Raw genomic sequence first — 72,089 nt, 5'->3', positions numbered from 1 at the left:
AACCTTCACCCTGTGAACGGTTTACAAGTTCCTAAAACTTGTTGGCGACTCTTTTGCTCTATCTTCTTCCCTTTTGGACGCCACCGTACTTTAGTGTATGATCACAGTGGGGTTCAAGCAAGGGGATTAATGCTTGAAATTATTCCCCACAGGTATACATATATTTATGTTTTCGCTCACCTAAATCAAAGGTATATGGAATAATAATAATAATATTAGCATTAATAATAGCAATAATAATAATGTTGAAATCTGCTCTGCTCTGCTCGGCTCTGCTCTGCTATCCTGAAATCTGCTCTGCTGAAATTTAATCTCCTCTGCTCTGTTGTCCCCTGCTCTGCTATGCCAAAAAGCTCAAAAGAACATGGCCTAACCATAGTTAGTTATGGGGACTTAACTCTTTGTTAACAGCAGCATTCTGTGATTTTTTTAAGACATTAACACCTTTTACTTTCCATGCGAAAAGAATTATTTACCCCGAGATAAACAGCCCAGGTTTATCTCTTAGATCAACTTGGACTGACTCTTTATCTAATGCAACTGTTGCATTAAATTAGTATAATACAACGGCTTACACTATACATATGAAAAAGTGGGGCTGACGCAACGACTTTAAGATGTTGTTGCATTAGGGGTGCTAATACGACGACTTAAAAGACTAATGCAACGACTATAGTTTTAATGAGCCTAAAATTTAATACTCCGTATATAATTCCTTCTTTTACTCTTTTAGGTTTATTACGCTTTGTAACCTAAATAAATCTCAACCGCCCCAATTCTTTCTCCCACACACTCTCTCTAACAATTTCAAGAATTTGTGTGCAACGATGGCGAAATACGACGGGGGATACAATTTCACCCCATCTCTCTCACAATCTCAATCTCTTTCCTTTTTCAGCAGCTCATTCCGCCACCAAACCCCACTTCATCTCCCAATAGCCTATCTGAGTCTGTCTGGGATACCGTTAAGCAAGACCTGTCAAGAAGTGTTAGCAAGTTGAAGCTTGTTGTGTCTTCTAACCCTTATTGTCAGACCGCGCAAAAGTTGGATTTTTTTTAGATTAATGAAAGGTTGGCTTTTTAGTTTCCATTTTTCCTTTATATATATATATATATATATATATATATATATATATATGTATATGTATATATATATATATATATATATATATATATATATATAAGTTGAAATAATAAGAATTAAACATCAAAACGTTGACCCTTATGAGTTTTGATGATGATGGTTGTGATTGAGCAAACTTCTATCTAATAAGGACTTTTTAGTGTTGTGATGTTTGCAAGTTTAGTAGACTCTAGGATTTGAAGTAGGAACTGAAGCAGAGGAACATAGAATGTTCAGGATGATTAGTAAAGACAGAAGAAGAGTTCCAGAAATGGAACTTCAAGGAGTTTCTTAACAGGGACTTCACAACGGGCTGTAATGACCTGGTTCCGGTGTAATGCTAGGAAAAACCTCAACAACCAAGGATCAGAGCAGAGCTCGAGATATCATCCAAAAAAGATGGAATTCATAACTTAGGTTGTATTAAGATAAGTTTTTTTTCTAGGATGATGTAAATACATATTTGGTTATTACGCATGGAACTTATTAGAAATCTGATAGAGCTTGGAAAATTAAGTAATTCGTAAAAGATAAGCTTAGGTTTATGAAAAAGTATTTTATTTGATTTTATCTTTTAAAATCTGATTTACTTGGCTTTATCTTTTTCATAAAACTGTATCTTTTAAATAAAAACGAATTTGATTAGAAAAAGGGTTTTCCTAAAAACGAAATTAAATTTGTTTGATTTCGGTTTTGAAATGATAAGAATGAATTTCTGTTTGAACTTATCATTTTGCTAAACCCTAATTTATGAGCTGAGGAACTTCTATAAATATAGAAGTAATGCACGAAGTAAAATGAGAGTTTTAAGCTTGAAAACCACTTAGTGCTTAAGAGTAAGTTTGCCAAAGGTTTAAGCTTTATCGTTTTGAATTCGGGTTTCATGTATGTATTTCCATTTATATTTTAGAGTGAGTCTTTGCGTTGTAATTGGTTTTTGGGGAGTTTGTGAACTCTTGATAATTTACATTTGATTGGAGGAGTGTGTCTTCTCTAAAGTTCAAGTGAGAGTAGTGAGAGCATAGTAAGTAAGCTTCAGTCAGGAAGCGGAGTGTAGGCACTTGAGTAGTGCTGAGGGAACCTGAGTGGTACTCAGGTCGGGTAGTGTAGACACCCATTTGTGTCTCCCCAAAACCAAACCCAATGATGAGTACCTTTCGCGTCGAATCATAATTGAATGAAGTGAAAGTGTGGAAAGTCTAGTGTTGCGGATAGTTTTATTTCTTTTCTCTTCTCTCTGTTTTTTAAAACTTATTTTAAGAAAACAGCCAATCCAGTTTGGTAAGTCCATGATATGGGTCCAATAGTAGTGTAGTTGGATGGGGCTTGACAAGAGCTTTCCAACGATATATTATAAGCCCAATTCCGATGAATATTGAGGAAGTTATGGCCAATTTACTAAACTGGGCCCGATTTGAGCCTTATGTACGGCCCAATGATCTAGGGAGGGCCTAATATTATTTATCATTCCTAATGCAATTAGGAATGGTTTTAGTCTTCTAGATTATTCTAGAAGGTTCTTTTCATTCCTAATTCAATTAGCATTGATAAATTGACTTTTGTTGACTTTTCAGAGTTTTAATCAAAATCAAATAGCATTTTCGAGGAAATTATATGATTTTATCCTCCAGTACGGCAAACTTATCTGATTTTCGAAAATGCGTTAAAACCAGGCTTGGTGCTTGACCCCGGGCTTTGGCGCCTGGAACCAGGCCTGGCGCTAGCCATTGGCGCCTGGCACTAGTGTTGGTTCCTGGCGCCAGTTAGCCAGGGCTTGCGTCAGCTCTGTTTTTTGTGCATCAGACTCTGTTTTGTTTATTTTATCTTTTTGGCTGATTTTCTCTATAAATAACGTATTAAAAACTCCGTTTTCATTCACGAATTCACCAATTCTCACGAATAATCATCAACAATCAGTTTTAATTAGCATTCGCCTACAATCAGTTTTCATTCATCATCAATTCTCTCTTAATTCTTACTTTGCGTTTTCATACAAAATTCCGCATTCACAAGATCTAGAAACACCTAGCCATATTCAAAGTTGCCTTCGCCCTAGACGTGAAAGGTTTAATTTCTGAGGGTTTGGTCCCAAATCTCTATTTCAATTATTTAATTTAATTGTTTGTTTATTATTTTCCTTGAAGTTACTAACGTGTGTATTTTGTTATTAGAAAGAGGTACGAGGCATCAAAGTAAGTACTTTAATGGTTTTTATTAATATTATGATGTAGAAATCATGTTTATATTGTTATTATGATATTCCTAGTATTATGTCTAGGGTAATTTTAATATTAAATATGATTGTTACGATGCTTCCTACGTTCTTCCTAATATTTATGATTGCTAATATCATGTTAGGGTTAAAGATTTGATTTTTATTGCTTAGTGACATGCTAGGGTTTGTTATTAATCTTGTTAGTATCATGCCTAGGATCTTGCTATTATTATGCTTTAATATTAACATGAACATGATTATGATTATAATTGTTATAATTTATAATTGTTATTATGAATATTATTATTATTATTATTTTGATGATGATTATTATCATGATTATTTCAATTATAATTTATTCTTATGATGATGATATTTATTATTATGATTATTGTGTTGCTTGATATTTATTGTTATTGCTTGATCACGCCTTTTATGCATGTTTAAAGGGAATTTGTACTTGTAATCACGCTTAATAAGATGATTAATAATCTTGTTTAGGGTTAATGTGATTATAATTTCAAGAGATCGCCAATAATAGATTTATTTGTGCATTAATATTCAACCAACATAGATAAACAGGTTTAGGGTTAATCCTATTGATTGTATGTTAATCAGAAAGCACACATGAATACGATCAGAATAAAGTAGAGGCCTATTATTAGGGTAGGTTCAATTTCTTTTATGTTGGATTTGTACCTTCATCCCCGAACCCTTATTTGGTTCAAGACCTTATGGAGTTGACGATCTCTTGGATCGTTAAGGGGTGTAACCTTCACCTCCTGAACGGTTTACAAGTTCCTAAAAAACTTGTTGGCGACTCTTTTGCTCCATCTTCTTCCCTTTTGGACGCCACCGTACTTTAGTGTATGATCACAGTGGGGTTCAAGCTAGTGGGATTAAACGCTTGAAATTTATTCCCCACAGGAAGAATAGGTTACTATCAGGTAGCAAGTGTCCTTAGTGGAATTTGTGAGGAAGGTCTGTGATAATAGGTTGTATTAAGAGAGTTTCCTATTATTTTGTTTGAAATTCCCGAGCAGGGCTGATATTTTACTTCCATTTAGGCCCTCGAAGGTTTCCTTGTAAAATCTTGTTGTGTTATTTAAATTCCTTTTATGTTTTGTTATTAATTTTTTCATAAGTTTCACAATTGGAACCTGCTACTATTCACCCCCCTCTCGTAGTAGATCATGTAAACTAACAATTGGTATCAGAGCACGTTCTCACAAAAATACAAGAAACCTTGTAGAGCAAGTTCCTAGAGAGTTAAACGCACACGAGAAACTTGAAGAAGGGTACTCGACCCAAAGACCACAAATGTTCAATGAAAAAATCTATTCTTATTGGAAGAATAGAATGGAAATATTCATCAAAGCTAAAAATTACCAAGTATGGAGAGCATTGAAAGTGGTCACTCGAGCTAACCAAAACTAATGCGAACAAAGAGGTAATTCCTAAACCACTTTCTGAATTTGAAAAAGAGGGTTATGAAAAATATGAGCTAAATGCTCAAGCAGTGAAAATCCTGCATTGTGGACTATGACCTCATGAGCATAACAGAATCATGGGTTGTAAGTCTGTAAAGCAGATTTGGGATTTACTTCAAATAACACATAAAGGAATGAATGAAGTTAAACGTTCCAAAATTGACTTATTAATGTCAGAATATGAAAGATTTGAAATGCTACACAAGGAATCCATTCAGGATATGTTCACAAGATTTACTAACATTATAAATGAGTTAGAACTGTTAGGCAGGTCCATACCCACTGATGAACAGGTAAGAAAAGTACTCATGAGTATCCCTCAAGATGAGAGGTGGAGATCCAAGGTGACTTCTTTACAAGAATTCAAGGACTTCACCAAGTTCAACCTTGAACAACTCAATGGATCCCTGCTCATCCACGAACTTCACCTTGGAGAAAATACTGAAAGTTCAAAGAGTAAAATCCTTGATCTAAAGGCCTATGAGTCGAGCGATTTCGAAGACAATGAAGAGACTTCCATGTTTGTCCGAAATTTCAGAAGGATGCTGGGAAAGAAAGGAGACAAGTTCAAACGAGGACAATTAAATTCCAAGGAGGGCAAGTACTACGGATGTGGTTCCAGAGAACATCTTATCAGAGATTGTCCCAATCTTAAAGAGGATGAGGAATCCAAATACAAAGGGAAGGAGCAAAACAAATTCTATAAACCATCATTTTCCAAGAAAGATGTCAGAAAAGCCATGATGGCTGCATGGGGAAATATCGATTCATAAGATGATGAAGAAGAAGAAGAAAAAGAAGAAGAAAACCCGTGGCAGAAACAACCAACTTGTGTTTAATTGCTAAAACTGATAATGAAGCTCATCTGAAGGAACTTGAATCTATCGACAACTCAAAAATCTGAATAAAGGTAATCTTATGGATATCATTCTAGAACTTCAAGATGATTATATTAAACTAAATAGGTTGAAGTTCCAAACTGATCAAGCTTTAAAAATCCACAAAGAACATAATGAAAGGCTTGATAATATGAAAACTGATTTTCAGACTAGATTTTTTTTATTTAATTTGTATGACAAAAATGTCCTTCTTAAAGAACAAGTTGAAAATCTAAAACATGATAACATTATGTTAAATGTTGAGCTAGCTAAGCTGAAACTTGGAATCAATTCTCCTAAGTCTAAAGTTCCTCTCACAAACCACCTTATCAGATTTAGAAGAGGTAAAAATGAAAAATCAAACTTTGGAGGAGGAACTTGAAAGCACTAGGAAAGGTAAGGAAGTTATTAATCATGGAATTCCATCCTAGATAGCTAATGCCCCAAACAAACATAAGGGAGGACTAGGATATAAAATGAAGTCTAGGAGAGACAAGAAATATGTGGATCTTCCCAGTAAAAAATTATGTCACTTATGTGGTAGTGCTGGACATCTTCGAGCTGCATGTCCTAAAATAATTAAAGATACCCTTAAGAATACTGAACATGCTGAATAGATTTGGATGAAGAAATCTGACTCTTCCTCCAAAACAGTGGAACCCAAGGAAACGTGGGTTCCAGAAACTAACGCTTAGTTTTCATGCAGGTTCTAGTGAGGGGGAACAACACTTGGTACCTTGACAGTGGTTGTTCTAAACATTTGACTGGAGACAAATATAAATTTCTCTCACTGGATGCCTACTATACGGGGGAACTATGACCTTTTGGTGATAACAAGAAAGGTGAAATTATTGCTATTAGTAAAATAGGAAGGTCAAGTTCCCATGCTATAGAAAATGTTTTTTTAGTCGAGGGTCTTAAACACAATTTGTTAAGTATATCTCAATTTTGTGATAAAGGTAACTCAGTTAGCTTTACTTCTAATATTTGTAGAATCCTCAACAATGACACTAACAGAATTATTCTTGAAGGAACTAGAAAAGCGAACACATATGTTGTGGATCTCAATGAAGTTCCAAGCAGTAGCTTGACCTGTCTTAGTGTCATTGAGGATGATCCCCTATTATGGCACAAATGTTTTGGCCATGATAATTTTTCTTTTCTTGATAAACTTAGATCAAAATGACTTGTGGAAGGACTTCCATCCATCAAGATCCTAAAAGATAAAGTATGTAGTGTATGTGTTAAAGGTAAGAAGACACGAATATCTTTTAAATCTAAGAATATGATAAGCACCACAAAACCATTGGAACTTATCCATATGGAATTGCGTGGTCCTATGAGAGTACAAAGAATAAGCGATAAAAGGTATGTAATGGCTGTAGATAATTTCTCCGTATTTCTTTCTTGTAAGCAAGGATGAAACGTTTGGTGAGTTTGTTGCTTTTGTTAAGAAAGAACAAAGAAGAACATGTTCCTAATTAGTTCTCCTGAGGTCAGATCATGGTACTGAATTTGATAACTCAAAGTTTGATGAGTTCTACAAAGAATATGGAATGGACCACAACTTCTCAGCTCCCACGACACCACAACAAAATGGAGTGTTGGAATGGAAAAATAGAAGCATAGAAGATATGGCAAGAACAATGCTGATTTCCAGTGGACTGGCTAGGAAATTTTGGGCTGAAGCAGTAAACACATCTTGGTATATATTAATTAAATAGAGTTTATGTTCGAGCAATGACCAACAAGACACCTTATGAGTTGATGAAAGGAAGAAAACCAAATATTTCATACTTTAGATAATTTGGTTGCAGGTGCTTTGTACACAATAATGGTATAATGAAATTGGGAAAATTTGATAAAAGGAGTGATGAGGTTTTATTCTTAGGATATGCCTCAAATAGTAAAGCTTACAGAGTTTATAATAAAAGAACAATGTGCGTTGAAGAATCTGTACATATAATTTTTTTTTTTATAAAAATGATTATGTGATTGATGTGTAAGACGATGATGATTTTGAAATAGGGTTAGTAAGAAGAAATGACCTTGATGAAGAATCATCAATATCCATGAAGCAGTAAGACCAGAATCCTATAGCTAAAAATCAAACGGTAGCTGAAATAGAAGTTCCTCATAAGGAACACCCAGAGGCTGAGAATCCAGAATCTGAGGATCCAGAACCACTAAATTAAGAGGCAGAAGGAAACGATGTTGAAGCCTAAGAAATTGTATCCAATAAAAGACTTTACCCCTAAACGCTGGAAACATAAAAAGTCTCACCCAATGGATATGATCATGAGTGATATAACTAAAGGAACTCAGACTCGTTCCCAACTGAGAAACTTCTGTGCATTTTTCTCGTTCCTATCTTCTATGGAACCAAAGAACTGTGATGAAGCCTTACAAGATGCAGACTGGATAATAGCAATGCAAGCTGAATTGAGTGAGTTCGAAATGAGTAAGATGGGTGAGCTGAACTTCTTTCTTGGTCTGCAAATCAAACAAATTGAAAAAGGTATAATGATTCACCAGCAAAAATATGTGAAGGAACTCGTGAAGAAGTATACGATGGAAATTTCCAAGACCATAAGAACACCTATGGGAACTAACCTCAGATTGGATGAAGACACAACTGGAACTTGCATAGATCAGAAGATGTATCGAGGTATGATAGGTTCCTTATTTTATTTAACTTCTAGTAGACCTGATAAATCGTTCAGTGTAAGTTTGTGTGCGAGGTTCCAAGCCAATCCAAAGGAATCTCATCTTAAAGCAGTCAACAGGATACTTAGGTATCTAAAAGGAACTGATGATCTGCGCCTCTACTATCCAAGAAATGAATCAATTGATTTAATTGGATACACAGATGCTGACTATGTAGATGACTTAGTTAATAGAAAGAGTACATCAGGTATGACTCAATTTCTTGGACCATGCTTAGTTTCTTGGGGCTATAAGAAACAGAATATGGTTGCTCTATCCACAACAGAAGCTAAATATGTAGTTGTTGCTGCATGTTGCTCACAAATGTTATGGATAAAACAACAAATACGTGAATTTGGATTAAAATTTGATTGTGTTCCAATTTATTATGACAATACTAGTGATATTTGTATATCAAAAGATCCAGTACAACACTCTAAGGTTAAACATATACACATTAGACATCATTTTCTATAAGCCAATATGGAACGCAACTGATAATCCAATTGCTGATATTCTGACTAAGCCTTTGAGTAGAGAACGCTTTGAGAAAATGATATTGGAACTTGGGATGATCAAGCTGAATTGATTGCAACTGAAGTTCCTAGATATGGTATTGTCAATTATAGGATCAATTAGAAGGAATAAATCATCTATCACAAACTTGGTGTGATAAACATAACAGGAATTTCACTGTAGGTAAATTCTTGGAGGTTAGTGCAATTAACACTCAAGAAACTGTACATAATTTTCAAGTTAATGTAGACATGTATGTGACACGTTCCTAGATGTATCTTTTTAAAAAATTTCATTTTCAAAATATTTTATCATTATAAAATAATTTTTTTGAAAAGATATATATTGAATTTGAATATCCATCCTGTAGACACCTAAAAATGTCTCCCCAAAACCAAACCCGATGATGAACAACCTTTCACCTCCATTATTGGTCGGGTTGAGTATGTAATCTTTGGAGTGCTTAAATCCATGTTCATTCCCAATACATTTCATAAACCAATACAATTCCTAGCCCATTTCCCCAAATCATAACTTATTTTCCTCTTTTCGCGCCTTTAAACCCAAAATAATTCATTTCGTGTCCTTTAAAATCATTCATTTCGTGTCCTTTATATAAAACGTTTATTCTAGTTTATTTTAATCCATAATATGGGTCCATTGATTGAATATTTGTATGGGTTTGAAAATATCTTTCCAACGATATATTATAAGCCCAAATCCGAGTTATAACGAATAAGTTATGGCCAAAATATTAAGCCGAGCCCAAACCGAACCTAAGCCTACCTTACCTACGACCCAAATGATCATATGGAGGGTCCAAAAGCTTTAATCCCAATCCTAAACCAATTAGGATTAATTAGAAACTTCTATAAGTTTCTAAAAGATCCTAATTATCCTTTTTGAAAAGATAAGATTAAAGAGTTTGAAATTGAATAAAACTCCTTTTTTTAAAAGTCCTAATTTTATTCGAATTGAAAGATGTTGAAAGATAGTCAGATATGATTTTCGTGCCTCATATTTTTTATCCAAATTTTATATGGTTGGATATCCCTTGAAATTATCTTTCCAATGATATATTATAATATTAATTCCGAGCTATAACGGAAAAGATATGAATGAAATGTCAAACTCTATCCAAAACTAACACCGTCTCACTATTTCAGCTATATCTTTTATTCTATAAAATATTTTAATCTGATTCTAATTGGGTTAGAAATTACACTTCAAGATATTTCCAAAGATATTTTATTCATCTTATTCCGATTTTTGGATCAAAAGATATGATAAATAAAAAAAACCGCAAAACTGCAGTCTATCGAGTTTTATTCCAATTTAATCCGGATCTTATCTTAATTCTTTGAACCTTTTTTTTTTCTCTATAAATAGAGATCATATCAACCCTTTTCCAATCATCAACAAGCTTGATCATCACATCCTTCTCTCTTTCTCTCTTTTACACCAAAATTCTTCTCTCCCTCTCTCATATTCTAAGCCTTAAACCAATATTCCTAATTACATTATTCTTCCCTTAAGCACTCCAAGGAGTCCATACAATACCCGAAGTTCTATACTTAAACCAAGGCGTGAAAGTTATAATTAACTGAGGGATTGGACAAATTAACTCTACTTTTATTTAGTTTAATTGTTTCAATTTGATTTATATTTTAATTGAAGTTACTAATAGCTTATTCATGATGTAGCAATTTAAAGGAACGCGCGAAATGTGAGTAATTAATTAATTTAATTAATCTTATTTTATTTTAATATTGCTATTATCATGATTAGGTTTATTTATATTTGATTTGACTAACAATTTATTGTTGAATTGTTTCCAATATTAATATTTATTCTATTGTTATTATGATCATCATATTGCATGTTTAAAGGGAATATGTAATTGAAAATCACGCCTAATAAGATAATTTGGACAACCGGTTTAGGTTCCTTTTTAATCTTGTTGTTTAATCAAGTGATCACAATATTTTAGAATTATGTGTTGCATTAATATTCAACCAATTTAGCTTAATAATAATTTGGAGCAAATTGAATATTTTTTTTGTATGCCTTTGAGATCGCAGGAATCATTATTCACTATAAGAATCGAGTAGAGGCCAATACGGGCGAATGTGACTCCATAACTCACTTCGTACCATCATCCCCGATTCTACTTTCATGGTTCCGAACCATATGGAGCTAGTAATCTCATGGATTATGATTGGGGTGTAACCTTCACGGGTCAATCGTTGTTGCCTTCGTTGTCCCTTTATCGTGGTTGCCTTTTATGATCCGTGAACGGTTTATAAGTTCCTTAAAAACTTGTTGGCGGCTCCCTACTTTCCTTGCCCCTAATCGTATAATATCAATTCCCACTTCCTATGAGTGCCAAGCATATTCACCACATGCTTTTACGTAGGCACACTTCGAGCGACGCCTACACATCCAGATAACTATTTCAAAACCAAATTAAATACATTGTCCTAAAATCTATCTCTTCACATTCTACACACCGCCTCATAAAACTACCTCCACTATTAATACTCACCCAAGCACACATGTCAAATCACATTATCCCTCAAACTCTCTCTCAACCACAAAAATAATTTTACAGCTAAACCATCCCTAACCATGGAAGCCGAAAACCAAAACCTTAAGGGCCAAATTGAAAACTCACCCACACAAGATCCAACAACTATACAGCCAATTGCCATGGTAATTCCCGATATTCCAAAACCTCTCACCTCATAAATAAAAAATACAAGCCAAAAGAAGTTGAAGAGACCGAAACCTCTTCAACTGTAAGCTTACCTAATGTCATAGACCGACTTAATGCATGGAAAAAGAGAAAAGCGAAGAAAGCTGAGAAGTCTCTCGAAGAACAAATAGAGGAAGTCGATGCTATTTCTAAGGGGGAAGATTTCAAGGAGAAGGACGACTCCGAGGGGGAAGATGATCAGAAAGCTTTGAGGAAGCAGGCTGAAAGGTATGTTGTAGGCTACAAAATAGATTTTGATTGGTGTAGAAAAGTGAATATTCTGGAATTCCTAGACCTAATAAAATTTTAGGTGTGGGAAGTTCTGTTTTCGGTGAAAGCTAAAAATTATTTATATCCTTTAGCTATGGATGAATTTTGCAAAGAATGTGATTTTGACGAAGGGATGTGTTTCAGTAACATCAATGAGGTAGATATAGAATTTGATGCTGAAAGGAGCAGTAACTGTTGCAGGTTCCTTGTGAGGGGTTTGACACCTATATGAAAGGAGCAGTAACTGTTAAGGTTGCAAGACACACTAAGACTGAAGTAATTAGCTATTTAGGTGGAAGGAAGGATGTGAGTGTTATGAACCACAATGACTTGTCTCCTCTACATAAATTATTCTTCAATCTTGTAAAAAAAATCCTTAGTTCCTAGAACACAATAGAAAAATGAACTCTGTTATTTGGATATGGCCTTAATTTTCTACATATAAAAAAGGATTAAGATTAATTTTCCAGCCTTGATGATGCAACACCTAGAGCACTGTATTTACAAGGAAATAAAGGTGGGATATGCTGCTATCCTTGCTTCAGTGTTTGAGGATCTAGGTGTAAAGCTTGTGGACTTCTATGACCGAAAGAAGGAAAAAGGAGAAAATATTATCAATGAGGATACTCTGAGAGGATTAAATCTAGAGGTTGTCAATGGGAAGTGTGCAAAATATGATGCGAAGAAGAGCAAAAAAAAGGGGGAGAGTTCCCAGCTGAGAGAGCCTATTAGGAAAAGTCGAAGAGTCTCATTTGAAACTCAGGTGAAATCTAATGCTAGTGAGCCCTTGGAACTCAGTGACAGGGAAGATAAAGCTGAAGAGCTGATTAATGATTTGTTTAACAGAATCATGTAAGTGGAAGGAGAGATCCTAGAGGTTATAGGGAGGATGAGGACAACAGAGAAAAGCATTCTGAACCAGGGGAAGGAGTTTTAGAAGATTGTCTCAACCTTGGAGGCCAAGCTAAAGAAGATGGAGGAAGAAATTAAAGCAAACCTTGAGCAGATCCTCAAGACTCTTGAAGCATGACCAGCCTTCACAGTCTACATCCTATCCCTAACCAAATTCCCTGCCTATCTTGATCTTTCTGGATTACGGAACAATGTTATGTTTTTTTTTTTTTTTTTTTTTTTTTTTTTTTTTTTTTTGTAACTTGGTTAGATATTGGAACTTGATTAGATTTTGGTTATTTTGGATCTTGGTTTGTAATAACTTTAATTAATTTGGATGGTTGTTTTGCTTTTATGCTTATATATTCTGGAACTTTGTCTATATATGTATGCATTGCTTGTTGAGAAAATACAAGCTAATTTGTGTGAAAGTACTGGCTTAAGAGAGCTAGTCAGCGCTGCTTCCGACTTCCCACACTCGATGAATTGCTTGTGGGCTGTGAGTAGATGAATAAAACTTTGAAAATTCAGGTTTTTGATAATGCCAAAAGGGGGAAAAGCAGGAGCAAACTTGGAAGCCAAAGTCATTCTATTTCCAGTTGAGTAAGTAACAAAGGTTATTCTCTTCTCTGAATTCATTTTATTCTTTCTGTTTTATTTTTTATTATTTCATTTTGTCGTTGTTTATTTACTTAAAAAATATTAATAAAAAGAAAAAATGAAAAAACTAACATTTTGCTTTACTTTATTATCCTCAGAAGTTTGCTCAGTTTGTCATCATCAAAAAGGGGGAAATTTTTGACCCTTATGAGTTTTGATAGATGATGACGGTTGTGATTGAGCAAACTTCTATCTAATGAGGACTTTCTAGTGTTTTGATGTTTGCAGGTTTAGTAGACTCTAGGAGTTGAAGTAGGAACTGAAGCAGAGGAACTTTAGAAGGTCCAGAATGATTAGTAAAGACAACAGAAGAGTTCCAGAAATGGAACTTCAAGGAGTTTCCTAACAGGAATTTTGCAACGGGTTGTAACGACCCGGTTCAGTGTAATGCTGGGGCAAACATCAACAACAAAGGATCAGAGCAGAGCTTGAGATATCATCCGAAAAAGATGGACTTCAGAACTTAGATTGTATTAAAGATATGTTTGTTTTTCTAAGATGATGTAAATATATATCTGGTTGTTATGCATGGAACTTATTCGAAATCGGATAGAGCTTGGCATAGTAAGTAATTCGTAAAAGATAAGCTTAGGTTTATGAAAAAGTATTTTATTTGATTTTATCTTTTAAAATCTGATTTACTTCGTTTTATCTTTTTCATAAAACTTTATCTTTTAATTAAAACGAATTTGATTAAAAAAAGGGTTTTCCTAAAAATGAAATTAAATTTGTTTGATTTTGGTTTTCAAATGATAAGAATGAATTTCTGTTTGAACTTATCATTTTGCTAAACCCTACTTTATGAACTGAGGAACTTCTATAAATATAAAAGTAATGCAGCGAAGTAAAATGAGAGTTTTAAGAGTGAAAACCACTTAGTGCTTAAGAGTAAGTTTGCTTAAGGTTTAAGCTTTATCATTTTGATTTTGGGTTTCATGTGTAGCTTTCCATTTATACATTAGAGTGAGTCTTTGTGTTGTAATTGGTTTTTGGGGAGTTTGTGAACTATTGATAATTCACATTTTATTGGAGGAGTGTGTCTTCTCTAAAGTTCAAGTGATAGTAATGAGAGCACAGTGAGTAAGCTTCAGTGAGAAAGCGGATTGTACGCACTTGAGTAGTGTTGAGGGAATCTGAGTGGATCTCAGATCGGGTAGGATGTGTTCATATCAGGTAGCAAGTGTCCTTAGTAGAACTTGTGAGAAAGGTCTGTATTAATAGGTTGTACTAGGAGAGTTGCCTATTATAGTGGAGTTTGTTTGAAAGTCCCGAGAAGGGTCGAGGTTTTACTTCCAGTTAGGCCCTGAAAGGTTTCTTCGTAAAATCTTGTTGTGTTCTTTAAATTCATATGGCCTTTTATGTTTTGTTTTAATTTCCGCATAAGTTTCACAATTGGAACCTACTACTATTCACCCCCTCTCTCGTAGTAGTTCATCTAAACTAACACAAAATACTCCAGGAGTAAGATATAAATTGCGCAAAACCATTCAAAAAGTACATGAAATCACTTTAGAAATAAACAACATTTTTTAAAGTTTAAAAATTATGAAAATATTTGTAATGACATTGAATACAGGAAGAACATCTAATTACAATAATTTAATGGCTCAGGTTTGTCTCTTTGTTCTCATTTTAAGTTATGCATTAGTTTCTAATTCACCAAGCATATACAAGTTTATCTCCTTGATAAACAAAATATGTTTATCAAATGACAAAACTGTAAATAAATCAAATTTTTTTTTTATTAAAAGTGGACTCTATAATAGTTGTTTTATTTACAAAAATGTCTTGATGACTATAAAATAAAGGAGAAATTGTCAAAAATAATACAAACTTTAAGCGGTCCGCTAAAAACAATTCATATTTTTGATTATTTCTAAAAAATACAAACTTTATAGGGTATCCGCTGAAAACAGGTTATAAATGTTTTGTAACCTAATCAATAGGTTACATATGACATGTGTCATAATCTTATTTGTTTGACAATATAATTTGATTATTTATTTATTTAATGTTTTTAATTTTTAAAAGATTATCATATGTATATATATTTATTTAATTAATTAGTTTATCTTTTAAAAATTAAACCCACTCCCCCACAAGCCACACTGCCACCATTCCTGGCGCCGGGCCGCCGGCAGCGCCCATTTTCCCCTCCCTGGACTCCGGCGCCAACGCTGATCGTACTCCCCCTGTGCATTTCCTTTCCCTCCTAAACCAGCAACCTCCTCACTCCCCGATTCCCCTTTCCTTACCGCACAAAATCCCCTAAAATCCATCCATCACCATTAGAACCCTAACCGAAACTGTCGCCGACGATTAGGGAGGTTCGGTTAGGGTTTTTTGAGGGTGGGGGATGGGTTTTAGGGAGTCTCATGGGTTAGAGAGAGGAGTTTCGTGTGTCAGGGAGAGAAGTTTCGTGGGTTTCGGGTAGAGGGCTGATGGTTCAGGGAAAAAGGGAAAGGGTCGGCACCAGCGCCGACGCCGGGGGAGGGAGATCTGGGCGCGACCGGCGCGCCAGCGCCGGTGGGCAGGGAGTGGCGCAACAGAACGCCGGAGAAAGGGAAGAAGGTGGAAGCGTTGGCTGGTGGGCGGGAGATGTTTTATTTTTTAATAATTTTTTTTATAAATTATCTTTAATGGTTAACCATTATGAAAGTTTAATTAAGAGTTAATTAAAGAGTTAAAGTTTTTTTAAAAAAAATTATATGAAATTATTAAAAAAATATATATAAAGTATAACCGTTCATTAAGGTTACAAGTAAAATATCTCGATTAAAGCGGATATCTTATAAAGTTTGTATTATTTAGAAATAATCAAAAGTTTGACTTGTTTTTAACGGACCACGTACAGTTTGTATTATTTTAGATAATTTTTCCTAAAATAAACCCCACAATAGATGATTTGATAACAAATATGTCGACTAGGAAAAATTGTTGATTTATTTATTGTTTTGCCATTTGATAAACGAATTTTGTTTATCAAGCAGATAAATTGGGGTTTCGTCTAATTCACCTAGTTCAATAAGCGTATTATAAAATGAAATTGGCATAATTTTTTTTAAAAAAAATTTGTGAAAAATGTAGGAAGTCACGTGATGAGAGAGAAATAGAAATTCCATATGAACAACTTAACAAAGTCTTACATCCACCCCACGAATTACCACAAGTTCTCTGTTTCCCACCTCTTTCCCTCTCTCCTCTTCCCCTTAATTTTAATTTTAATTAAAACCCCCAAATATAAATAAACCCAAACAAACCCTCCTATATTCAAAATTCACACATTTTCATAATCCTTTTCTTCTTCATCTTCTTCCTCGAAAATTCTCCCCATTTTCAGAGGAGAGAGAAAGCTCGGTAACACCCGATAATGGCGGCCTACAGAGCAGAAGACGACTACGATTACTTGTTCAAAGTAGTATTAATTGGCGATTCTGGCGTCGGAAAATCCAACCTTCTCTCTCGTTTCACCCGCAATGAGTTTAACCTTGAATCCAAATCAACCATCGGCGTCGAATTCGCTACTCGCAGCATTCATGTTGATGATAAGATTGTTAAAGCTCAGATTTGGGATACTGCTGGTCAGGAAAGGTAATTTAGTTTTGTGATTTTGCATGCATTTTGATTTTTGAGTTTTTTTGTATAATTGATCTTTGGATTGTTTGTTTTTGAGCCCTAATTTTGTGTTTATTTTGTGCATTTTGGAATTTTTTTTGACTTGTTCTACGATTTTATGGTCTTTGGTCAATGGTGTTGCTGAATTATGCATTTTTGATTAGCTGTTGACTATTTCTTTGGAATTAGGTTTATTTCATTTGACTTAATTTTGATTGGAAAGTGGATAATAATTAATTGATTAGCCATTTGCTGTTTTTTGTTTGATGCTGTAATTGAAATTTGGATATATTTTGACCTGACCCTGGATTATGAGTTTTTATGCATGACTATAATTTGAATTTGCTAATTGCAAAGAAGGGGAATGCTCGAATAATCGAATACACAGATTGGTGGAGAGGCATTGATCGTTGAGCTCAGGGATCAATCTTAGACAAATGTTGATTTTGTTTGATTTTCTGAATGAGTGGTTTTCGCTTAAAAAGGATGGGAGAATTGTGGGGGTTGAGAAGAGGAATAATGTTGCTAGTTTTTGACTATTTGATGTGTATATTTTGATGTTCATTTTCGCTTTGTGTTGCGTCACGTTTTCTAATTATATGATAATATTAGCCTGAAATGAAGTGTGTTGATATTGGTATGCATGATGGCTTTATGTTTTAGCCATCTGGGAGGATACAATTCGTGTCATTTGTTATCCTCGTTAAGTGTCTTGAGGGTAAGTATATCCAGCTCTGTATATGTTTGTGTAAGAAAATTATATGAAAACTTGTATGGCGCAACAATAGAAATAAACTTATATTGTTGTACTTACATATTGCAAAGAGATGATAAATTGTTGAATTATCCTAAGCTGCATGAATGAAGATGTTCTATAAGGGCCAATAAGGCTGCTAAGAAAGGAGGTCCTTGCTTAAGATGGTAGCAGTAGTAGTGGTGGTAGGATCAGTGAAAGAATATGTTTGTGTTATGAGGAATGATATCAAGAGAGTAACTTTCAGGGTTGGAAGTCAGTAGAATCGGCTCGTGTTCTGGTTTTAGTTATGCAAGCTCAGCATGCTTTTTGATGAGTTTAATCAGTGGAAGAAACATTAATTCATACTCAACTTATAACATATCATTTGGAAGAGACAATACTTATGAACCTTTGGTCATTATATGAGAATTCATTCTTGGAAGTGGATTGGTGCTATATTTTTAGAATTAAATTTCAAACCATAACTAGCAATTTTGGTACAAATATTTTTAAAGGTTGCTTTATTCATTGTACTTTGTATGAATTACATTACTTTTGTTGTTTATTTTTTATTGAACTTTGAAAGTTTGGTCTGGTTAAGGTCCTTGTCCTGTAAAAAGGATCAATAAATATCTGTTTATGTGATGATAAGTATTAATTATGACAATATCTGTCTAATGCTGCTCATCCTTATTCCTTACTGTATTTGGGTAGTCAAGGATTGGGTGTCAAGTATAAGAACTTAACTGTAATTTGTTGATCAAGCATTTCCTATTTTTACAGTAAATTTTCTTAGGCTGTCGACATTATAGTGATTATCTTTTGTGTTTCCGTTTGTTAAAATATACATTTTGTGTCAAACTTTGTCCATCAATTCATGAAAATATACGCTGAATCATAAAATAGGCGTAATATGCTGGCTTCTCTTGTTTAAAATTTTAGTTTTTCGTAGCTGTTTCCTTCTCTTAAGGTGTCGTTAATATTCGTCTTTACTCAAAGTTTTTTTTGCATTGGTTGTCATTAATCTCTAAACAATGGTCACTCCTTTCCTCATGTTGGTAATTGAAGGTACCGTGCTATCACTAGTGCATACTACAGAGGGGCTGTTGGTGCTCTATTGGTCTATGATGTTACCAGGCATGTAACATTTGAGAACATTGAGAGATGGTTAAAGGAATTGCGAGATCATACAGATTCCAGCATCGTGATAATGCTCGTGGCAAACAAGGCAGATTTGAGGCACTTGCGTGCTGTTGCTACTGAGGATGCCAAGGCCTTTGCAGAAAGAGAGAACCTCTTCTTCATGGAGACCTCTGCTCTTGAATCTTTGAACGTTGAAAACGCATTTAGTGAAGTCCTCACCCAAGTATATCATGTTGTCTGCCGCAAAGCACTTGATGTTGGGGGTGACCCAACTGCCTTGCCAAAGGGTCAAACCATTGATATCGGTAAGGATGATGTATCTGAAGTGAAAAAGGTTAGTTGCTGTTCTGCCTGATCCAGCTGTAAGATAATCGAGATGTTTATCTCATCGCACAGGAAATTTTGTAAAGTTCTCACAGAAAGCCATGGTTTTGTGAAAATCATTCAAAGTATACATTTATATTCATTTCAGAACTTTGAAGAGGCCAGATTATTGAAGTACAGAGGGATATGCTTATTTGGTTTTATGTTCCTTCTCTGCTTATGGTAATTTGTGTTTGCTCGTCTTATACGGAGTACTATCTACAGACATACAGGACTAATAATAGCTTAGACATGTTTACAGAATGCATTTGATAAGCAGTGAAAATTTTCCAGAATTTTATTGGCGTTGAACACTATTTTCATACGAGCAAGTAGACAGACTTAGAAAAACTAACTCGCACCGTATACATGTGAATGATGCGAAACACTAAGGATCCAATATTATAATGCAAGATGATAATTGTATAGAAGTTTAACAAAGTGTGAAGTTTTATGTGGATGAAAAATTAATTGCAGGTTTCAAATATTGTTGAAAGTCAATTAGTAGTTGGCATGTCTTGTGCATTCAAAGGAGAATCGATGGTAATATCATTATTTTTTAGAAAAATCTTATGACTAATAATCATCATTGAGGAAATAAACTACACGTCTACGCACATCATTAAGTATACAGGTGGATTAAGTTAAGTTAGCACAATGATTTTGGTTGTTCAAGCACCATTGTACCAACAATTAATTAAATCAGCTATATATGTCTAATAAGGTAGTTGTTCCAACTTAATATATTTTAGATTGAACGTTGGATATACAACATTTTCTTTAGGATTACATTAATAAAGCACGACAATACATTATTCGACTCACTTGTCAAAGTAACCATCTCTTCCAAACCGAAAACTGAATCATCAAAAATCATTACCTTATTGCTTGTGATTCTAAATTCAGAAATTACATGAACCAAATCAACATGATTAAATATTTAAATAGCATGATTTACAAAGAAATTGTACTTCTTTCACTGAGAACATGCATATCAGGATCAAAATCATGATTAAAGCTAAGTCAACTAATTAGAGCAATTGATGGTTAAAAAACTGACTTGTTACTAACTCAAAGTAAAATAATTTGTCTTCATAAGTAGAAAAGACTCAAAGTAGAACAAAGTTTTCACATGAATAGGACATTAGGACTAACATGCATGCTCTAAATTATACGAGGTTGTACAGCGTATGTATAATATTTGGTGCATTGCCATTACATTTGGATTATCAAGGGTGGTTAACTGGTTATTAAGTTTTCATAGCTATACTTTAAGCCAAATAAAGGTAGCTAGTAAATAATATCCTACGTTATTACTTCACTTGTAGTATTAGACATGCTTGTACGTTAACAGTAATAATATCTTTGATTTACACTGATTTTGTGGTGGGGGTGTTAGTTATATCAAATAATGCCCTATATTGAGGTAACAGCCTATTAGTTCTCTTGATTTCATTACATTCCTTTGTTATGAGTCTCTTGTATAGTCGTACTTGATGGAAATAGGTAATGCAAACGGATGCTCGCGCCCGTTCGGGCGGAGGTGGCCAAGAAAAATAGGAGTACTCTCGCGTCCGATCGGGCAGCCCTCGCCCGACCGAGCGGCGGACTCGAGTTTTTGACGAGCCCGATCGGGCGGCTTCGCCCGATGGCTTGCCCGGGATGGGGTTTCTAGATCGCCCGACCGGGCGGTGTTCGCCCAATCGGGCGCGACACCAGGTCTGGAGAAACTTAATCTCGCGCCCGATCGGGCGACTGCTTGCCCGATTGGGCCCGCCTTTTTCCTAGGTCGGCTTGCTTTGCGTATTTCCTTTTTCCGAGACTCATATAAATACGAGCCTTGCCTTTTCATGAGATTATTCACTTTCTAGCCGAAAACACAAACCTACCTTTTGAGATCTGAACAGTTCTTGAGCAATTCCACTCTTCGAGTTCGGGTGCACGGATTACAGAGAGAGTTGCGTTAAACTTGGGGGGCGTGTGTCACTAGGAAACTTGTACCGGTGGTGGTGTATTCCGCTTCTAAGGCAGTGGATTTTGTTCCACGGCGCAACTGTGAGTTTGGGATCTTCAATCCAGGAAAGTTTTAATCTTTGTTTGTTATTGATTTCAACAGTTATTTTACCAACAATTTAGAAGCGAAATATATTTGATTTATTCTGTTGATATCATGACAAGCAATTCTCAAACTCGTCTATACCTAGATCTGTCTAAGGTTGAGTCTCTTGATGGAATTAATTATAAGAGATGGTCCCAAAGGATGTTGATTGCTTTTGAACAAGTAGAAATTGATTATGTTTTGTTTAGAGATGCTCCAAACCTATTGAGCAAACCAATACCATGATTGAAATTCCTAGTACTCTTGTTCCTGGGAATAAAGAATTTAGCTCTAGTCAAAGGACCTCTACTGTTATTGTTAATGAATCTGAAATTAAGAAATTTGATCGTGATAATAAATTTGTTAGAGGTCATCTTTTGAACAACATGAAAAACAACATATTTGATTTGTATGTTAATATGAAATCTGCTAAGGAGATGTGGGAGTCTTTAAAGAAGTAATATGGTGCTGATGATGCTGGGAAAAAGAAGTATGTGACTGGGTTGAATTTCAAATTGGTTAATACAAAGCCTATTATGGACCAAGTCCATGTGTATGAAAATTATGTTGCTGAAATTCTTGCTCAGGGTATGAAGATGTGTGAAATCTTTCAGGCTAATGTTTTGATTGAAAAATTACCTGATTCCTGGTCTGATTATAGAAATCACCTCAAGCATAAAAAGAGGGATTTAACCCTAGAAGAACTTGTGAGCCACATGAAGATTGAGGAAGCCAACAGGATTAAGGATGTTTCCTCTAAGCCAAAGAATGTGTTAGCAATCAAGGCTAACCTTGTTGAATCTGGTGCTGACTCTGACAATAAAGCAGGTGATAATCGTGCCAAGAAGGGGAGCTCTGATAAGAAGGGAAATCTCCAAGCTAAGGGCAAGATTGGGAAGAAAGTCACTGTCAAGTGTTGGTCATGTGGTGAAGTGGGGCACTTTGCTTCACAATGCAAAAACAAGAAGAAGAAAAATCTGAAATCGAGTGGAGGGAACAAGGGTCAGGCTCATCTGGTTGAGAATGAGGATGAAGATGTCATCGCTGCAGTTGTTTCTGAAGTCAACCTGGTTGAGAACAACAGTGAATGGATCGTTGACACTGGTGCATCTAAACACTTCTGTGCTAACAAGGACCTGTTTGTCAGTATGGAAGAAGCAAAGGAAGGTGAACAAGTCTACATGGGAAATTCAAGCAGCTCTGAGGTACTTGGAAAGGGCAAAGTGGTTCTGAAGCTGACTTCAGGGAAGACCTTGGCTCTTCACAATGTGCTGTATGTTCCTTCTCTTCGTAGAAATTTAATTTCTGGTGCTTTGTTGAACAAAGTAGGAGTTAAGTTAGTCTTTGATGCTAATAAATTTTTGTTAACCCGTAATGGGGAGTATGTTGGAAAGGGTAACCTTAGTGGAGGCTTATTTGTTCTTGAGATTGTAACTGTTCCTTCAATGAATAAGATTTGTACTTCTGCTTATATTGTTGAGTCCTTTTAATTATGGCATAGTAGATTGGGTCATGTTGGTGCAACAAAATTAAAACAAATGAAAAGTTTAAATTTGCTCCCAAATATGTCATTAGATGGATTTGAAAAATGTGAAGTGTGTGCGGAGTCTAAATTCGTGAAGAAACCCTAAAAATCTGTCACGAAGAGAGAGACCACACCACTTGAGCTAATTCATTCAGATTTAGCAGACTTTAAGAACTTGGAAAGTAGAGGCGGGAAACGCTACTATATCACCTTCGTTGATGATTGTTCGAGATATAGCAAGGTGTATATTTTAAGGACAAAGGATGAAGCTGAGTCCAAGTTTCTTGTGTATAAGGCTGAGGTAGAAAATCAGTTGGAGCGGAAAATAAAGAGAGTTCGCTCAGATAGGGGTGGAGAATATGGCTCTGATTTCCTTAAGGAATTGTGTGAAAGTGAGGGAATCATTCATGAAGTATCTGCCCCGTATACTCCGCAGAAAAATGGTGTGGTAGAGAGGAAAAATAGGACCTTGAAGGAAATGATGAATGCAATGCTTCTGAGTTCCGGGTTGCCAGAAAATTTGTGGGGTGAAGCGGTTCTATCAGCTAATTATGTATAGAACAGAGTAACTCACAAGAAGTTAGACAAGACTCCATATGAAATATGGAAGGGTTATGCTCCAAACTTGAATCACATGAAAGTGTGGGGGTGTCTAGCTAAGGTGGGCTATCCTTCATTCAAGCGCTCAACTATAGGTTCTAGGACCTATGATACAGTATTCATTGACTATGCTGAGAATAGTGCCGCATACAGGTTTATGAGTCTAGAAGATCGCTCTATATCTACATCTCGTGATGCAGAGTTCTTTGAACAGGTATTCCCTTTGAAGAAAAACTTGGTTACTAACAATGTTTCTTCAGTTTCTTCATCTGCAGAGCCAGAAGATGCTTCCCCTAGGATTGAAAGTGAGATTCAACCTAGGAGAAGTAAAAGGCAAAGAGTGGAGACAAGCTTTGGACCTGATTTCCTAACAGACTTTATAGCAGAGTGCGGAAATCTAGGTGAATTCGAAGATGATCTAGATGAGATCATGCTGTGTCTACAGGTTATGGATGAAGATCCGAAATCGTTTGAAGAAGCTATGAGTTCAGTAGATGCAACCTTCTGGTAACAGTGAGCTTGACTCAATCATGTCAAATAGAACATGGGAGCTTGTGGACCTGCCAAAAGGGAGCAGAGCTATTGGGTGCAAGTGGATTTTCAAGAGAAAAATGAGAACCGACGGCACCGTGGAAAGGTTCAAAGCTAGATTGATGATAAGAGGATTCACTCAAAATTTTGGCCTTGATTATTTTTATACTTATTCTCCTGTGACTAAAATTGCCACTATTCGTGTTTTGTTTACCTTAGCTTCATCTTACAACTTGATTGTGCATTAGATGGATGTTAAGACATCCTTTCTGAATGGCGATTTGGAGGAGGAGATCTACATGGAGCAACCTCCGGGTTTTGTAGTTCCTGGCATGGAGAATAAGGTGTGCAGACTAAAGAAATCCTTGTATGGCTTGAAACAAGCTTCGAAGCAATGGTATGAAAAATTTCATAAAATTGTTCTTAGTTTTGGTTTTGTCGTCAATGGTAGTGATGCATGTGTGTACTCTAAGATGTTTGGTGCGCAATGTGTGATATTATGCCTGTACGTTGACGACATGCTCCTGTTTGGCACAAACATGTATGTCATAAATGAAACTAAGAAGTATTTAAATTCAAAGTTCAAGATGAAGGATTTGGGAGAGGTAGATGTGATCCTTGGTGTTAAAGTTACTAAAACCAAGAAAAGGTATTTTCTATCTCATTCTCATTGTGTGGAGAAAATTCTGAAGAACTTTAATTGTTTTGATTTGCCTCCATTGAGAACTCCCTTTGACCCTACTGGAACTTTGGTGAAAAATGTGGGGGACGGTGTGTCTCAAACTGAATATGTGTAGACACCCATTTGTGTCTCCCCAAAACCAAACCCGGTGATGAGTGTCTTTCACGTCGAATCATAATCGAATGAAACGAAAGTGTGAAAAGGTCTAGTGTTGCGGAAAGTTTTATTTCTTTTCTCTTCTCCCTGTTTTTGAAAACTTTATTTTAAGAAAACAGTCAATCCAGTTTGGTTGGTCCATGATATCGGTCCAATAGTGGTGTAGTTGGATGGGGCTTGCAAAGACCTTTCCAACGATATATTATAAGCCCAATTCCGATGAATATTGAGGAAATTATGGCCAATTTACTAAACTGGGTCCGGTTCGAGCTTTCTGTACGGCCCAATGATCTAGGGGAGGGCCTAATATAATTTATCATTCCTAATGCAATTAGGAATGGTTTTAGTCTTCTAGAACATTCTAGAAGGTTCTTATCATTCCTAATTCAATTAGGACTTTTCAGAGTTTTAATCAAGATCAAATAGAATTTTCGATGGAATTATATTATTTTATCTTCCAGTACAGGAAATTTATCAGATTTTCGAAAACGCGTTGAAAACCACTTTGGCGTCCAACCCCAAGCCTTGGCGCCTGGAACCAGGCTTGGCGTAAGACGCTAGCCATTGGCGCCTGGCGCTAGCCACTGGTGCCTGGCGCCAGTTAGTCAGGGTTGGCGCTAAGGTGTTTTTGCGATCTTCAGACTCTGTTTTGTTAAATTATCTTTTTTGGATGATTTTCTCTATAAATATCGTATCAAAAACTCCGTTTTCAATCATCATCTACAATCATCAATTCTCATCAACTCTCTTTATTCACCAACTATCTTCATCATTCATCAATTCATTTAATTAATTCTCTTCATTCATCAATTCTTTTCATTCATTCATCAACTTTCATTAATATTAATTCTTTAGTATTCTTTTCTAAACTTTGCTTTTTTCATACAAAATTCCGCATTCGCCAAATCTAGAAACACCTAGCCATATTCGAAGTTGCCTTCGCCCTAGACGTGAAAGGTTTTAATTTCTAAGGGTTTGGTCCCAAATCTCTCTTTCAATTATTTAATTTAATTGTTTTGATTATTATTTTCCTTCAAGTTACTAACGTGTGTATTTTGTTATTAGAAAGAGGTACGAGGCATCAAAGTAAGTGCTTTAATGGTTTTAATTGATATTATGATGTAGATATCACGTTTATATTGTTATTATGATTCCTAGTATCATGTCTAGGGTATTTTTAATATTAAATATGATTGCTATGATGCCTTTTGTTCTCTTCCTAATATTTATGATTGTTAGTTTCATGTTAGGGCTAAAGATTTGATTTTTATTGCTTACTGACATGCTAGGGTTTGTTATTAATCTTGTTAGTATCATGCCTAGGATCTTGCTATGCTTTAACATGATTATGATTATGATTGATATTATTATTATTAATGATATTGATTATTTATTATGTTGCTTGATATGCATATTATTTTATTGTTATTGCTTGATCACCTTTATTGCATGTTAAAGGGAATTGGTACTTGTAATCATGCTTAATAAGATAATTAATAATCTTGTTAAGGTTAATTGTGATTATAATTCAAGTGATCGCCAATAATAGTTTATTTGTGCATTAATATTCAACCAACATAGATTAAACAGGTTTAGGGTTAATCTATTGATTACATGTTAATCAGAAAGCGCACATGAATACGAGTAGAATAAAGTAGAGGCCTATTATTAGGGCAGGTTCAATCTCTTTTAGGTTGGATTTGTACCATCATCCCCGAACCCTTATTTGGTTCATGACCTTATGGAGTTGACGATCTCTTGGATCGTTAAAGGGTGTAACCTTCACCTCGTGAACGGTTTACAAGTTCCTTAAAAACTTGTTGGCGACTCTTTTGCTCTATCTTCTTCCCTTTTGGACGCCACCGTACTTTAGTGTATGAACACAGTGGGGTTCAAGGTAGTGGGATTTAAAGGCTTGAAATTATTCCCTACAGTTTTTGGCGACTCCACTGGGGAGGATTTCTATTTTAATTCCTGAATTTGTTTCGGCAATGATTTAGAATGAGTGGATGAGACTCGAAAAGTTCTAAGTATTTCATGTGCGTAATTTTGATTAACATTATTGTCATATGCATAAAAAGGTTCTCATTGGAAAGACCATCCGTAATGAGTCAAAAACATAGGATTTTACACGTAGGAAATTTGAGAAATGTCTTTCACAACTAGGACTGAAATAACACCGCGCGAAACTGGATGATTTTATTGAGCACAGAAAGCTGCTGAGGCATGTGGGAAGTAGCGTCAGGGGCCAGAGCTTGGCGCCAAACTTTTAGCCGTAGCGCCAGACGCCAGTATTGGCGCCAGGCGCTACAGTTAAAAGTTGGCGCCAGTCTCTGTTTGCTGGCGCCAATTTCCCCCAATACCAAGCCAGAAATATGCGTTCTAATTTCGACCGATTTTTCGTATTGTTTGCTCGATCCTGCTTCCTGATTGAATTTTTTCTCACTTTTTTGAAACCCATATGTGTTCTACATATGGACATAACCCTCTGGGAATTCATGCTCTATCTACCTGATTGAACGCTCCTGGCAACAAAGGGTACATCTGAGATGTTGAATTCACCAAACCATGGAAGTGAGTTTTTTCTAAAACTCGCGGTGTCCTATCCACACGCGCTAACCCTTCACGATTAGGCTTCTGCGCGGTGCATCCGGACAATTAACCATGGACCCTCTATTGACTAAACCATATCCCGAACTTTAGAGAACTAGAGCCATGGTTAGGTTGCGAACTTATTGCATCATATTGTGCCTACTTGACTAATTGTGCATTATTTTTTGTGCATATATATTCTATGTTTCTCTTAACCGTTTGTTGACTTGTGTTGAGATTAAATAAATTAATGACTTAAAGAACTTTGCCTAATTAATCAATTAATTAATTAATTTGAGTCAATAAAGTTTTATTTATCGGAATTGACCTAGTACGACTTTAGGCATACCCTAGTTGACTAATAATACCGAAAACAGTCCCAGACCAAAGCCCCAATATTGGTGCCAAAGTCTGAGCTGTAGCGCCACATTATAGTGTGTAGCGCCAGACATTTACTAAATTGCCTGGCGCCAATCACCATAATGCGACGCCAGTCCTGTCGCTTGGCCGACAGTTCCGATTATTTGTCGAGTCATCACCTAATGTCTAATTAATCAGTTTTCTGTTTAATTCGGTTAATTTCCGCTGTCAATAACATCTTGTCGAGTCATTAATCGAGTCTTAGTCACATAGTCTAGCCACATGGTCATGAAACGAGTCTTAACATGTCACCTACACTCACTAGTCTTAGCACACACTTTGAGTACACATCACCATGGCCATGTCTTAGGTTCATACATGAGTCGGTCTTTTCCGTCATTTGAGTTGGGGTACATTCTACTCCTAATCCTTCATATCCCTCCATCTAAATCTTCTTTCGCATTCTATTCCAATCTTTCTTCACTTCTTCCATCCATGTGTGTTGAATAGAGTTTGAGTCATATGATTGACAAACAAAAAATGAGGGTGATGATGAAACAACACAAGACAAGAGGCGAGCTTCAACGACAAGATTTCATGGCTTTTTTTTTCTATTTCTTTTTCATCTTTTCTTTCCCCAATATTTCTAGCATAGGCACCTTTTCCTTTCCTTAGATTAACTTTGTAGATTCTTTATTTTCTTCTAATAAAATGAGCATTTATTTCCTTGCATATGATCATCACATTGCAAAAAAAAAAAAAAAAAAAAATCCATGTCGAGCTAAGCACAAGGTATACCAATGATTTGAGGCACCCCTTATAGCCACATCATATCTCCTTTCGCCCTTCAATTATACAATCCTTTCTTCATAAACCACTTTGAGCCTCGTCTAACGATAGACCTTTCCTTTTTCAACCTACATCTACCTAACCTTGGGATGGGATGGTGTGTAACTTATGCAATTCTAAAGAAAGCTTGAGCAAATTCAAAAGAAAGCAATAGCAAAAAATAAGCAATAATAAAAAAAATGAAAACAAGTGTACAAAAGGGTAAGTGTTCCAATGTCTTTGATATGAAAATATCTTTGATAAGAACACGTCTCAGATTGCGTCTCTTATCGAGTGCTCGGTACCGTGCCTGAGAAACATGAATTCCAAGTGAGTGATAGACCGCATGATCGAGATTGCTCACACTTATAAAAATAAGATAAATGCTAAAGCAAAAAGAGCTAAAAAAGAGTAGAAACTCAAGCATAAAATTATAAAGATTCAAAAGCAAGGTTGCACACCTTGGGGGCTTATCTAGGGTCTTGAGCCTTTATCCCCTTCTTCTTCAGCCTTTAGCCTAATCACGTTACAACCCTTAAAAGACCTTTTTGAGGTATACACACACTTGTGCGAGGTTTGGCTAGAGCTACGTTCGGCCTTATTCCTAACGGATACGTAGGCAACCTCACATCGAGGTGCGGCCGTAATAAACATGCATTCATATTCACATTCACACACTTACACCATGATCATATCAAGGGATCTCCAATGCTCATCCCTCTTCACTTAGAGCTAGACTTGGGGGCTTGATCCCTACATCATTAGCTTACCTAGCCTAAGAGTCACCACCATTTGACTCTTTTCAATAATATATTTTTCCACACACTTAGCTCTTGCGGCCTAACTTTAGTGTCACTATCACACACATCACGCATACATGACCAAGTATATTTCCCTTAGGAACCCTTTGTCATGAAATCTTAACGCTGAAGCATGCTTCGTCAAAATCACTCATAATTGTCATTGCATCACGAAGTATGAAGTGCTTAGCCTCCGTGCCTAAGTTACCCAAATAATTTCATCATGGAGTCAACAGTTGAGATAGCCTAGGATAGATTAATCCTTGCACATTGAGAGATAGTATCAAATGACATTTGACTAAGCTCATTCAACATGCATCTTCAAACTTTCGATTCTTTTTCACGTCTTTCTTTTTTGGGAGAAAGTCGGTACCCTCCACAAAAATGACGGAAATTTTTGCTTTTTTGCATTTTCGAGTCGCACGATCACATTACAATGCACACAAGGGTCACGAGTCACATGTGTCATGTTACTTCGAGTCGAGTCAACCTCGAGTCAGCCAATCAGCGAGTCAAGTTTATACTTTGAGTCATGTCAAGTCAATGAGCCAAGCAATGCTAAACCTTAGGTCAACCCTAAGATAATTAAAGAGATTGGCAAAGTTCTATAGTCAAAAATAAATACAGATGTAGCAGAACAGGGAAGACCCTATCACAACGTTCGGCGACAGAATCAATTCTTGGCGCCAGAAATATCTCAACAACAACAGAGCTCGAAGCCTCTCAGAAAGGTGATTTCGACTTCATACAGCAATTTTGGGTTCCTTGGTGCGCCAGTTAGCCCCTATAAGCAATTTGACATGATTAAGTAGTCCTTTTGATTACAATTGCAATAAGTGATCGACCTGATGAAAGATCGTCTCACTTATCTTAAAGCGCCTAAGATATGGCTCATTACGGAAACACCGACATACTGGTTTTAGCGAAAACAAAGTTCAGGCGAGCTTTAGAGATCGACAAACGTTGGTCTTCGGAAATTTTTCTTCAGAACATTATCGCAACAAACATTCAAGCACCGAAGCTCTATTGCTTAGAGACGCGTGAACATTTCCATCAGAAGCTCTTTTTCTCCAGAGACGCGTGAGCATATCATTAAAGCTCTTTTGTTCAGAGACGCGTGGACATTTCATTCAAGCTCTATTGTTCAGAGACGCGTGAACATTTCCATCAGAAGCTCTTTTGCTCTAGAGACGCGTGAGCATATCATCAAAGCTCTTTTGTTAAGAGACGCGTGGACATTTCTTTCAAGCTCTTTTGCTCCAGAGACGGGTGGGCATATCAATCAATCTCTTGTGTTCAGAAACGCGTGGACAATCCTTTTCAAGCTCTTTTGTTCAGAGACGCGTGGACATTTCCTATTTTCAAGCTCTTTTGCTCAGAGGCGCGTGGGCATCCTATCATCAAGCTCTTCGTTCAGAGACGCGTGGACACATCATTCAGAAGATCATATCAAAAAGAAGCTCTTTGTTCAGAGACGAGTGAACATCGAAACAGTAAGGTGGCGTTCCCTAGATTGTGGAAAGTTGTCACAAACAACTGAAGGTAATTTCGGGCGAAGTTGTCTTCGATCATATTCCCTTAGGCATGGAAGATGATCATAATGCGGATGAGAATTATTTCAAGAGAAATAATTTTCGATAATATTCCCTTGGACGAGGAATATTATCACAGCGGGGAAGGTAGTTTCGGGTGAAGCAATCTTCTAATTTGGAAGCATTTACAAGGCGTAGCGGTTTTCAAGCGGGATGGAATTCTCTAGCTTGTAGGAGGTCATCAAAACAACAACAACGGCAACAAATCGGTTACTTTCAGAGACGTGTGCTCGACGGTGCAAGATAAGCGTTTCTTAACTCTTCTATCTGTTTAACTAATGCTAGTTTTGCAGATATCGGCATTACCAGATTAATTTAGGATCACAGAACGTTCTGAATCATTCTCGGTCCCTTTCGATACTTTGGCTTTCGTTTTTGAAACTTGCGTTTCTCCAAACTCAGTCAAAGTGGGGGCTTCTGTAGACACCCATTTGTGTCTCCACAAAACCAAACCCGGTGATGAGTGCCTTTCACGTCGAATCATAATAGAATGAAACGAAAGTGTGGAAAGGTCTAGTGTTGTGGAAAGTTTTATTTATTTTCTCTTCTCCCTGTTTTTGAAAACTTTATTTTAAGAAAACAGTCAATCCAGTTTGGTTGTTCCATGATATGGGTCCAATAAAGGTGTAGTTGGATGGGGCTTGCAAAGACCTTTCCAACGATATATTATAAGCCCAATTCCGATGAATATTGAGGAAATTATGGCCAATTTACTAAACTGGGTCCGGTTCGAGCTTTATGTACGGCCCAATAATCTAGGGGAGGGCCTAATATAATTTATCATTCCTAATGAAATTAGGAATCGTTTTAGTCTTCTAGAAAATTCTAGAAGGTTCTTATCATTCCTAATTCAATTAGGACTTTTCAGAGTTTTAATCAAGATCAAATAACATTTTCGATGGAATTATATTATTTTATCTTCCAGTACAGGAAATTTATCAGATTTTCGAAAACGCGTTGAAAACCACTTTGGCGTCCAACCCCAGGCCTTGGCGCCAGGAACCAGGCTTGGCGCCAGACGCTAGCCATTGGCGCCTGGCGCTAGCCACTGGTGCCTGGCGCCAGTTAGCCAGGGTTGGCGCCAAGGTGTTTTTGCGATCTTCAGACTCTGTTTTGTTAAATTATCTTTTTTGGATGATTTTCTCTATAAATATCGTATCAAAAACTCCGTTTTCAATCATCATCTACAATCATCAATTCTCATCAACTCTCTTTATTCACCAACTATCTTCATCATTCATCAATTCTTTTAATTAATTCTCTTCATTCATTAATTCTTTTCATTCATTCATCAACTTTAAATAATATTAATTCTTTAGTATTCTTTTCTAAACTTTGTTTTTTCATACAAAATTCCGCATTCGCCAAATCTAGAAACACCTAGCCATATTCGAAGTTGCCTTCGCCCTAGACGTGAAAGGTTTTAATTTCTAAGGGTTTGGTCCCAAATCTCTCTTTTCAATTATTTAATTTAATTGTTTTGATTATTATTTTCCTTGAAGTTACTAACGTGTGTATTTTGTTATTAGAAAGAGGTACGAGGCATCAAAGTAAGTGCTTTAATGGTTTCAATTGATATTATGATGTAGATATCACGTTTATATTGTTATTATGATTCCTAGTATCATGTCTAGGGTATTTTTAATATTAAATATGATTGCTATGATGCCTTTTGTTCTCTTCCTAATATTTATGATTGTTAGTATCATGTTAGGGCTAAAGATTTGATTTTTATTGCTTACTGACATGCTAGGGTTTGTTATTAATCTTGTTAGTATCATGTCTAGGATCTTGCTATGCTTTAACATGATTATGATTATGATTGATATTATTATTATTAATGATATTGATTATTTATTATGTTGCTTGATATGCATATTATTTTATTGTTATTGCTTGATCACCTTTATTGTATGTTAAAGGGAATTGGTACTTGTAATCATGCTTAATAAGATAATTAATAATCTTGTTAAGGTTAATTGTGATTATAATTCAAGTGATCGCCAATAATAGTTTATTTGTGCATTAATATTCAACCAACATAGATTAAACAGGTTTAGGGTTAATCTATTGATTGCATGTTAATCAGAAAGCGCACATGAATACGAGCAGAATAAAGTAGAGGCCTATTATTGGGGCAGGTTCAATCTCTTTTAGGTTGGATTTGTACCATCATCCCCAAACCCTTATTTGGTTCATGACCTTATGGAGTTGACGATCTCTTGGATCGTTAAGGGGTGTAACCTTCACCTCGTGAACGATTTACAAGTTCCTTAAAAACTTGTTGGCGACTCTTTTGCTCTATCTTCTTCCCTTTTGGACGCCACCGTACTTTAGTGTATGATCACAGTGGGGTTCAAGGTAGTGGGATTTAAAGGCTTGAAATTATTCCCTACAATATGCTAAGGTGCTTGGTAGTCTGATGTTTTTGATGAACTGCACTCGCCCTGATATTGCTTTTGCAGTTAGTAGACTTAGTCGCTATACTCATTGTCCTAGTGAGCAACATTGGGTTGCTTTGAGGCGTGTGCTCAGATATCTATGTGGAATCGTGTCTTGGGGATTGAATTTTGTTGGTCATCCTTTGGTTCTTGAAGGGTATTGTTATGCAAATTGGGTAACGAATAGCGATGAAACAAGTTCTACAAGTGGCTATGTGTTTACCCTTAGTGGGGGTGCAGTTTCATGGAAGTCTGGAAAGCAATGGAAGCTGAGTTCATTGCATTGGATCTTGCTACACAAGAGGCAGATTGGTTGAGAAATTTGCTTATTGATATTACTTTGTGGGGGAAGCCGTCACCATCTGTGTCTATGCATTGTGATTCACAAGCTGCTATATGTGTTGCTAAAAATAGCATTTACAATGGTAAGAAAAGGCAGATAAGAGTCAGACATGAGTTTGTGAGGCAGTTTATTGTGAATGGGGTTATTTAGTTGGACTATGTTCGAACAAAGAAAACCTGGCAGACCCTTTTACTAAGGGATTAAGTCGTAGACTAGTGGTGGAGTCATCAACTGGTATGGGTTTAGGACCCATGTTGTAATGACTTGAAATGGTAGCTATACTAGTTATGTGACATGATACTTTGGTTTTAATAAATCTGGAACCTGTTTTGGTTTGTTTGTTTCATTGGCATTAATCATGTGGATTTGTTATTTATGTATCATGTGTTTGAATCTATTACTCTATAAGAGTGGTAAGTTTTACCAGTTAGATTCTGCTAGGATGAGTTTGTCTCTTAATGTCATTAGTCCAGTTGTTTTCTGAGCAGGGATAGATTGAGGTTCTTAAGATAGTTAAGACCTTTGTCCCAGTAGTTCTTAAAACAGGATAGATAATGACACCGAAAGTTGAAGGGTTGAACTTATGTTCTTAATGTTCTAGTTCCATTGCATGTAATTCTCTGGTTTGCAAGGTGCTTAAACATGTTTAAGCCTGCAGGGAAAGACCTTTGAATTTGCTGGGAACGTGTGTGAATAACACATAGGATGAACACCTACGTGAGTACGAGAGGTGGCCTCTCTCAAGGGAAGACTGGAGTATTGTTTTCCTGAAGTACTCATAAGAGCCCAAGTGTTGGCCAAGATTGGCGAAGTTGCTTAAGCTCTAAAGTCAAGGTATGTGTATTCAAGGTCCCTTCCTCGCTCCTAGGAGTTCAAATCTTAGGATACTCACTAGGGAAGTGTTGAAAATCTTGTGCACTAATGTGTTAGTTCAAACCTTTGGATATTAGCATTTAAGTACTAAGACTTTCTTTTACTGTTCAGATTTCATGTTGAAGATCCGCTCGCATTAGTGGGGGATTGTTGGAAATAGGTAATGCAACCGGATGCTCGCGCCCGATCGGGCGGAGGTGGCCAAGGAAAATAGGAGAACTCTCGCGCCCGATTGGGCGGCCCTCGCCCGACCGGGCGGCGAACTCGAGTTTTTGACAAGCCCGATCGGGCGGCTTCGCCCGATGGCTCGCCCGGGATAGGGTTTCTAGACCGCCCGACAGGGCGGTGTTCGCCCGATCGGGCGCGACACCAGGTCTGGAGAAACTTAATCTCGCGCCCGATCGGGCGGCTGCTTGCCCGATCGGGCCCACCTTTTTCCTAGGTCGGTTTGCTTTGCGTATTTCCTTTTTCTGAGACACATATAAATACGAGCCTTGCCTTTTCATGAGATTATTCAATTTCTAGCCGAAAACACAAACCTACCTTTTGAGATCTGAACAGTTCTTGAGCAATTCCACTCTTCGAGTTCGGGTGCACGGATTACGAAGAGAGTTGCGTTAAACTTGGGGGGCGTGTGTCACTAGGAAACTTGTACCGGTGGTGGCGTATTTCGCTTCTAAGGCAGTGGATTTTGTTCCACGGCGCGAATGTGAGTTTGGGATCTTCAATCCAGGAAAGTTTTGATCTTTGTTTGTTATTGATTTCAACAGTTATTTTACCAACAGTACTTATTGGATCGACTTATCATGACATCGTTTTCATTTAGCCTTTTTGTTTTTCTTCTCGAAATTAATAGCCTAAACAACGAGAATTCAGGAAGACAATCTTTCCTGTAGTACTGTAATTTCAATCTTTAACAATAACTTTGTTTTTTTTTATTTTTTTATTTTATGAATTTTGTATTTTGCAATTGTCATGGTGTAGAAAAACTTTTTACTTTTTATTTTTTTTAAAGAGTCAAGTTGTCAAGGGAATATATATATATATGTATATATATATATATACATATATATACGTATATATATATGTATATACGTATATATATATACGTATATATATACGTATATATATATGTATATATATATATGTATATATATATATATATATATATATATATATATATATATATATATATATATATATATGCTTGATAATTGGTTTAGATGGTTGAAAAGTCAATTTTGTTATAAGTGGTTTGCAGTTAGATGCTCCTTATTTGATATTTTTAATATTGTATTACAAAGTATAGTAGATAGTTTTTTGCATTACATGTAGACCTGTCAATCGGGTTACTCCAAGTTACATGTTATTTTGGGTAGAGAAATGCTCAACCCTAACCCAAAATTTTGGGTTCGGAAATCCAACGGGTTTGGAACAATTTAGTACGAAGTATTTAATTTTTTTGGCTAAGTTTTACTTTTTTTTTAGTAATTTCTGATTTTTCAAGCTTACTTTGTATATATAAATTTTTTAATTGAACATTTTCACCATATTATTTTTAATTAGCAATTACATGCTACATAATTTAAAATCGATTACCATTTCACTAAAGCACATCAATTTTAACTAAAAAAAAATAAAAATAAATTAAAAATAAAACTTTTAAACACCCAAAAATTTAAGGAGGCCAACATTAATGTGTGTAGTATAATCTCTTTTTGACATAATATCAGTAAACCTGTTAATTAGTGGCATGACGGTGATGTGTGGGTTATGTGGATTCAATTAGTGTTGTTATTGATGTAAGAGGTGACTGGTGGGGAGTTGAGCAAGAGTTATATGAGATACATAAATAAGAAAGAGATGAAATGAATGTCCGAGGGTAGACAAATGATCAAACTCAATCAATAAACTAATATTAATTTTTAAATAAATGCTTTCCATAAAATCAGGTCGAAAGGTCGGGTTTGACCCACAAATTTACCGATCAAACGGGTTTAGATTAAATCGGGTTACAGGTCAAAAAAATGTCCAAGACCTACAAAAACGGGTTGAGTTCAAGTCGGGCTGGAATTTGACAGGTCTTTCCGACTCGAATTAGCGGGTATGCACTTTGGACATTTGGTGGGGGAAGGGTAAAAGAATCCCCACCCCAAAGTGCTTTTAGTGGGGTTTGATCCTATAACATCATGACTCTAAGATATAAACATTACCAATAAGATAAGGATTATATGGCTATATGCTAAATTTTGTATTGAAATATGGAATTGAGGTTGCCAAATATTGTGGCCTTGTGGGCCTGGTGGGCGGGGATTATAGACTTATAGTGCGAAATGTGACTTATACCATGGTACTCAATTGGAAGCTAAACAACAATACATACGACGTTTTCGTCTTGTAACTTGTTATCTATTTTTTGTTTGAATGAGGATAGAAATAGAATGGATAAATATCAACGAGAAGAGCAATTTCTTAACTTCACGGAACATAACACTCTAGTCTGCTACCACCAAAAAAACACATCGTAATTTACGTAAATAAAGCCCAACCCACATTTGACATTTTCAATACATTTTGATGATACATTAGTACATTACATTAATTATACTCATCCTTTTCATTTTATATTTTCTTGGCTTTTATATACTCCCTCCAATTTTAAATACTTACCCCACTTTTTTTTTTCGGCCGTTTTTAAATACTTGCTCGATTTCCTTTTTTAGAAAGCTTTTACAATATAAAATTCAATTTTCAGACTTAGTGAACCCAACATAATACTCTCTCTTCCTATTCTTGCACAATTTTTGCTTTTTAAATTTTTTTATTTTCTCAACTACCCCACTACCTCCATATTTTATTAATTTCTCTAATTTATCCTAAAACTCTGCGCATGGAGAAATGAAGCAAGTATTTAAAAACGGAGGGAGTAATCCGTTTTTTTATTTGCATCACTTGGTGATGCGCAGAGTTTTAGGAAGATAATATAATATTGTGAGTGGGTGAATAATTTATTATAGTAAAAGTTAGATGGGACCATGAAAGAGAAAGAATGTGAGGAGTGTAAATATTTTTATTATATAAGTGGGAACCATGGAAAAGAGAAAAATGATAAAATAATTTAAGTGGTGTTTAAAATAAGAGAGAGAAAAGATAAAATATAGTGGTGCATTTAAAAAAAAACACCTTAAAAGAAAAGTGATGTATTTAAAAAAAAACAGAGGGAGTATATACATATATATATGTGGGTATATCAAGATTACTAGCTCCGGTCCAAATTACTCGCAACTTTAAAATATTTTATATCTCACAAATAATAGCCCAAAGTTGCGAGTAATTTAGACCGGATGCAGTATTTTTGATTTTGAAAACTAACAGTCCACAAGCTCAAGTCTTGCAAAACCTATGTAATACCTTATGTTCTTATAATCTTATGGACATTTTGTCCACTCATTAATGAATGGTTCCTTTTGTTTGCCTAAAATAAACAAAAGTCTTGCATTAAATATTACTCCCCCCATTTTTAAATATCTGCTCCGTTTTTCTTTTTAGGCTGTTTTTATATTTAATTCATTACTCATATTTAATGGACTCAACATAATACTGTCTCTCCTCCTATTCTTCCACTACTTTTGTTTTTTATAATTTTTTATTTTTTCAACTACCCCACTACCTCCATGTATTATTTTTTTTTTTTTTAATTTCTGCTGAAACTCCACGCATGAAGAAATGAAACAAGTATTTAGAAAAAGAGGGAATATTCAATAACAAGTACTACATACAATAACAATTGTAAGTACTCCGTTATCCGAAGTACTTTGATACTCAGTAAAACAAAATATTCAAAAGCCTAAATCGAAACAAATCTACAACATCCAACAAGATTAATATTAAGAGTCACCCATTTGACTTACCAACAAAATACTTTGATACTCTCTCCGTTTTAATATGATAGTCTCATATGGAATCTATCACGTAAAATAAGAAAAGGATAATATTTGGAATTTAACATTAAATTAAAAAACAATTCATAAATAGTTTTGTCTTATTTAATTTTTTTAAGAAAGCTTTAGTCATATTTGCATAAATCAAGGGAGTAATTTCTTTATTTAGAGTCATGTCATTAATTCACACTCAATTAATCTAACCAATCAGAATTTAATATGAATAAAATAGGAAATAAAAACTAAGTTAAAAGTGTAATACATTCAATATGAGTATATCTTTTTGAAACGCCCAAAATAGTATATGAGACTAACAAATTGAAACGGAGGGAGTACTTTGTATATTAATCGCTCTCTCTGTTGAGTGTTGACTCAGATTGAAACATCATCGCCTTCCGCAGTAAAAAACAATGGCGTCAGAGGTGATTAAAACGGCGGAGTGTCTCGATTTTCCGGCGGATTTAGAATACCTTTCTGGGTTTGGAAACCACTTTTCGTCGGAAGCCATCGCCGGAGCTCTGCCACAAGGACAGAACAACCCTCTTATTTGTCCCTTTGGTTTATACGCCGAGCAAATTTCCGGCACTTCCTTCACTGCTCCTCGAAAGCTTAATCTTCGAAGGTGTTGTCCTAATTTTCTTTTTAATTACATCTTTTTCAATCTTTGATTACTTTCTATGAAATGTTTTGTATGTTTCATTAAAATTGCTGTAATTTGATTATAAAGCCGGTTAATTGTTAATGCATAACTTTCACTATTGATATTTGCGATTGTTTTCTTGATTAAAATAAGCGAAAATCGGTTGCAACTCTACTAGTTATGTCCAACCAGCTTAATCTAACATGTTACGTGTTGAATTTGGTTTTTACATGTATATAATATTGAAAATTTTAAAATATGTGATTAGTGTTAGTATTATATTTCAATATGTGTCTTTTGTTGTGTTTGTCAATGTATAGACTTTTGTCGTGTTTGTCAATGTATAGATTCAAGTGTAAATATGTATGATTATCAATATTTAAAGTTATACAAAATTGAAAATATATCTTAAAATTAACAAGATTTCTCATGAACAAGTTTTTTCTTTTACAGATTACAAAAATTAGGCAAAGAAGAGATTGTAAATCTCGTCAAAAGGCATAACGTGTCCGTTAGTTTGAAATGAAAGAAGTATATGAATAGTGTATTAATTGTTGGGAATTTCATATAGACAGTTGGTAATAATATTTGTGATTTATGAAAAAAAAAATCTCTTGTAAAGTTTTGCATAATAAGCTTTAAGAATTAAGATCATCGTTATTAGTGGTTCTTAATTTGAGTAAAGAAATTCTTTTGTGATTAGTTTTAAGCTTCAATGGTGAGACTCTTTTATGAACTAAGTTATGTTCAAGTTTTTTCACATTTCCTATAATCCTATATGCTTATTGTTTTATTACTTGTTCTGTCCTAGAAATATGAACTTATTTGATTGCTAAGATTGAATTTGAATATTTGGGACCTCAAAGGTTCTGTATAGTAGTTGGTTAAACATTAAAAGACAAGTAGAAAGCTGAAAATAAAGTTTATTTAAAAGGTTATTAGCTACTAATTTGTTGGAAATGTTTGGCAAATCATCAAATTTGTTGAAAACTATAAAACAACATTATAGTTTGCAATTACTTTTTTCGTACTTCGTAATTGATATCAAGTTGTTGGTTTTGGTTAAGGGAAAAGTTTGGTACAACCGTACAATGGTACAAAGATATTTCAGCTTAATACTCTTATGCCTCCTTGCCTAACACCTCTAATGGCTCTAAACTAATTAGTTTTCATATTTTTGGATGTTTTATCTTATAATGTGTTTCATGCTTAGTGAGGCATAGCATGGCTACTTTTGTCATAGTGGTGAATTGTGTGTGGATAAAGGATCAATCATGTGTGCGTGCTAACTGAGCAGTATTTTTTTTCAAGTACTCTGCGTCTCTGCCTACTAAAACAATGCTATGCTTTATCCTCGTTTGATTGTTTTGGTAATAGACATGAACTGAGAGTAAATTATATCTTTGGCAGTTGGTTGTATCGCATCAAACCATCAGTTACGCACGAGCCCTTTAAACCTCGTGTCCCTGGCAATGAGAAACTTATTGCAGATTTCAACCAGTCTAACAGCTCTGCTAATCCAACACAACTACGGTGGAAGCCTATAGATATTCCTGAAGAACCAACAGATTTTATTGATGGTTTGCAAACTATCTGTGGTGCAGGCAGTTCCTATCTCCGTCATGGATATGCAGTTCACATGTAATTGGTATTTTTAAAAATTATAGCATTTTCCACGTTCTTCTCTTTATTTAGTAATTTGCTTCCTTTCAGTCATTTTGTCTATAAAGCTCCAAATTTCTTGTTTGCAAGCCCCTTTGCCTTGTTACAATTATAGGACAGAAAAACACAGTGCATAAGTGTGGGTGAAGATGGTAAATTTCAATACTTGTGGTATCTTATTATAATACTCAATTGTTGATTAGGATCACTAAGTGTTAGCAACTGTGTATACTTCAGAGAACCAAGTGGAAACAATAGTTTTTGCATTCTTTTTGGGCTTTAAAATTTATCAGCACTTTCACTTACATTAGAGCTTAAGAATGTCACATTGTATTGACAAAGAAACATTAAGTTTAAGATTTTTGGAAATAAGTCATAGCCTGTTTAGGTCACTTCAGCAACTACAGAATGTTAAAAATTATGTAATTTACGACTCTAAAATCACTCAAGTTAATTAAACTTGATACCTTTTGGCATTTTTAAATGGTTGGTGGTTTGGTGCTAGTAAATGATGTTATAATTGTTTATCCTGCACTTAATCCTGTTTATTGAATTATTGGTCATATTAAATGAAATATCAAACATCAAAACTACGTGAAATTTCTTTTAGAGCTGTAATAATATTTTTCGTAACAAGGCTGTATGTAAGAAGTGTCCTATACAAAGGGTTGTAAGTGCTAAAACTTTTCATGAACATCTTATACAGTATTGAAATTTAAAAGGCTGTTTTCTATTGTCAAAAGATATCATCAAAGCGTTTTCACCCATGTTTTTGTTAGTGATGTAATGTTATCTACTTATCTGACTCGTTTTCCAAGTTTGTTCATCTCATGGGTAGATTCAGCTAGTACTCATGCCAGTGAAACATAAAATGCTGATATTCAGTAACGAGATGTGGATTTCTGAGAACATACAGCATCAATTTTGTTTTATCTATTTTGGTGAGTGGAGAACAAAGCCTCATGATTGCAATTGCTTATGTAGGTACACTGCTAACAAATCAATGGATAACTGTGCCTTCTGCAATGCTGACGGAGACTTCTTATTCGTTCCTCAGAAAGGGAGTGCGTGCCCTTTTTTTTTTTTTTTTTTTAACTTTTCTCTGTTCATGCATCATTGTTTGATTTGCGGTTCACACATGATCATATTACATTAAGGTCTTGTTGTTTTTGCCTCAAAAAATTATGCTAGGAAAATTTCTGATATAATAATAGCTGTTAGTTTTACCTGTTACTAAAAATAGCTCATATATTGGACAATAAATTGAGGAAAAAATTGCTTAGCTATATTTAAGAAAAATGTAATTTCAGGGGAAAAAACAAAGCCTAAATCATGCTTTATTGCTGTATTATAGATGCTTGTCCAGAGACGTTTCAGTTATTTTAAGTCAATTTTATCAAGAAAAAACCTGCTTAGGGTTTCTTAGGATTTGAAGAATGAACATTCTATATTCATTGAAGTGAGATGAATTATGGAAAACAAAGGTGTCTTCTGTTACACAACATGAATTTCCTTGGTGCTTTCAAAATATCATTGAGGTGCAACTTTTAAGAGTTTACGTACTTACCAGGGCTATGGATCATGACGGAGTGTGGAAGATTAGAAGTTATTCCTGGTGAAGTTGCTGTAGTGCCTCAAGGATTTCGTTTTGCTGTCAGCTTGCCTGATGGTCCATCACGAGGTTATGTTTCTGAGATATTTGGGACACATTTCCAGCTTCCAGATCTAGGCCCTATAGGTATTAAAGCTTTATGATATTGGTGAAAAACCGTGCACCTATATACATTTGAAGATTAGGTACCATCAAAGCTTTGGCATTTTTGTTTGCTTGTAGGTGCCAATGGTCTAGCTGCTGCAAGAGATTTCCTTGTTCCCGTTGCTTGTTTTGAGGAAACTCCCTATCCAAATTACATAATTGTTCAAAAATATGGTGGGGAATTATTTACTGCCAAACAGGATTTTTCTCCCTTCAATGTAGTTGCCTGGCATGGAAACTATGTCCCATATAAGGTGGGTTATTAATTTGTGTATATGATATTGTATTCGTGCACCATCGAAACTACGAGCTAAGAATTTCTGGCTTAACGCTGTGTTATGATTATGCAAAGTAATTGATATCTTGAGCTGGTTATATTTCACATTACTGACACGCTCTGCTTGTAGTATGATTTGAGCAAGTTCTGTCCCTATAATACTGTATTGGTGGATCACGGGGACCCATCAGTAAATACAGGTTGGTAACTATTTCTTCCATTGTACACTTTTCTTAATGTTTCAACTCTCAAGCTACTTCTATGAGTCCAATTTTAACCTCAATTTGGTTGCCTTGCTCTTGCATTGCAGTGCTTACTGCCCCAACAGATAAGCCTGGTGTGGCTTTACTTGATTTTGTCATTTTCCCTCCTAGGTGGCTGGTTGCGGAACACACATTTCGCCCTCCTTATTATCATCGCAATTGTATGAGCGAGTTTATGGGACTGATATATGGTAATTATGAGGTATTAACTCTCCAGTTCACACTATATCTTAATATCTTTACTCTATTAGGTTCTCAACTGGTTCAGTATGCTGCATATACTGTCCTGATTGTGAAAACCCAAGTAATGGAAGCTTGTGAGAGCAAAAAAGTTTATAGTAGATAATTTAGCTGTGGCTCATATTAATTGAATTCAGTATGTAGTTCTGCACTGAAAGTTGAAGGCTAGCCTTCAGTTAACCCTGGTTTCCTACTCCTATTCATTTGTTCGTAATGGAACTTCAGTCAGTTTTGGTTTTGGATTTATGGCTTGTCACTCTCCCTTGTTTCCCCACCATGTCAAAAAAGTGATATACCTGTATTTTTTCACACCATGGACGTAGTTTTTGTTGGGCTTGTGCCTCTAGGGCCCTTTTATTGATGATGACCTAAGAGATTTGCCTCACACCACTAGTTCTAGCCTCTTCCTAGGAGTTATGTTTAGGATTTGGGTGCCTTGTTCAAACTTTTGTCACTGAAGGGGGAGTGTGAATTTACATTTGAATGGGAGATTGTTATGAACAAGTATAAATATGGTGTCCTACATTCAAAAGTCGCTGGCTACAGGCTTCAGTTTAATACCCTAGTTTTTTTTTGACAAATATTACCCTAGTTGGCTACTATTTTATTGCCCATTGATTTTTGTACTGATTCTTACTCATATTTGTTTAGAAGGGGTCTTTCCTTGTTACTCTTTCATTCCTAAAATGAATATTCAAGTTCTTTACCTTTTATTATGTCTGTTCTGGGCTGTTATATCTCACTAATCTTATGTGCTCACGTCTTTCATATCGACAATTTTATTGAACCACATGAAGGCAAAGGCTGATGGGTTTATCCCGGGTGGTTCAAGCCTGCATAGCTGCATGACTCCACATGGTCCTGATACCAAGACTTATGAGGTATGTACGTATGTCGTTAGTTGACTGAAAAACTTCCGTCCATGAGATTATGTCGTAACTTCCTGTTATTTTCTTTCAGTCTTTACTTGTTAGGTTAAACATAAAGGTTCTTCTACAGTTGGGTGATTTTATGATTGAATGCACTTAGTTTTGGATAGATAATGTATCAGTCTGCTATTATTGCCCATCATTTAGCTTAACAAATTTGTATGTCTTCCAGGCAACCATTGCATGTGGGGAGAATGCAGGACCGTACAAAATTACTGATACCCTGGCATTCATGTTTGAATCATATCTAATTCCTCGAGTTTGCACTTGGGCTCTTGAGTCACCCTTCCTCGACAACAATTACTATCAATGCTGGATAGGACTCCAGTCACATTTTCGCAAAGAGGACTGTTCTAAAGCCTCCAGTAATCAGGATGCTGATTAGACATGGCTAGATTCAGATAGACTACTTAGTTTTATGATGCAGAACTTATGGTATCTTAGCTGTCAGTATGTGTACATAAATAATGGAATGTATTTGCATTCTGCAAGTGAACTAAATTTACATTTTAAAATCCCTGAAAGGGGCCATTAATTATTTGTAAATAAAATAGAGTATTATTAACCATAATACTACCTCTGGTCCACTTTACTTGCAACTATTTTCTTTTTGGGGTGGTCCAAATTATTTGCAACTTTCCCATTTATTTCCTTTTTTAGTAAAGTTTTTTTTTATGGAATTTTACCATTTTACCCTTATCTTTATAATAATTCAACTTTGTTAAACTACTAACCTTATCAGATTAAAATAGAAAACTGATTAATTAAATTAATCATTCCCACCAAAATTATACCCCAACCCTTCAAATTCAACAACTCTCTAACTACCTCAATTGAATGCTCCTCATTCAATTCATCTGATGAATTGGTTGGAGTTCATTTGGTTGGAGTTCATTTATTCGGGAGAATTCTCCAGAATAAATCTCTCCCACATAAACCCTACTTGTTATTTTCTCTCTCCTCACTCGCCGAATCCCATCCTCTCTCTGTCTCTCTTCCCTGGTTTGTTTTCTTTGAATTCCTGTGTTTATCCTTTCTCTGTTTCCAATTTTGAGGTCCGTCAATGGCTTCTCCAACTGAGAAAAAACTAGATCTAACTTGCCATGAAACCCTTGAATCAAGTGCTTCCAGCCGCCGATCTGGTAGCGTTACCTACAAACCCCAGCGTGGAACGGGTGTCATGAAACCCATTCGCCGTGCTTCTGTGATTGCGAGGAGGCGGATCCGGGGGGCAAAACTCGCTGACTATGACAGCGATGAGGAGACGCCGAAGGTGGTGGTCTCTGAGGCTGTGGCCCATGATGAACCACCGTCTGAGGTGGTTGCTGGTGGTGAGGGTTCCATGGTTGCTGCGGTTGTTTCTGCTGGGGGTTCTGGGTCTTTAGTGACTAAGGTTGATGTTTCAGCCACCGGATCTGTTACAGGGGAGTCTACCCCAGTAGATCTAGAGGTTGCTGAGGTGGTTAAGCCACCGGAGTCCCAAGACCGTGACGAGGGGCCTTCCTCCGGCGCAAAATGCATCAAATCTGGTCCTCCAGACTGCATGTCGAGGGAGGAAGTCATTGAGGCTTACCTGCAGATCTACTACCCTCAGTTCAACCCCCCTCGTAATTGAATGCGCAGCGTATACTCTATAAACCCTAATTTTTTTTATAAGCTTCTCTGTTTGTGCGTGTACTGTTCAATTTGTTGTTTTGAAGTTGTGTGCTGGGTTGTTGCTGCGGTTAGTGTGAGTAGTTCATTTTGTTGCATGAGTGTGAATTTACTTACATGAGAAATTCATGCATGACTGTTGGAGTGATTGTGGATAGTTAATTTTGTTAGCCTTTCTGTTTTGGGATGCTGGTGTTTGATAGAAGTTGATTTCTGTTTGTGATAAAACTGGTATTTTTTAGACATGTAGGTTGTTTGCATTTGTTGGAGATGTTATGTGATTGACCTGTACAATATAGAAATTTTCCTATATGTTTGTTGCATAGGTGGAATTTAAAGTTGATTGGTCTATTCTGGTTCTTGAGATTGAGTCCCCTCCTGGTTTTGTCAACCTTGACCTACTTGGCATGGAAGTGATCAGTTTTGACCCTTGTATTCTGCCTGTCATGCATTGAGTCCCTTTTTTAATAATGCATAACCCTTTTGGTTTTCCATATGATGATGGGACTCATCTGATAGCTACTTGGGTGGTCTGGATGCTCCAAAAACCTTGTCAATCTGGTTTTTGTTGAGGTACCTTTGACTGAAAACACAACCATTTTGATGGAAATAATAGGTTCTAAAAATTAAACAAAGACACAATTAAACTTAATTGTAAATGTTTGTTTAATCAAAATATATGAGCTTGACTGATTACATGACTGCCAAATAAATGAACCATTTGTATCTACCAAAAGTACACATAACCTACACATAATCTAACTCAAAAAGTTGTTTGAATAGGAAAAGGTTATGTGTGGAAGTCAATATTGAGTCCCCTAATACTACCCTTCCAAAAGTTATGCACATTTATCAGTCTGCATCTACTTCCATGAGCCCTTCATCATCGATCTCCTGTAATTGTGAATGTGTCCAAAAAATGGACTACTGAGCAATGAGATCCCTGTCTACTTCAAGTAGTTGTGGTAGTAGACCTTGGCTGTCCAAACTTCTCTTCTTCATGTGTGGGGGATATAAGTTATTACCACCTTGCTTTTCCAGTATCTTTATCATGCAGTGTGATCCATGTGTACTTGTTTTGTATAGGATCAAATTCTTGAAAACCTCTAGCAACTTCCTTGATTAAGTCATCTAGATTCCTTGGAAATGATTGATATTGTAATGATTGAATCACACTAAACAAGCCTAAATCTAAAACATTTGTTTCTGCTGGTGACTGAGCTGGTTGGAAAATGAATTGAATGTTGAACCCATGTGCATGATAAGCTGCTTAAAATTCTTCATCCTTTGGTACCTGATGAGGCCTAGCATTATCCCATTGTATGATGATGTCCTTTGGTAACTGTTGTGGCCATTTTTCATAGATTGTTGGAATGACATGTGTTAGCAGCATCTTTCTTATGTACTCTTTTGTGACACTTTGAATTGCCTTTGTCTCTAGAGTCCCTGCATCTCTGTTCTTGCTTTTCTTTTTGGCTCTTTCATACTTTACAAAAGGAAAAAGGCCATATTTTCCATCATGTATCATGTTGTTTTCATCATCAAACAATGGCTTCCCTATCATTCCCATAAACATTGCTTTGATCTTGAATCTCCTAGATTGTTGAGCCTTGTATGGATCATCTTCTGTTGGAAGTAGGTAGAAGGTTCTTGTTTCTGGATTAATGTAGAACCATTTCTCATCTAAATGTATCCATTGTTGCATATCAGTGAATGTTAGGTCCCCTACTGCTGGTACAGGATTTATTAGACTTAAAACCCATTTAAGTCTTGACACTTTGTGCTTCTCTGTCAATACTGGGTGATTTGTGCTTGTGTGTGTTCTCAGCTTGCCTTGCTGCCTTAGCCTATGCAATGCTGTTTTGGGTATTTTCAGTGCAGCAGCATATCCCCTTTCAGTTGTTCTTTTATACAATGGTACAAATGTTAGGAACTCATCTGTGTATTCTTTTGCTTTTGCGTCCTGTACTGTCCTGCCTAATTTTTTTGTATTCACATCAACAACAATACCTTGTGCTAGAGAATGTTTTATTACCTGAAACCATCTTATTGTTGTAGATTTGTGCACTGAATGTTTTCTTGCCAAATTGGCTAAAAAGCCTCTAGGCAGTGAGTCCCCCTCCATGTGCAACATAATCTCCTCAACAATTGCTCTTTTCTGTTCTACTGTCATCTCTCTTGTTGGTCTGCAATTGTGTTGTAGCTCTTCTTGGTTTGCATCATCATCTGCATCATAGCCATCTGCATCATTATCTTCATGATGTTAGTCTTGTTCCTGATCTAAATCTGAGGACCATTGATACTCTTCTTGGATGAATTGTTCTTCGTTCAAATCATGTTCCATGAGCTGGTCCTGTTGAATTAACTCATCCATAAGTTCGTGTATGAACTCTGCCATGAGTCCCTTCTCTTTTAAAAATTTTTCAGGATTGTTTTTTGGTGATGAAGTGGCGGCTGGTGGTTTTTGGACAGTCTTCAACGGAGCCTATTCTTGTAATTAATGAAGCTGCATCTACTAACACAACTTTAGGAATTAGGATTTAACTAATCAACTTTTAGATGGTTGTAATTTGTTAGGACTGCCTGTATTTTGGATTTAGGGCTTGTTCACATTTACTGAACTGAGCTGAACTGAACTGATTGGAGCTGAACTGAACTGAACTGAACTGAATTGAGCTGAAATGAATATTTTATGAGAGAGGGAAATTAAGAGCTGAACTGAACTGAACTGATTGAAGCTGAACTGAACTGATTGGAGCTGAACTGAACTGAAATTAAGTAAATGTGAACAGGCCCTTAGTAAACTAATTTCTGATGTGATAGTAATTGAATTAATTCTTCCCCCTCCCCCTCCCCAATTCCCCTAAAACTAGTCTTTTGAAAATGGGGAATTGGAAGGGAAGCCCTGGTTTTATATAAGGCATTTTGTTTGAATTGAATGGAGAAATTTAAATTTTGGGGGAAATTGGTCAAAATTTTGAATTTTGGGGAAATTTTGGGAGGCAAACAAGTTGGGGAAAATTATTTCCCACTACTTTCATTTGCTGCCAGGAAATAAGGGTGGGAATTTCCCACTACTTTCACAAAAGTACAAGGGGTTAAAAAAAGTCAAATAGGGGACCATAACTATTCCCTCCAATTTTATCTCCTAATTACATACCCTTATTTTTTCTAATTCACCCCTTAAAAGTTTTACCTTGACCTCCGCAAACACCCTCAAAGTTGCTAGTAAAGTGGACCGGAGGTAGTATATGCTTTATGAATTTTTTGCACTTACTCAGACATTCATCATATCATGTCCATGTGATGGGTTATAAAGTTTTATGCTTGTAAAAATTATGAGGTGCCTCTTATAGATGCTACATCAATTAAATTACAACTAATACTAGTTTAGTCATTTGTAATAGAAATTCCATTGATTCTTTTCAGCTATATGGGTCACTAGTTAAATTTTGACTTTACCATTATTCACACTCTCCTTTGGTTTTCTTTTGTGATTTTACATAATGAAATAGTGTGAAATCTTATTGGATTTGTTTTAATATGTAAATTCAAAACATAAAGGGTTTTTCTTTATAGTGACCTTTCAAGTTTCACTTTTCTATGGTGTGCCCTTGCATATATGACTTTCTACATTGTAACCTGAAGGTACAGTTAGTAGTTGCATGGTAACCTACATTAGCAAGCATTTATGACGAACGTAACTCTTACTGTACACTTAACTTGCTCTCTCCTTTAAAATTGCCACAACTCCTCTTCTCTTACTTCTGTTCACTTTCCGTTGTTTCATTCACCCTTAACCTATAAAAGCACCAAGACACTCAAAAAATGGGACAACTTATGAACAGTGTTCTTCCTATATTACCCCTGCATTTGTTCATGCTTTTCCTTATCTACAGTGGTCTTCCTGATTTACCCCCCAAAAAAACCCATGTGCAGCATTGAGGCATTCACTGACCTAAAAGACTAAAGTCGTATCACCTTATCAAAAGTAATTCCTAAGTCCTCTAACTAAAGCAGATAGGGAAGTAGGGTCGAACTACAGGAAAACGAGTCAATTTATTCTTAATTAAATTAAATAATCTAAATTATTAGGTAACTAATTTATTGATATGAAAAGAATTAAACTACGAAGATTAAAGTTTTAGGAGAAAATCAAATAAATAAAGCCTTGAGTATAGGTTCACCAATAAATAATATTACAGGGTAAAACAAAATAATCAATTATCAATGAATTTATTAATCATATCATAAAGAGCTTTCGCTACGTATTACAATCACAGAATTAATCTACTGGTATTAAATCGCATCTTTTTAATCTTGACTTAAACATTTATAAATTACTCGCCTATTGAAACTAAGGCTAAATATCAATTCTCATCTGTCGAATCTCAAATCAATATTGCAAAACTCATATAATTTAACTAGGCTTAATTTAATTGCATAACATTAAATCAATCAATAGGAAATTAATCAAGCATTGACAATCAACAATAATAAATTACCCCTTCATATTATTTATGGATCCCCACAACCCTAGAAAATAATCTACTCACACATAATTAAATCTAAACTAATCAAAGCAATTAAGCAAAACCACATGATGAGCAAAAGCAAAAAAATTACTGAAATAAAAAGGGAAGAAATTGTTACCAAAGTTAACGGAAATAATAAAATTGAATTAAACCAAGAGTTTTAGAGAGAGAAACAAGAGAGAAGTTTAAGCTTAAGAGAAAATTAAACTAATGAAAGAGAGATTTAGCTAAAAGAAGAGACAATTGTATCAAACAACTAAGAACGTGTTTATACAAAGCTTCTAAAAATCCTAATTAGAAACTAAGTAAAATCATCAAAATCAAACTTCAAGACACACACCCGGTTGGGCAGAGCTTCGCCCAGTCGGGCCCGCCTTTTTCTTCCATGATGTATCTCTCACGTCCGGTCGGGCGCGAAACAGGGCGAGAAGCAGCTTCTTTGGTCATCTGCCCCGCCCGGTCGGGTGCGCCTCGGCCAGGGCTCACCCGATCGGGCGAGGCTATTTGGGCAAACTTGGACTAATGATTGGGCTTCAATTCTTTAGCCCAATCCGGATTTCTTCTTTGGGGCTTGATCTCTTGGTCCAATGCCTTGGCTTCTCATATATCGAGCCCTTAATCACCGGTTTGATGACTCTAACCGGCCTTGGGCTATGAAAGATGGTCGTGCTCCTCCAATGCTCGTAGTTGCTTCAAATAATCTCGGCAAAAAGCTCCAAATATGCAATTTCTTTTAAAACACTACCAAAACTACGAAAACACTAGAAAACACACATTAGCAATAAAAGTGGCTCTAAAGAGCCAAAAATACTCCTAATTATGACCAATAGACGGGGGCAAATCATTATATAAAATAGACATATCATGACCACATGTATCATTGAGGCATTCATTGACCACGTGTAGGGTTGGCTGACCACGCGTATGAATATCTGATAATTAGCTTCTTCTTCACTCACTTCGACAATGTGGGAAATTAAATCACTTATTTCTGCAAAGCTTATTAATGGTTGACTATTAAGAAGCTGAACATGTAGCAATATTTAGGAATTTAAAGCTATTTTCCCATCATTTCTGATTGCAGATGCATCAATTCGATGCTTGATCATGCTACAAACTGGTAATTGCTACACTTCTTAGTCCTCTCTTCTGAAGTATCTATGAATTCGGCCTTAGAAATTGGTACTTTAATTTTGAGCTATTTATATTCAATGGCAATTATTAGTGAATTAAATGGCAACTAATTTCAGTTATTTGCTTGTTAAGATAATTACTTTATACAGCTTAGTTTGATACACACTTTTGTGGGTTTTTCAACAGCTCAGTCTTTTGACCAATGGATTTGGGAGGACCAAACTGCTTGTTTTTTTTTATGATGAATCACCTAATTACCTGTTGGTCTACTGCTGCGCATGATGGGTAAGAGTGTTCCTCTTCTTATAACCTCTGCTCATGTTTTGGGAAGTGGGATTGGCTGCTTCTTTACTGATAATAGGCTGCTAAAGTTTGTGATTAAATGTATTTTACATGTTCTTTGTGAAGATCATAATCCAAGGGGATTAATTTATTTTTAGGGAAGAGATGCTAGGCGATGCTTTTGGGTTTTAATTGATTGGTTGTTATTTTGAATTAAGTATGAGTCTAATCCTGAAATTTGGTTCTTTATAGGCTTATTAGTTGTTACATTCTTCCTATTTGTGAGTTAGATTAGATGGCAGAGATATGCTAAGTGATAATCCATTGTATTTTGGGTGTTAATTACTATTAAATTTTGGTTTTGGTTTTTGTCACAGTTTTTTGTTTTAGAGCTGCTTACTTTATACAACCCACAGCTCAGTCTTTGGCCCAGTGGTTTCAGAGGGCCAAATTGCTTGCTTTTGGATGAAGCACCTAATTACCCATCGGTCTGTCACTGTTCATAATGGGTAAAAACGTTCCTCTTTTATACCATGTGCTTACTGATAATAGGATCTTCAGGTTTGTCATTAGATAGATTTTTATTGAAAAATGTACAAGGTCCATTCAATTACCTGTTGTGTTTTAGCTTAGTTTGTTTTGACTTGCTTTGTCTACTGTTTTGTATTTGTATAAATACAAGAGAGTTCATTTGGTTTCCTCATTACAAAAATACACACCACAGTTCCATGGAGGTTACATTAGAGGTAGTGTGAATTTAGATAAAGGTCCTAGTGCTAAAGTTAACAACAACCCACCTCTGGATAACTATACTTTAATATTACTAAATATGAACATTTATGAACTTGCTTGAAGGATCTGTTCAGAATCATGCACACAATAATAAATTCTTTAACTTCACTTTCCATGGTTAGATTGATTCTTGTCATCATGGCTTATGTACATACATTATGTCACTGGACTTAAATTTGCTAAATCACTGATATGTTTACTGCCTAATTATTATTTTAAAATCTTGATAGCCTAATTAACTCAGTGCGATTTACTGAACAACATTTTGTTGTTTGTTTGGTCTACACCAATTGTGAAGTAAGGATTTAGTTACATCTGTTTTACTAAATTGATTGGCTAATTAACCTGGTTGTGTTTTGTTAAACTATGTTTTTGATATTGTTTGGTTTAGAGTGAGTGTGAAGTCTGGAATTGGTTACATGGGTTTTGCTTAAACTCTAGTTTTGAGCTTTTGGTTACTAATAATAAATCATAAAATTGTGATAGTCTTCAAGGGATTAGTTTTTGGTGAAGGTATTGAATATTCCTTTTTGTATTTGCCATTTCTATTGTAGAGTTATGAGCTTGCAATGGGTGGAGGTGCAGATGCTGCTGTAAGTATTTCCTTATGGTGAACTATGTTGCTTTGCTGATTCTGTTATGAGTTGGTTTGGCTTCTTTTCGTTATTCACTAGTAGAAAAATACAAAAAGGCAACCCCCAAAAGGCACCGGTTCAAGCCAAACCGGTGGCAAAAACCTGCCTAAAAATGGGAGGAATTTTTGACCAAGAGCAATGGCACCGGCTTAGCTCAAACCGGTGCCGGTTTGAACCGGTGCTGCATTAAAAAAAAACCGGTTCATCTATATATTTTAAAAATAACCCGCACCATATAAACCCAAATAAAACCCTAACTCTCCCTCACTTCCTCAGCCGCTCCTCTTCTCTTTCTCTCTCCTCTTTCTATCTCTCTTCTCTGTTTCCCTTCTTTCTCCTTGTTTCTCATCAGTTTCCTTCAATCTCATCTCCTTCTCTCTCTCTTTCTCTTTCTCTTTCGTTCTTCCCTGATTCTCCTCCCCTTCTCACTCGTTTCCACCACCAAAAGCCACCACCGAAGAGGTGAAGACCACCACCAAGACCAACACCCAAGACCACCAAGAACACCGACTCTGGGTACATGCATGTGTTTTTTGGGTTTATTTTTTTTATTTTTTTTTATTTTGAGATTTCTGGGTTTAATTAATTGAGTTTTGGGTTTAATTGGATTTTTCTGGGTTTAATTAATCGATTTAAATCGATTTTTGGATTTTAATTCTATTGATCTGGGTTTCATTAATCGATTTAAATCTATTTTCGGATTTTATTTCGATTTTTCTTGGGTTAATTTTCGATTAAAATAATCGTTTTTTTGGGCTAATTAATCGAGTTCTGGGTTAATTTTTGATTTTATGTTCGATTTTTCTTGGTTAATTAATTGAGTTCTGGGTTATGGCTAGCATTTCGATTTTTCTTGGTTAATTTTCGATTAAAATAATCATTTTTTTGGGTTCATGCATGCGTTTTTGGGGTTGTTTTCAGATTTTGAATTTTTTTTCAATTTCAAGTTTTTTTTCTGGGTTTTTGCGATTTCAATTTTTTCCGGGTCTGAATTTTTTTTCAATTTTTGGGATTAAATTCTGGGTTTTTTGTTTGAAGCTTAATTATATTAATGGGTTTTTTTTTTTTATCGGTGCAGGTATATTATTTAGATCTGAGATCGAAGAAGCAAGATACAAGAATGAATGGGGTTTTTGTTTTTGTCTTTTTTATTTATATTGTAATTTTTTTAAAATTTATATTGTAATTTTTTTTTGTATTTATATGTTGTAATTTTTTTTTGATTATGTATTGCAAATTTTCGATGATATTGATGTTGTTTTAATCGATATTTGCTTTATGTTATGTTTTGATGTTTTTATGTATTTTAATCTATTTAATTTTTAAGTGAAAATATATATATATATATATATATATTTATTGGCACTTTTGGCACCGGTTAACCGGTGCAAAAAAAAAAATAATTTTTTTTGGCCATTGACTACATGGATCTCTTGGACGCTCTGATTGTGGAGACTAAAGCACGTGTTTCAGCAGTTGACACCTTCAAGCTCGGGCCAACTAAATTTATTTCGTGGCTTACAGTTTACACTCCTTCAATTGCTACTGGAATGGAGTGCATTTTCAGCACTGTTCGCGCTGACTCCAAGGCTACCTAACAAGATGTTGCTAGGAGGGTTGTAGATTTTCTACGCACTGCATACAACCTTGACATAGTGGATATGAACTATGGCGATGGGGTTTATGCTGGCATTAAGTGTTCCTTAGCTAGGGAGAACTACTCAGCAGCTAAATAACGTGTGCTGGGGGTTCAGGGTGCTTTGCACTTAGCTCCTTTTTTAGGCGAGGACGACTGCGTAACACCTAAGTCTAATGCGCACATGATTCCAACACCTACTCTTCCTCCTCCTCTACCTCACAAGGCAAGAGCTAGGCTATCTTTTGGTGATCGCCTCAGTTGGAAGCCATTACCAGTCCCACCTGAGTTCGATAGCTTTTTTAAGCGTAGGAAGTTTGATTAGTGGCCAAAGTGGAGTCGCATAGGAACTTGTTTTGCTGTCTTCAGTGTTCAGTTTCCTATGCTTGTGTTAGGCCTTTAGTTATGGCATATTGTAGAAACCCATTTGTGTCTCCCCAAAACCAAACCCAGTGATGAGCACCTTTCACGTCAAATCATAATCGAATAAAGTGAAAGTGTTGAAAGTCTAGTGTTGCGGATAGTTTTAATTTCTTTTCTCTTCTCTGTTTTTGAAAACTTATTTTAAGAAAACAGTCAATCCAGTTTGGTTGGTCCATGATATGGGTCCAATATTAGTGTAGTTGGATGGGGCTTGACAAGAGCTTTCCAACGATATATTATAAGCCCAATTCCGATGAATATTGAGGAAGTTATGGCCAATTTACTAAACTGGGCCCGGTTTCAGCCTTATATGCGGCCCAATGATCTAGAGGAGGGCCTAATATAGATTTATCATTCCTAATGCAATTAGGAATGGTTTTAGTCTTCTAGATTCTTCTAGAAGGTTCTTTTCATTCCTAATTCAATTAGCATTGATAAATTGACTTTTGTTGACTTTTCAGAGTTTTAATTAAAATCAAAGAGCATTTTTGAGGGAAATACGATTTTATCCTCCTGTACGGCAATTTTTATCTGATTTTAAGAAAACACGTGAATTTCCAGATCGGCGCCAAATGCCAGCTGTAGCGCCATGGTTAGGCTTCCGCGCGGTGCATCCGGACCCTCTATTGACTAAACCATATCCCGAACTTTAGAGAACTAGAGCCATGTTAGGTTGCAAACTCATTGCATCATATTGTGCCTACTTGACTAATTGTGCATTATTTGTTGTGCATATATATGTTTTCTTAACCGTTTGTTTGACTTGTATTGAGATTAAATAAATTAATGACTTAAAGAACTTTGCCTAATTAATTAATTAATTAATTTGAGTCAATAAAGTCTAATATTTTAATCAGAATTGACCTAGTACGACTTTAGGCATACTCTTATTGATTGATAACACCGAAAACAGCCTCAGATTGAAGCTCCAGCATTGACACCAAAGTCTGGACTGTAGCGCCACTCTGTGGAGTGTAGCGCTTGGCGACAGCTCTGTCGTTTGGCGCTACACTACACAGTGCGACGCCAGTCCTGTCGTTTTGCCGACAGTTTGGATTATTGATCAAGTCATCACCTAGTGTCTAATTAACCAGTTTGCTAATTAATTCGGTTAAATTTCGCTGTCAATAACACCTTGTCGAGTCATTAATTGAGTCTAGTCACATAGTCTAGCCACATGGTCATGACACGAGTCCAAGTATGTCACCTACACTCACTAGTCTTAGCACGCGCTTTGAGTACATGTCACCATGACCATGTCTTAGGTTCATGCATGAGTCGTTTTTTCCGTCATTTGAGTTGGGGGTACATTCTATTCCTAGTTCTCCATATCCTTCCATCTACATCATCTTTCTTCACATTCTATTCCAATCTTTCTTCACTTCCTCCATCCATTGCATGTTGAATAAAGTTTGAGTCAAATAATTAACGATAGTTATCCCCAAATTCCTCTTCCACAGTACTTGGTCGAGGAGAGAAGGGCGATTAATCAAGGACAACCTCTTTATTCAAGTCTCACTTTTTGATGAACCAATTCGTCAAAAGAGGAAGGCTAAAAAGATAATGGCAAGTCAAGAAGAGGTCAATGAACTTAGGAATCAATTGAATGACGTGACTGAGGTGTTAAAGGCTTTAACCCTCAAAATTGATGACCCTGTGAAGCAACAACAAATGAACCTCGTGCAAGAAAGTTTGAGGAAGCTATCTAGTGACTATAAATTTCAGGGCATGAGTTCATGAGGGGTCTCGCTGGAAAAGGAACTTATTCCGCATAAGTTCAACGCCACTGACATCCCTAAATTCAAGGCAACAGATATCCCTTAATTTCATCTAAGAGCTTTTGAAACTATAATGAGCATTAGGGGTATTGATAAGAAGGTTTTCCCCTCTCTGTTCTCGCTATCACTCGAGATTGTTTTCCAACAATGGTTCTTTTCTCTCGAGAAAGAAAAAACCTCTTTTTGGGAGTCCATAGCTGTAGACACCCATTTGTGTCTCCCCAAAACTAAACCCAGTGATGAGTACCTTTCGCGTCGAATCATAATCGAATGAAGTGAAAGTGTGGAAAGTCTAGTGTTGTGGATAGTTTTAATTCCTTTTCTCTTCTCTCTGTTTTTGAAAACTTATTTTCAGAAAACAGCCAATCCAGTTTGGTTGGTCCATGATATGGGTCCAATAGTAGTGTAGTTGGATGGAGCTTGACAAGAGATTTCCAACGATATATTATAAGCCCAATTCCGATGAATATTGAGGAAGTTATGGCCAATTTACTAAACTGGGCCCGGTTTGAGCCTTATGTGCGGCCCAATGATCTAGAGGAGGGCCTAATATGATTTATCATTCCTAATGCAATTAGGAATGATTTTAGTCTTCTAAATTCTTCTAGAAGGTTCTTTTCATTCCTAATTCAATTAGCATTGATAAATTGATTTTTGTTGACTTTTCAATGTTTTAATTAAAATCAAAGAGCATTTTTGAGGAAAATATACGATTTTATCCTCCTGTACGGCAAAATTTATCTGATTTTAGAAAATGCGTCAAAAACAGAATTGGCGCCTAACGCCAGGCATTGGCGCCTGGCGCCAATGGCCAATGCCTGGCACCAATCTCGTTTTTTTTGAACCAGACTCTATTTTGTTAATTTTATCCTTTTGGCTGATTTTCTCTATAAATAACGTCGTAAAAACTCCGTTTTCATTCACCTACAATCAGTTTTCATTCGCAATCATTAATTATTTCATTCATTCATTCACCCATCTCTCTCTTCCTTTTCTAAAATAGCTTTTCATACACAAAATTCCGCATTCGCAAGATCTAGAAATACCTCGCCATATTCGAAGTTGCCTTCGCCCTAGCCGTGAAAGATTTAATTTCTGAGGGTTTGGTCCCAAATCTCTATTTCAATTATTTAATTTAATTGTTTTGTTTATTATTTTCCTTGAAGTTACTAACGTGTGTATTTTGTTATTAGAAAGAGGTACGAGGCATCAAAGTAAGTGCTTTAATGGTTTTAATTGATGTCATGATCATGTTTAAATTGTTATTATGATATTCCTAGTATCATGTCTAGGGTAACTTTAATATTAAATATGATTGTTACGATGCTTTCTATGTTCTTCCTAACATTTATGATTGTTAGTATCATGTTAGGGCTAAAGATTTGATTTTTGTTGTTTAGTGACATGCTAGAGCTTGTTATTAATCTTGTTAGTATCATGCCTAGGATCTTATTATTTTTATGCTTTAACATGATTAATTTAATTATTATGATTGTTATTTCAATTATGATTATAATTATTATTATGATTATTATAATTATTATTAATTGTGATTGCTATGATTATGATTATAATATTTATTATAATTGTTATTGTGATGATCGTTATTATTATTATTTTGATGATGATTAATATTATTGTTATTGATTTTTATTTAATATTATGTTGCTTGATATTTATTGTTATTGCTTGATCACACCTTTTATGCGTGTTTAAAGGGAATTGGTATTTGTAATCGCGCTTAATAAGATAATTAATAATCTTGTTTAGGGTTAATGTGATTATAATTTCAAGTGATCGCCAATAATAGATTTATTTGTGCATTAAATTCAACCAACATAGATAAACAGGTTTAGGGTTAATCATATTGATTGCATGTTAATTGAAAAGCGCACATGAATACGATCAGAGTAAAGTAGAGGCATATTATTAGGGCAGGTTCAATCTCTTTTAGGTTGGATTTGTACCTTCATCCCCGAACCCTTATTTGCTTCTAGACCTTATGGAGTTGACGATCTCTTGGATCGTTAAAGGGTGTAACCTTCACCCTGTGAACGGTTTACAAGTTCCTAAAACTTGTTGGCGACTCTTTTGCTCTATCTTCTTCCCTTTTGGACGCCACCGTACTTTAGTGTATGATCACAGTTGGGTTCAAGCTAGGGGTTTAACGCTTGAAATATTCCCTACAATAGAAAATTCTTTCATAGATAGATATAAGTGCAACATCCAAGACAAAACAGACCATAGACAACTCGAGTTGTTAAAACTAAAAGAAAACGAAGGGTTCACTTCTTTCTTCAATAAATGGAGGGAAACTTCTGCTAATATGGTCAAGACTCCTACCGAAAAAGAATCCGTGAGGATGTTTATCAAGAATCTTCAAGGGAAGTATTCAAAGCACTTAAGATACCAACACAACATGAATACTTTCAAGGCTGTCTATAATATAGGCATTAACATTCAAGATGACCTTCTGAAAGATAATAGTGTGAGAGGAAAGAAGAACGACCATCCTTCTTCTTCCTCTCCCATTAATAAGGCTGGTACATGCCACGAACGCCTCTAAATCACGAATCCAAAGGTCCAAAAGGGTGTTCACTCCACTTGGCATGAGTTATGAAACAACTTTCGAGAAGCTACATCACAAAGGAGTAGTCATGCTCATAAGGCCTATCAAAGATCCAGTTCCAGAAGCTAGGCTACCCAAGTGGGACCCCAATAAGCACTGCAAATATCATCAAGGAAAGGGTCACGACACTGAAGAGTGTTGGAAACTCAAAGAAGCTATTCAAGATCTGATCGATAACAATGAAACTTTTGAGATTCTAGCCATCGAAGATGACCAAGCATCCTTCGATCCATCACTTCTTATCACACCTGTAGGAGAGCCCATGATCGAGACATCTTATATGACCTCTCTCGATGAAGTGGCCATGATTGGGGAGGATGAAAGTCCTTTCTTAGATAATACCAAGGAAGACTCGTCAAGTCTAAAAGAAGACGTTCGGAAATTGCAAGATGTCGTTACCATGCTCTTGAACGTGGTAGAAGGATTAGCAAATCGGGTGATGGCCATCAAACAAAATTCTCGCCAAGAGTTTAATGAAGAACTCAATGCTCCTAAGCCACGGGAAAAAACGGACCATTGAAGAATACACACCAATAGGAACGACTTACAATGAAGCTTTTGATTGTCTTCATGATCAAGATCATATTCACTCCATTGGTCCCAGTCGAGACCCTCCATCTGAAAAACGTTTTATCAATTGGGATCTAAATTCCTATTGTCGATACCATAAAGGTCACGGTCACACTACCGAAAAGTGTCTCTCCCTCAAGGATTGTGTTCAAGACTTCATTGATTCAAATCTCCTTCATGTTCCTCCGCGCGACAAGAAGGACAAGATCAATAACAATAACAACAGTGGCTGTAAAGGGAAGAATAATGACTATCCTTCTCCTTCCGAAAACACCTACTCTAGCAACAGTGTTGGTACTTTCGACCTTAATGAGATCTTAGGATTTAGAAAGCAACAAAAAATGGATTTTACCTCTATTGGAAATAGCTACGATGATGCTTTCGATCGACTCCATGCCAAGGGAATCATTACTCCTATTGGACCTCTTCAAGATCCCCCGCTTGAGAAGAGGGTGCCTAGTTGGAATCCAAATGTGCGCTGCAAATACCATCAAGGTAGAGGTCATGCTACTGAGAGCTGTTGGAAGCTAAAGGAGGCTATCCAACATTTGATTGATAATAACAAGCTTCCTATACCTCCAGTTATCAAGAAGAGCGACTGATGATAAAACAAACAACACAAGACAATAGGCGAGCTTCAATGACGAGATTTCATGACCTCTTTTTTCTATTTCTTTTTCATTTTTTCCCTTCCCCAATAAGTCTAGCATAGGCACCTTTTCTTTTCCTTTAGATTTATTTTGTAGTTTTTTCCTTTTCCCCTTTTTAATAAAATGAGCATTTATTCTCTTACATATGATCACATTACATTGCAAAAAAAAAATAAATAAAAAAAAAATAAAAAATCCGTGTCGAATTAAGCACAAGGTATACCCAATGATTTGAGGCACCCCTTGTAGCCACATCATATTACCTTTCACCCTTCAATTATACATCCTTTTTTGGTAAACCACTTTGAGCCTCGTCTAACGATAGACCCTTCATTTTTTCTACCTACATTTACCTAGCCTTGGGATGGGATGGTGTGTAACTTATGCAATCTCAAAAGCTTGAGCGAATTCAAAAGATTAAATAGCAAAAAAAAAATAATAATAAGCAAAAGCAAAAAAATAAAATAATCATAAAAGTGTACAAAAGGGTAAGTGTTCCAATGTCTTTGATATGAAAATATCTTTGATATGAACACGTCTCAGATTGCGTCTCTTGTCGAGTGCTCGGTACCGTGCCTGAGAAACATGAATGCCAAGTGAGTGATAGACCGCATGATCGGGATTGCCCACACTTATAAAAATGAAATAAGTGCTAAAGCAAAAGAAAGAGATAAAAAAGAGTATCAAGCCTCAAGTATAAAAACAAATATTCAAAAGCAAGGTTGCACACCTTAGGAGCTTATCTAGGGTCTTGAGCTTTTATCCCCTTCTTCTTCAACCTTTAGCCTAACCACATTACAACCCTAAAAAAGACCTTTTTGAGGTATACACACACTTGTGCGATGTTCGGCTAGAGCTACGTTTGGCCTGATTCCTAACGGATACGTAGGCAACCTCACATCGAGGTGCGACCATAATAAATATGCATTCATATTCACATTCACACCCACTTACACCATGATCATATCAAGGGATTTCCTATGCTCATCCCTTTTCATTTAGAGCTAGACTTGGGGGCTTGATCCCTACATTGTTAGCTTACCTAGCCTAAGAGTCACCATCATTTGACTCTTCTAAAAATAATATCTTTCCACACGCTTAGCACTTGCAGTCTAACTTTAGTATCACTTTCACACACATCACAGATACATGACCAAATATACTTCCCTTAGGAACCCTTTGTCATGGAATCTTAACACAACGTTGAAGCATGTATTGTCGTGTCAAAATTGCTTATCAATCATCATTGCATATCGAAGTATGACGTGCTTAGCCTCCGTGCCTAAGTTACCCAAATACTTTCATCATTGAGTCAACCATTGAGATAGCCTAGGATGGATTAATCCTTGCACCTTGAGAGATAGTATCAAATGTCATTTGATTAAGCTCATTCAACATGCATTTGAAAATTTCGATTCTTTTTTGCGTCTTTCTTTTTCGGGAGAAAGTCTGTACCCTCCACAAAAAATGACGGTAAATTTTTGCTTTTTTGCATTTTCGAGTCGCACGATCAATACTATGCATACACGGGTCATGAGTCACACGTGTCATTTCACTTCGAGTCGAGTCAACCTCGAGTCAGTCAATCACAGCGAGTCAAGTTTATACCTTGAGTCGTGTCAAGTCAATGAGTCAAGCGACATTAAACCTTAGGTAAACCCTAAGATAATTAAAGATTAGCAAAGTTCTATAGTCAAAAATAAATACAGGTGCAGCAGAATAGGGAAGACCCTACTCCAGCGCCAGACAAAAATATCTAGCGTGTGGAAAATAGTTTTTAGCGCTTGGCGCTAGATGTCAGCGTCTGGCAACAGAGCCAATTCTTGGCGCCAGAGATATTTCACAGCGACAGAGCTCGAAGCCTATCATAAAGGTGATTTCGACCTCATGCAGCAATTTCGGGTTCCTTGGTACGCCAGTTAGCCCCTATAAGAAATTTGACATGATTATGTAGTCAGTTTGATTACAATCACAATAAGTGATCGACCTGATGAAAGATCGTCTCACTTAGCTAAAAGCGCCTAAGAATTGGCTCATCACGGAGACACCGACATACTGGTTTTAGCGAAAGCAAAGTTCGAGCGAGCTTTAGAGATCGGCAAGCGTTGGTCTTCGGAAATTTTTCTTCAGAATATTATCGCAACAAACGTTCAATCATCGAAGCTCTTTGCTCCAGAGACGCATGGACATATCATTCGAAGCTCTTTTGTTCAGAGACGCGTGGACATTTCTTTTAAGCTCTTTTTCTCAAGAGATGCGTGGGCATCCTATTATCAAGCTCTTTGTTCAGAGACGCGTGGACACATCATTCAGAAGTTCATATTAAAAAAAAATATAAGCTCTTTGTTCAGAGACGCGTGGACATATCCCAAAAAAAGAAGCTCTTTGTTAAGAGGCGCGTGAACATATTCCAAAAAAAGAAGCTCTTTGTTCAGAGACGAGTGAACATCAAAACAACAAGATGGGTTCCCTAGATTGTGGAGAGTTGTCACAAACAACTGAAGGTGATTTCGAGTAAAGTTGTCTTCGATCATGTTCCCTTAGACGTGGAAGATGGTCATAAAGCGGGAGAGGATCGTTTCAAGCGAAACAATATTCTATATTGGAAGTAGTTACAAGTGTAGCGGTTTTCAAAGCGGGATAACATTCTCTTGGCAGGAGGTCATCAAAACAAGGATACGGCAGCAAATCGGTTACCTTAAGAGAAGTGTGCTCGGCGGTGCAAGATACGCGTTTCTTAACTCTTTTATCTATTTAACTAACGCTAGTTTTGCAGGTATCGGCGTTACAAGAGTGGTTTAGGATCGCAGAACGTTCTGAATCATTCTCCGTCCCTATCGATACTTTGACTTTTGTTTTAGAAACATGCGTTTCTCCAAACTCAGTCAAAGTGGGGGCTTCTGTAGACACCCATTTGTGTCTCCCCAAAACCAAACCCAGTGATGAGTACCTTTCACGTCAAATCATAATCGAATGAAGTGAAAGTGTGGAAAGTCTAGTGTTGCGGATAGTTTTAATTTCTTTTCTCTTCTCTCTGTTTTTGAAAACTTATTTTAAGAAAACAATCAATCCAATTTGGTTGGTCCATGATATGGGTCCAAAAGTAGTGTAGTTGGATGGGGCATGACAAGAGCTTTCCAACGATATATTATAAGCCCAATTCCGATGAATATTGAGGAAGTTATGGCCAATTTACTAAACTGGTCCCGGTTTTGAGCCTTATATGCGGCCCAATGATCTAGAGGAGGGCCTAATATAGATTTATTAGGAATGGTTTTATTCTTCTAGATTCTTCTAGAAGTTTATTTTCATTCCTAATTCAATTAGCATTGATAAATTGACTTTTGTTGACTTTTCAGAGTTTTAATTAAAATCAAAGAGCATTTTTGAGGTAAATACGATTATATCCTCCTTTACGGCAATTTTTATCTGATTTTAAGAAAACGCAGCTGTAGCGCCTGGCGCTACGCTTGGCGCTAGTGTTGGCGCCTGGCGCCAATAGCCAGTGTTGGCGCTAGATCAGTTTTATGTGCGCCAGATGTTTTATCTTTTTGGCTGATTTTCTCTATAAATGACGTATTAAAAACTCCGTTTTCGATAACCAGTTTTAATCGATTCTCTCTACAACCTACCAACTCTCATCAAGATTTTCTTGATTACTTTTTCTCTCTTTTCTAATCTAGCTTCTCTCAAATACAAAATCCCGCATTCATTAGACTTAGATACATCTAGCCATAGTCGAAGTTGCCTTCGCCCTAGACGTGAAAGGTTTAATTTCTGAGGGTTTGGTCCCAAATCTCTCTTTCCATTATTTAATTTAATTGTTTTGATTATTATTTTCCTTGAAGTTACTAACGTGTGTATTTTGTTATTAGAAAGAGGTATGAGGCATCAAAGTAAGTATTTTAATGGTTTTAATTAATATTATGATATAGAGTTCATGCTTAGATTGTTATTATGATATTCCTAGTATCATGTCTAGGGTAAATTTAATATCAAGTATGATTGTGATGATGCTTCCTATGTTCTTCCTAATATATATGATTGTTAGTATCATGTTAGGGTTAAGGCTTTGATTTTTTATTTCTTAGTTACATGCTAGAGTTTGTTATTAATCTTGTTAGTATCATGCCTAGGATCTTGCTATTATTATGCTTTAACATGATTCATGATTATTTTAATAATTTATGATTATTTATTATTATAATTTTATTATTAATGATTATTATTATGTTGCTTGTTTATATAATTGATATGCTTAATTGATTATGCTTATGCCAATACTAGATTAGGGATAATGGGTATTGTTATTAATCCTTTGTTTTAATCGCAACGGGAGTTGGGTTTTGACGGATTTGAATAAATTAATTAAGGGTTTGAAGTTCTTCACGGGAGTAGTTGAATGGATTATTAGGAAGTTAGAGTAATGTGCTTAAAGTCTTTAATTTACATGAATCCACGGAAGAAGGCTTGATTGTGATTAGAGAAGCCATTGATAACTCGGGAGAGACCATTGGTATTGTTCATGGATTACTTTTCCTCTTTAATCAATTAAATTATGTGTTAGGGGTAGAACGACTATTGCATTAATTGTATTCGTGGTGATGCTTGATCTTGGATGTTTTTTGCATTGATTTGTCATATTGTTTTGATTTAATCGTTTTAATTAGTTCTTTAGTTATTGATTCTCACTTATTTGAATTGGTTACTTGCTTAGTAATTGCTTGAGTCTATTTAATTAGTTGAAACATAGTCTCTTGGGATTCGACCCTTGCTTGCTCGTCTACATAGTAGTGGTCTAGTAAGGTTTATTTTTGTTAGGTACGCGACCCGCCTATCAAATTTTGGCGTCGTTGCCGGGGACTAACGGTTTCATTCTAGTTATTTGTGATTCGTTTTACTAAGCATATATTTTGTTGCTTCGGCTATTGTTCCTTGTGTCTTTGATCTCCCATTTTAGTTTATTTGTTGCATGCCAACCCAAAGTTCAGGTTCAGATGATTTAACACCTTTTGATTCTGAGATCGAAGCTACTGCAAGAAGACGAAGAGGTAGAAGAAGGAGAAATCGAAATATAAGAAACATGGTCAACCCAGGAACAAAATCTCTTTTGTAGTATGGTATTCCGGATACAAGAACCAGATTTCTTTCCAGTATTGTTAGACTACCTATCACCGCTCAGAGTTTTGAGTTGAAGCCTTAATTCATACACTTCATCTCCAATGATTCTTTTACGGGCTCATCAAATGATTGCCCTGTGACTCACATTGATAGTTTCTTGGAGAAGTGTGACACTATGAAGCTCAACGGTGTCACTGATGATGCTGTTAGACTACGCCTTTTCCCTTTTTCATTAAGGGATAGGGCAAGGGAGTGGCTGAGGTATTGGTTCCTTTAAAACGCGGGACAAGCTTGCTAAGGCCTTCCTAGTTAAATTCTTGGGGCAAGAGAAAACCGCAAAATTAAGGAACGAGCTATCTACCTTCCATCAATCTAATGACGATTCCCTATATGAGGCATGGAGAAGGTTTAAGCGATTGCAGAGACAATGCCCTCACCATGGTATTCCAGAATGGATGTTGATCCAAACATTCTATAATGGTTTAACACATGAGTTTTGCATATATATTGATGTTGCGCCTGGAGGTTCTATCATGACGAAGAACCCAACCGATGCAAGGGATTTGATTGAGAAGATGGCGGCTAATTATAATTACCATCCAAGGGGACGAAATGCTATCAACATAGGTAATAAACATGATGTTGATGCGCTAACCATGTTGACTAGTTCTGTGCAGGCACTATTTCATAAAGTCAATCAACTCCAAGCTGAGTCCCCTCGACCCTCGATGGAAACTTGTTAGATGTGTGGATTGCAAGGCCATACTGCACGGGAGTGTCAACCCAATTATGATGGAATGACGATTGAGCAAGCTAATGCTTTCTATACCACGACCTCCACAAGGCCATTTGACGAAGGGTGGAGAAATCATCGAGGATTCTCATACAAGAACACTCAAGCTATAGCAAATCCTCCACCACCACCTGCTTTTCAAGCAAGGGAACCTTTCAATCATCATCCCATGCACCAACCACCACCTCAATATTCAAATCTTGAATCCATTATGGAGACTTTTGCTACCTCCCAACGTCAACAACAAGAGCTTATATCAAAGCAATTTGATTTACAAGCAAAGCAAAATGAATATTTTGAAAACTCGATTCAATTGCTTGTTGCTCAAAATAATAGGATAGAAACTCATCTTTCTCAACTATCACAACAAGTGAGTCATCTATCAACTCTTCAAGATCAAGCAAAAGTCCAGAAAAAACAATGCAATGCAATTTTCGTGAAGGGTGATTATTTGTTTACGGGTGGATTAGAAGAGAAAGTGTGCAATGTGGAGTCAAGAACTGAGAAGCATGAGAGAGAAGGTCCCAAACATGTTGATCCACAAGCATATTAGGATTCGATGCCTTTCCTGCAAAGGTTATCAAAAGTTGTGCTCGATAAGCATTTTGGGAAGTATTCCGAGACTCTTAAGAAGGTATATGCTACCATTCCTTTTTCCGATCTTGTAGTTCAAATGCCTCAATTTGCAAATTTTTTGAAAGGAATTCTAGATCATGATCATAATGATAAGAAATTAGAAAGTGTGGTAGTAAAGAAGAAATGTTCTAATCTTTTACATGATAGCTTACCACCTAAATTGCATGATCCTGGTAGTTTTACTATCCCTTGTATGATAAACGAAACATATTTTGATAGGGTCTTGTGTGATTTAGGTGCTAGTCTTAATTTAATGCCTTCTTCAGTGTATGAAAAATTAGGTTTGAAAAACCTTAAACCCTCTCCTATATCTCTTCATATGGCTGATAGAACTGTTAGACTCCCTAAGGGTGCAGTTGAAGATGTATTAGTTGGGATTGGTGAACTTTTTTTTCTTGTTGACTTTGTTGTAGTGGATATGAAAGAAGACTATATGATCCCACTCATCTTTGGTCGTCCTTTTCTTGCTACAAGTCAAGCGTTAATGGATGTTCCTAAAGGACAAGTGACCATTAGAGATCAGGATAAACAAGTTGTGTTTAAGCTTTTCAATGACCATAATTTTACTTTTGATGGTTGTACCTGTTTGAGAATTGATGCTACTAACCCTTTGGTTAATAAGTGTGTTTCTAATAGAAATCATGTGGGCAAAAAAGACAATATTCCACCACATGATGGGTTTAGCTACATCAAAATAAGCTCGGATACAAAGCACATCAACTCTAATTTGAAGGAGTCGTTTAGAGGTGGATATATTTATGAGAAATACCACAGACTATCTTCTCCATTTGGTGACCCAAGTTGAGCTACTAAACAGGGGTCGAGCTAAAGACCTTAAACAAGCGCTAAATGGGAGGCAACCCATTCCGTTTTTTTTATTTATTTTATTTTCCCTTTATTTATTTATTTATTTATTTATTATTATTATTATTATTTTAGTTCCTTGGGGTTATGATGCGATGTTATTTTGAGGGCAGTCCCAGCTTCGCCCTTAGGTATGATCCCTCCTCTGCCAGTAGGGACTAGTTTTCTTTTTCCCTTGCTCGTTCTTATTCGATATATGTTCACATTGAGGACAATGTGAATTTTAGCTTGGGGGAGGGATTACTTTTGGCTTTAGGAAGTTACTTTGTGAATCATGAAGATGAATAGCTAGTAAACTACTTCTCTGTGCCCCTATCCTTGATGATTTAAAGGTTTTTAGCTTGATTTTGATTGAAAGACTTGCAATGCGGATTAAATGATCATGATCTGATATTGGATTGTCTTGGCCTAATGGATATCAACTTTGTGCAACTTTGTATGAATCTGGAGCTTGACTGTGCTAACAGTGAGGCTTGAGCCTTTATTATTTATTCATGTGTGTTAATTCCTGGTGTGACATTGATCTTAGTTTTGTCTTGAGACTTTTAGTAGTGTGTCATGGTACATTGCACATGCACGATGAGGAGGATGAAGGCCATGTTCATTAGGTAGCCTCCAGATGAATTTAGAAACGTCTTTCCCCTTCTTGCTTACATACCCATGTTGTAGCCTTGTCCATGTTTTTCATCTAAGTCACAAAATTAACCTATCGACCCCAATTAGTAACTTATCCCAAGTCTAGCTTGGGGGAGCCATCTATCTTGGTGTTCTCTATGGTTTGTGATGATGTTTTGGAGAAGAATAATTTGAAGCTTGAAGGTTATTTTTGCTATATGATCTATTTTTTTAAGCTCTTATAGTTTGTTATAAAAAAAAAAGAAAAAAAAAAGAATTAAAAGAAAAAAAAATTCAGCTTCTTGAACGATGAATAAAAGAGCTTCAAAAATAAGAATAGTGTGATGAATTGATTATGTAGGGTGAATAAGGTGGTAGTTACTCTTAATTCAAGTTGTGTTTGGAGTGTGTATTCTTGTGAATTAGTTCGATGTGATTTTGATTTGTATTGTTCATTTTTGATGGCTTCCTTGAGGGACTAAATTTGCTTACATTTTCCAAATTTTTCCTATCCATTTTACCCGGCCAACATTACAAGCTTGAAAAAAAAGACCTTCTGACCTTCGTTCATAGTATTGTGTTCATGTGAAACGAGTCTTTTGTCAAAATGCTGGAGTATGTGTCACATTTCGAGTAGACTTTTTACTAGGTTGAGCGGCATTATTACCCTTTAAACACGCGAGTGTTGTGAGAATGGGGGGTTATCATTATTAGTGGGTATGGAGAGAGATCGGGCTCATTTTTAGCTCACCACATAAAATTGTGCGGAGTGACCACTAAGTGAGATATTCTAGTCATCGATTCCTTATATGTACATGGTTGACTCTGTTTGATGGCCATTCTGGTTGATTGATAGTTTGAATGAGGTGATTGGTTGGCTGAGATGCTTGTGTGTCCGATTTCGATTTTAAGTATAATATTTTCAAATGTATTATGGGGTGAAGTGTGTTTATTTGGTTGTTGATAGTCAATTATTGTCTTGCTTGAGGGCAATCAAGAAGTTAGCTTGGGGGAATTTGATGTACACGTTCTATACCATATTTTACCCTCATTGTATAGCTATTCCCGTATGGTTTTTGAGCTCTACGGAGCTACTTCTTGCTAATATTCTCCTCTCTAGTGTGGCTTGGTATATTTGATTGATTTTGTAGGCATATGAAGATTTTCGGATGATTTGGACTTATTTTGGATAGCCACGAAAGCTTATTAAGATGGAGGAGAATTTTACCCGTGTCCGCCCTGGAGGGCAACATTGCCCTGGCAGCCAGGGCGAAGAAGAAAAGAAGTGAAAAGTTCAACTCCCATTCGCCCGGACCGGGCGGAATTGCCCTGGCAGACCGGGCGAGCAGAGTATTGTGCGAGGAGACGAATTGTGTGTCGCGCCCGACCGGGCGGCTTTGCCCGGTCAAACCGGGCGGAGTGTTGAAGACCGTGTTTTCCTATTTTTTTCGGGTTTTCTTAATTAAGGGATATAAATACCCTTTGTAAACCCCGACTTAACATATCTAGTTATTATTTTCTAGCTTTAAAACCTTCATTAGAACCCTAATATTCTCTCTAGATCTAGATTAATTTGCACTTTCAAGTTTTGATCTTTGTTCATCAACAATTGGTACTTTTCTTCATTCAAGAAATTGGTATTCATCTTTATTTCTTCTTTTACTTTTTATTACTTATTAATCATTTTTCTTCATTGAATATTGTTTTTGCTTTCGTTAATATGTGTGAGTAGTTTCTTTATTCCAAGATCTAGCGGATCCCGAATATGATTAATGCATGATTTAATTCTTTAAACTCTCTAATAATAATTGTAATTGATATGCTTAATTGATTATGCTTATGCCAATACTAGATTAGAGATAATTGGTATTGTTATTAATCCTTTGTTTTAATCGCAACAGGAGTTGGGTTTTGACGGATTTGAATAAATCAATTAAGGGTTGAAGTTCTTCACGGGAGTAGTTGAATGGATGATTAGGAAGTTAGAGTAATGTGCTTAAGGTTTTTAATTTACATGAATCCACGGAAGAAGGCTTGATTGTGATTAGAGAAGCCATTGATAACTCGGGAGAGACCATTAGTATTGTTCATGGATTACTTTTCCTCTTTCATCAATTAAATTATGTGTTAGGGGTAGAACGACTATTGCATTAATTGTATTCGTGGTGATGCTTGATCTTGGATGTTTTTAGCATTGATTTGTCATATTGTTTTGATTTAATCGTGTTAATTAGTTCTTTAGTTATTGATTCTCACTTATTTGAATTGGTTACTTGCTTAGTAATTGCTTGAGTCTGTTTAATTAGTTGAACCATAGTCTCTTGGGATCCGACCCTTGCTTGCTCGTTTACATAGTAGTGGTTTAGTTAGCTTTATTTTTGTTAGGTACGCGACACGCCTATCAATCACGCCTTTTATGCATGTTTAAGTGGAATTTGTACTTGAAATCACGTTTATATAAGATAATTAATAATCTTGTTTAGGGTTAATTTGATTATAATTCAAGTGATCGCCAATAATAGTTTATTTGTGCATTAAATTCAACCAACATAGATAAACAGGTTTAGGGTTAACCTATTGATTGCATGTTAGTCAGAAAGCGCACGTGAATACGATCAGAATAAAGTAGAGGCCTATTATTAGGGCAGGTTCAATCTCTTTTAGGTTGGATTTGTACCTTCATCCCCGAACCCTATTTGGTTCAAAACCTTATGGAGTTGACGATCTCTTGGATCGTTAAGGGGTGTAACCTTCACCCTGTGAACAGTTTACAAGTTCCTAAAACTTGTTGGCGACTCTTTTGCTTTATCTTCTTTCCCTTTGGACGCCACGGTACTTTAGTGTATGATCACA

The 72,089-nt window shown here is 36.0% G+C and overlaps 3 protein-coding genes and 1 long non-coding RNA gene across 5 annotated transcripts; 3 read left to right on the top strand and 1 right to left on the bottom strand.

Annotated features, from left to right (window-relative positions):
* Nucleotides 1-16,585: 16,585 nt before the first annotated feature.
* On the top strand, nt 16,586-19,525 carry LOC110686933 (ras-related protein Rab11B-like). The gene is made up of 2 exons (XM_021863545.1): nt 16,586-17,095; nt 18,924-19,525. The coding sequence occupies exons 1-2, from the start codon at nt 16,875-16,877 to the stop codon at nt 19,351-19,353; spliced, it is 651 nt and encodes a 216-aa protein (XP_021719237.1). The 5' UTR covers nt 16,586-16,874; the 3' UTR covers nt 19,354-19,525.
* A 19,553-nt stretch (nt 19,526-39,078) lies between these two features.
* Nucleotides 39,079-45,125, top strand: LOC110686932 (homogentisate 1,2-dioxygenase-like). Its single transcript, XM_021863544.1, has 9 exons — nt 39,079-39,345; nt 40,774-41,004; nt 42,010-42,089; nt 42,596-42,763; nt 42,860-43,035; nt 43,189-43,258; nt 43,369-43,523; nt 44,359-44,442; nt 44,663-45,125. The coding sequence occupies exons 1-9, from the start codon at nt 39,134-39,136 to the stop codon at nt 44,873-44,875; spliced, it is 1,389 nt and encodes a 462-aa protein (XP_021719236.1). The 5' UTR covers nt 39,079-39,133; the 3' UTR covers nt 44,876-45,125.
* Nucleotides 45,126-46,995: 1,870 nt separating this feature from the next.
* On the bottom strand, nt 46,996-48,316 carry LOC110686996. The gene is made up of 2 exons (XM_021863631.1): nt 47,438-48,316; nt 46,996-47,037 (listed from the first exon to the last, which is right to left on the bottom strand). Exons 1-2 carry the CDS (start codon nt 48,314-48,316, stop codon nt 46,996-46,998), a joined length of 921 nt encoding a protein of 306 aa, XP_021719323.1.
* Nucleotides 48,317-51,594: 3,278 nt separating this feature from the next.
* Nucleotides 51,595-54,791, top strand: LOC110686931. Of its 2 annotated transcripts, XR_002504371.1 has the most exons (5): nt 51,619-51,798; nt 51,999-52,097; nt 52,472-52,603; nt 53,441-53,479; nt 54,600-54,791. It is a non-coding gene; the product is annotated as an uncharacterized LOC110686931 (long non-coding RNA). The 2 variants fall into 2 exon arrangements; XR_002504370.1 differs by having other exon boundaries at nt 51,595-51,798; nt 52,472-53,479.
* Nucleotides 54,792-72,089: the final 17,298 nt, after the last annotated feature.

This window comes from Chenopodium quinoa, unplaced genomic scaffold, assembly GCF_001683475.1.
Source record: "Chenopodium quinoa cultivar QQ74 unplaced genomic scaffold, ASM168347v1, whole genome shotgun sequence".
Classification (NCBI taxonomy): Eukaryota; Viridiplantae; Streptophyta; class Magnoliopsida; order Caryophyllales; family Amaranthaceae; genus Chenopodium; species Chenopodium quinoa.
The sequence above is the reverse complement of the archived record's forward strand: the minus strand, read 5'-3'. Positions and strand labels throughout refer to the sequence as shown.

Excerpts from the sequence above, each read along its gene's own strand:
- LOC110686933 (XM_021863545.1), top strand. The coding sequence starts at position 16,875 with ATGGCGGCCTACAGAGCAGAAGACGACTACGATTACTTGTTCAAAGTA. Across the intron at positions 17,096-18,923 it reads GATACTGCTGGTCAGGAAAG|GTACCGTGCTATCACTAGTG; the intron begins GTAATTTAGTTT and ends TGGTAATTGAAG.
- LOC110686932 (XM_021863544.1), top strand. The coding sequence starts at position 39,134 with ATGGCGTCAGAGGTGATTAAAACGGCGGAGTGTCTCGATTTTCCGGCG. Across the intron at positions 42,090-42,595 it reads ATTCGTTCCTCAGAAAGGGA|GGCTATGGATCATGACGGAG; the intron begins GTGCGTGCCCTT and ends CGTACTTACCAG. Across the intron at positions 43,259-43,368 it reads GGACCCATCAGTAAATACAG|TGCTTACTGCCCCAACAGAT; the intron begins GTTGGTAACTAT and ends CTTGCATTGCAG.
- LOC110686996 (XM_021863631.1), bottom strand. The coding sequence starts at position 48,316 with ATGACAGTAGAACAGAAAAGAGCAATTGTTGAGGAGATTATGTTGCAC. Across the intron at positions 47,038-47,437 it reads ATAATGCTAGGCCTCATCAG|GAGATCGATGATGAAGGGCT; the intron begins GTACCAAAGGAT and ends TCACAATTACAG.